The 72,089-nt window shown below is 42.1% G+C and overlaps 2 long non-coding RNA genes across 6 annotated transcripts; one reads left to right on the top strand and one right to left on the bottom strand.

The window, feature by feature from the left end:
- Nucleotides 1-38,422: 38,422 nt before the first annotated feature.
- Nucleotides 38,423-41,313, bottom strand: LOC306827232. 5 transcript variants are annotated; one of them, XR_013779599.1, is made up of 7 exons: nucleotides 41,040-41,309; nucleotides 40,147-40,359; nucleotides 39,931-40,045; nucleotides 39,725-39,811; nucleotides 39,019-39,500; nucleotides 38,796-38,907; nucleotides 38,424-38,612 (listed from the first exon to the last, which is right to left on the bottom strand). It is a non-coding gene; the product is annotated as an uncharacterized lncRNA (long non-coding RNA). The 5 variants fall into 5 exon arrangements; XR_013779595.1 differs by having other exon boundaries at nucleotides 38,423-38,907; nucleotides 39,019-39,471; nucleotides 41,040-41,313; XR_013779596.1 differs by having other exon boundaries at nucleotides 38,423-38,907; nucleotides 39,725-39,808; nucleotides 41,040-41,313.
- Nucleotides 41,314-45,370: 4,057 nt separating this feature from the next.
- On the top strand, nucleotides 45,371-47,092 carry LOC306827062. Its single transcript, XR_013779567.1, has 3 exons — nucleotides 45,371-45,460; nucleotides 46,231-46,331; nucleotides 46,709-47,092. It is a non-coding gene; the product is annotated as an uncharacterized lncRNA (long non-coding RNA).
- Nucleotides 47,093-72,089: the final 24,997 nt, after the last annotated feature.

The following is a 72,089-nucleotide window of genomic DNA, read 5'->3' as shown; positions in this document are numbered from 1 at the left end:
GACAAATATTCCAAATACAGTTTCAAATCTTTGAAAATGGTTTCAACAGCAAATTACAGTGAACCTTCAAAATAAAAGCCACTTTTGTAAGGCCCAGTCCTTTCTTAGACTGTTGTCGTCGCCTTTTTTGATAAAGAACGTCTCAGTTCGAGCCTTTATGCTTTTAGTGTGTGACTTTGTTATTTTTCAGGCAGGGGTTTAATGTTGGTGGGCACTTATTGTATATGAGAAATTTGTGTGATTGGAGAATAAAATCAATCACACATGAAGGTATTGATTGCCCAATCAAGGTGGAGTTAATGCCTTTAACTGTTTGCTAACCGCTACTAAACAAAGAACGCAGAAGAAAGAACAGAGAAAAAAGACCCGCCTGCTTCTTGAAATCAGATGTGTTTGGGCACTTCAGGTTCACTGTGCTGTATGTTATCGGAAACATGTCAGACATGCTAATGAATATTAGACAGCATCACATAAATGTGATGATCACTTAAGTCTGTCAAAAAACAGGTGTCCAACAAGTTATCCCCGTTGATTCTAACATAGATGTGACAGCAGAGCGGGTCAGAAACATAAATCTGAAATAAACACATTTATAAGGCTGTGCACTTATATGCAGCCGCAGGAATATATGTGAAGTGCACAAGCCTCATCTCTGTGGGTCTTTTTCAAACTAACCCCTCCACACTCCCCCTCCATAACGGAGTGCACTCCGTCAGAAGTCACACTCGCAGATTTATGAAGTCCCCTCCATCCAGGTGTAGGGTAGAAATACAGCAGCAGGATTTGGGACAAACTTCACTCTCTCAGACAGAAACAGGAACTGTGTGTTACCATGGTTACTCAGCGGCATCCTGGGGGAACGGTTTATTATTAAAGTAGCTAATGCATTCTGTAAAAGTCTTTGTCAATTATTCTTATTCTTGTCTAGAAAATAATATTAGTGTCTTATAACGATCAGATGGAGCCCACATACTTTATTGTAATTTATGATTTAACGTTTAGTTAATTTATTGCAATTTAAAGAACAGGTTGTCTTAAATGAAAGCACAGACAATGATACTATAAATGAACATCACAGCAGCAAAACGTTTATTTTTTGTTTTAGCCTGAATTACATTTTTATTGAGATTTTACAAAGACATCAAAAGTACAGACATAATAAATAAATATGAACAGTGAGAAGTTGTCTGCAACATAATTTAATATTCTTTATTTTCTGCAAAAGTTTTTTTAAACTGGGATTTAAACTCAATGTATTATTGTTATTATTATTATTGGTGTAGTGGTGTGGACGAGGCGCTGAAGCTTGGAGGTGAAAGAAACTGTAAGGTAGAAAAAACCAACAGAAAAGCAATTTGGAAAAAAGAAAAGATCACAAAGGAGTTTCGCAAAAAGATCACACAAAGAAAAAACTCACAAGAATTAAAACAACTATATCACATAAAGAGTGGCAGCATGGAAGAGTTCAACCAGGGATTTCAATCAGCCACTGATGAGGGGGAAATGAGGAGCTGGTGTGTGTATAGAGGTCAGGCACTGAGGAAGCTACGCCCAGCCTCTGAAAGCACAAGGAGTAATCAAAACCTCTAAACCACCACACTATCCTGTTGTTGATGTCACACATTATGTACTAACCATTGACTTCTTTATTGTGACTACAACGGATGTGGCTCAGTTGGTAGAGTCGGTCAACTCTTGGCCGTAAGGTTCAGAGGTTCGAGGTTGAGGAGTTCAAGTATCTCTTGGTCTTGTTCACGAGTGGGGGGAAGATGTAGCGTGAGATCGACAGACGGATCGGTGCGGCGTCCCCAGTCATGTGGTCGCTCTATCGGTCCGTCGTGGGGAAGAAGGAGCTGAGCTGAAAGGTGAGGCTCTTGATTTACTGGTCGATCTTCATTCCTACCTTCACCTATGGTCATGAGCTTTGGGTCATGACCAGAAGAAAAAGAACCCGGATACAAGCAGCTGAAATGGGCTTCTTCCGTAGGGGTGCCCTGCACATCCTTAGAGATGTGCAGAGGTGAAGAGCTCGGTCACCAGGGAGGAGCTCGGAGTAGAGCCACTACTCCTTCACATCAAGAGGAGTCAGTTGAGGTGGTTCGGGCATCTGGTCCGGATGCCCCCTGGACGCCTTCCTAGGGAGGTGTTCCGGGCATGTCGCTCCGGGAGGAGGCCTCGGGGTAGACCCAGGACACGCTGGAGAGACTATGTCTCTTAGCTGGCCTGGGAACACTTCAGGGTCCCACCGGAAGAGCTGGAGGAAGTGTCTGGGGGGAGGGAAGACTGGTCGTCTCTGCTCAGACTGCTGCCACTGCGACCCAGCCACGGAAAAACTGTAGAAAATTTATTGATGGATATAATGTGTATCTGATTATGAAGGAACACATTAAGTACCATTTACAGCCCAAAGATCAGTTTAACCATTAACATTAGTGTTTGATCAGAATCCTGCAGGTGGACTCTCAGGGGCCACAAATTATAATAGTGAGAAGCATCCAAAAAGATGTGCTTATGTTTGAAGATATTTCTGTCAGAGGAAAGGTTGATATCTGATGTAAAATGCAATTACAGTCTCCAATTGCTAACACACGAAAATGACATGCATAGCATAATTATTCAAACTGACAAAGAAAGCAAAACCTCTTCTCAAGTCTCCAAAATCACATTTTTCTGCTTTACACACGTTTGCAAGTTGTGCGATTTTCTTTTTCAGTGTACTGTTTTTTTGCGAGCATGCTTTTGTTCACTTACTGTAATGTAAATATATCTGCAGTGCATATGTTGCAGCTAGCAAAAGAAATAAAAAGTCCAAACAAGAAGAGGCTCGTGCTTGAAGGTGGGTATGTTGTTGAAATAAAAAGAAAAAAACTTAGTGGCATATAAACATAAACTGCTGGCATGTCTGCTCGTGCTAATCATGAGACAGAAGAGATGATAACTGTGTCTAGATGTGGACTGGAGATTACATTTTCAAACAGCCCTGATGACCATTTATTAAATGTCTTGTTAACTCAATATTTTCAGCTTTATTGAGAAAAAAAAGAGTTTTTTAATTGATCAGTTGGTGGTCATATGTTGGCTCAGGTTTATAGCCTATCAATCTATGCTTGTCATGGTTTGGTTTTGTCTCTGTGTTTTTTCTAGTTTTAGTTTTCATTCTGTCCTTAGTGTTATTTGTTTCCTAGTGTGGATTGTTTCCCTTGTGTGTTTTAATGTTTTATAGTCTTGTGTTTACTTTAGTCTTGAGTGTGTTTCCCTGTGTCCTCCTAGGTTGCCTGTTAGCTTATTTCCTGTCTTGTGTTTTAAGCCTAGTCTTTAGTGTTTCCTGTTTTATTTTGTATATCTGGTTTTGGTGGTGTCAGTGTTGGGTTTTACTTTGTACTTGTACCTGTCTTCAGTGTTCTGGTCTTGTGTTCTTTGTTCCTTGTGTTTCCCGCCTTTGTGATTACCCTGATGTTCCTCACCTGTCTCGTTAGTCTCACCTGTGTCTAATTTCCACTTGTCTATTTAGTCTCTGTGTTTGCCTGAGTTTCTTGTCGGTTCATTGTCATTGTCTCGTGGTTTGTCGTTGTCCTGGAATGTGTTTCATCTCCCTGCTCCCTGTGTTTCTCATCGTGATTTTTGGATTTCTGTTATTTAAGTAAGTTTTTGCCCTTTTTGTTAAAATAAATTAAGTTATTCTGTGCTTGGGTCCTCCTCCTGCTTCCTACCTGCTAACACCGTGACAATGCTTTTATTGTTCCACTGTTGATCTGTAAAGTTCTTGTTCCACTGTTGATAGAGGCTGTTCATTTGATTCGTTAATAACTGTATTTTTATTATTATTATTATTATTACTATGTTATTGGAAGGGAGGCCACAAAATAAATTCCTGCTTAGGGAAACAACTTGGCCAGGGGCGGCCATGGGACCATGTACAATATTAAACATAAATGTTGCCATTTGATGTATTGCACCAGAGTTAGCGCAGAGCTAGTTTACATCTGTAGTCCCTCGGTTACAATTCCCATAGTAATACAAAATGTAAAATATGTCCGTAACAAACCATCCATCCATCCATTTTCTGCCGCTTATCCGGGGCCGGGTCGCGGGGGCAGCAGTCTAAGCAGAGACACCCAGACTTCCCTCACCCCAGACACCTCCTCCAGCTCTTCCGGTGGGACCCCAAGGCGTTCCCAAGCCAGCCGAGAGACATAGTCTCTCCAGCGTGTCCTGGGTCTACCCCGAGGCCTCCTCCCGGAGGGACATGCCTGGAATACCTCCCTAGGGAGGCGTCCAGGGAGCATCCGGACCAGATGCCCGAACCACCTCAACTGACTCCTCTCGATGTGAAGGAGTAGCGGCTCTACTCCGAGCTCCTCCCTGATGACCGAGCTCCTCACCTTATCTCTAAGGGTGCGCCCAGCCACCCTAAGGAGGAAGCCCATTTCGGCCGCTTGTATCCGAGAGCTCGTTCTTTCGGTCATGACCCATAGCTCATGACCATAGGTGAGGGTAGGAACGAAGATCGACCGGTAAATCGAGAGCCTCGCCTTTCGGCTTAGCTCCTTCTTCACCACGACGGACGGATACAGCGACCGCATGACTGCAGACGCCGCACCGATCCGTCTGTCGATCTCACGCTCCATCTTCCCCCCACTCGTGAACAAGACCCCGAGATACTTAAACTCCTCCACCTGGGGCAAGGACTCCCCACCGACCTGAAGAGGGCAAACCACCTTTTTCCGGTCGAGAACCATGGCCTCGGATTTAGAGGTGCTGATCCTCATCCCAGCCGCCTCACACTCAGTAGCGAACCGCCCCAGTGCGCGCTGGAGGTCCGGGTTCGATGGAGCCAACAAGACCACATCATCTGCAAAAAGCAGAGACGAGATCCTGTGGTCCCCGAACCGGACCCCCTCCGGCCCCTGGCTGCGCCTAGAAATTCTGTCCATAAAAATAATGAACAGAACCGGTGACAAAGGGCAGCCCTGCCGGAGGCCAACGTGCACCAGGAACAGGTCCGACTTACTGCCGGCAATGTGAACCATACTCCATACTCCCGGAGCACCCCCCCACAGGGCGCCGCGAGGGACACGGTTGAATGCCTTCTCCAGATCCACAAAGCACATGTGGACTGGTTGCGCAAACTCCCATGAACCCTCGAGCACCCGCTGGAGAGTGTAGAGCTGGTCCAGTGTTCCACGGCCAGGACGAAAACCGCATTGTTCCTCTTGAATCCGAGGTTCGACAAACAGCCGGACCCTCCTCTCCAGAACCCTGGAATAGACTTTCCCAGGGAGGCTGAGGAGTGTGATTCCCCGGTAATTGGAACACACCCTCTGGTCCCCCTTCTTGAAAAGAGGGACCACCACCCCGGTCTGCCAGTCCAGAGGCACTGTCCCCGACCTCCACGCAATGTTACAGAGACGTGTCAACCATGACAGCCCCTGCACATCCAGAGACTAAAGATACTCAGGGCGAATCTCATCCACCCCCGAGGTAGCAGTTCAGGCAGATTATCTACACACACCCCTACACACCTACTGAGCACACACACAAAGACAACCACATAGACACATGCACACACAGACACACACATGTAAGGACAGTAGTGGAAGGAGCCAAAATAGTTTCGACTGTGCTCTGAGTTTTTTGTATTGTTTGCATATATGGTTATTGGAACAGAGAGGAAGTAAATCTGTTTTGAGTTAATTATTGCAACTTATGACATTATTTATGTTAAACTGTGTCACATCTGTGTAGTCTTAAGTTATGTTTATTTGCTATTTTGCATTATTGTTCCTGTTCCTGTTTTATTTTGGTACTTACCCTTGTTTCTGTCTTTCAGATCCTGCTCCTCATGTTCCTGCCTTGTGTCAACTCCGCCCTAATTACCCGCACCTGTGTCTCGTCATTCCCTGATTGTCTGTCTTTTATATCCCTGGTGTTTCTTCCCTCATGTTGCCAGTTCGTAGTGTGTTTTCGTGACCCTCGTTCCAGCGTTTCTTGTTCCTGATTAGTGTTTAGTGTTTTTTGACCTTCTGCCTGTTTCTCGTTTTGATTCCCTGCCTGCCCCTTATCGGATTTGTTTGCTTGTTTGGATTGACCTGTGTACCAACCTGGACTGGAATAAATTTACCCTTTTTTTGGAAACTGTATTTGGAGTCTGCATTCTTGAGTCCCTGTGGTTCCTGGCATTGACAAACTGAGTACACGTCAGACACTTTGTTTCCAAAATTTGCCCCCCAAAAAATGCCCACAAGCCGCCCACACCAGCAGCTAAATTAAGAATTACTCCCTATAACTAAGCTTTTAAACGTATATAATTTTAAAAAAAAACTTGAGGTAGACTTGCAGATTCTCAGTTACAGATTATCACATCTACAGAGTCCATTTGTAAATGGAGGGTAATAAACATACTTAAAGTACTTGTGATTTTACAAGATGCTTTCAAAGAATCACCCAAAGAAAGGTTGACAGTGGAAAGGGTATAGTGCAATAAATTCCTGACCCAGATATTTCTTCACAAATGTGTTTATAAATGTGTCTTATAACACATATAAAAGATTTAAATCTCACTCCTGTAGGAAAATCTGTGAGAACTGTTCAAAGTCGGGGTACCTGGAAGCTTATTAGTGAAACATTGAAAATGTTAACCTCTGCTTTCGGTAGCTTGTGAGGAGTCAAACTAGGGGCTCTTTAGGATTCTGAATCCATTGGAAACTTTTGTTTTGCTCAAAAAGTCTTTTTTTTTTAAAGTAGCTTGACATGTTCGTTGACGTAACTTTAATACTAGGTAAAAAATACTGCACCACATGTCTGATGGGTCCAGGTCTTAGTATTTTCCAGACCCTACTGTTCTTAAAGTGGGGCTTGGGACTCCCTGGAGGGTCTTGAGACACTGAGAGGGGGGTCGATAAAGGCCTTCCATAAATAAATATGAAAGTTTAATGATTTAAAATGGCATATTTTACCCAATGTTGAAGGCATCTGTATATTTGTTGGCATGTTTGTCATTGTCAGTAGGCATGATTGCCTGGCATCGGGGTAAGTGATGTCATCTTAAGGTGTCGCTGGGTTTAATTAAACCCAGGTGTAAGAGTGGGGGGAAATAGATTGGAAAGACAAACAACACACCAAGAGGTTTCTGTACGGAAATTTGCCAAAACAAATAAATCAACGAGATGAATTAAATCATGGTGTCTGTCATTTTGTCTAACTGACTACTCTTAACACCCATTATTGTGAAAATACAAATACAGTCAACAGTTCTTGCATGTTGTACCTTTCTGATTTCTGCATGGTCATATTCATTCAGCACTATTCTTTGCAGTTACAGTCAGTAATAGTATTATTTTATATCAATGATAGTTATTACTACATTGTTTAAAGTGGTAAAAGTATAACCATGAATGTATTTTAATCTTTTTGATGCTATTATTTTCATAATTTTCTTCATGTAATTGAACAATGACACCACTCATACATGACTCTGTTTGATGACGGTTTTATTGTCACAACAAGGTCAATGCTACAATTAGTCAACGAGAGAGATGCAGATGAGGCATCAGCAGACACAGAGGCAGCACTTAATAAATAAAGGTTATTAAGTAAAAGGACGTGTCAATCAATGAAAATTATTAATTTATTATTATTATTATTATTATTCATAATAATGAACTAATTATAAGAGCTTATGATGAAATTCGAAGACATTGTTTGGTTTACAAAGACAGAGGATAAAACAATAAGGACAGACATGACAAATAAGATGAAAAAACAACATCAAGGTACATAAACGTAGAGTAACCATCCCAATCATACAGTAGAAGCTAGTTTAAAAAGGTAAATCTTTCACATTGATTTAAAAGTAGAAGGGTACATGCAGTCTTTCATGTCTGTGGGGAGTGAATTCCCACAGACAGAGTTTGGGGGCAGCTATTGAGAATGCTCTATCCCCCCAGGTTCGATGATTGGTCCTGAGTGGGGGAGACAGGAGACATTGGTGCGTGAAGGAGTGTGCTGGTGGAGGAGATCAGTGAGGTAAGAAGGGGCCAGGTGGTTGAGACCTTTATGATTGAGGAGCAGGATTTTGAAATAGATGTGGTATGTTAAAGTGAGCCAGTGGAGATTCATTCATTCATAAATCCTCATCACTGCCCTCAGGATGGCTCTCCAGATCACATTCAAGATCACCTCCACCAGGTTCACCATGAAGATCATCTCCATCAGGTTCACCATCAAGATCATCTCCCACAGGTTCACCATGAAGGTCATCTCCCTCAGGTTCACCATCAAGATCATCTCCCACAGGTTCACCATCAAGATCATCTCCCACAGCTTCACCATGAAGATCATCTCCCTCAGGTTCACCATCAAGATCATCTCCCACAGGTTCACCATCAAGATCATCTCCCTCAGGTTCAACATCAAGATCATCTCCCACAGGTTCACCATCAAGATCATCTCCCACAGGTTCACCATGAAGGTCATCTCCCACAGGTTCACCATCAAGATCATCTCCCACAGCTTCACCATGAAGATCATCTCCCTCAGGTTCACCATCAAGATCATCTCCCACAGGTTCACCATCAAGATCATCTCCCTCAGGTTCAACATCAAGATCATCTCCCACAGGTTCACCATGAAGGTCATCTCCCACAGGTTCACCATCAAGATCATCTCCCACAGGTTCACCATCAAGATCATCTCCCACAGGTTCACCATCAAGATCATCTCCCTCAGGTTCAACATCAAGATCATCTCCCACAGGTTCACCATGAAGGTCATCTCCCACAGGTTCACCATCAAGATCATCTCCCACAGCTTCACCATCAAGATCGTCTCCCTCAGGTTCACCATCAAGATCATCTCCCTCAGGTTCAACATCAAGATCATCTCCCACAGGTTCACCATCAAGATCATCTCCCACAGGTTCACCATGAAGGTCATCTCCCACAGGTTCACCATCAAGATCATCTCCCACAGCTTCACCATGAAGATCATCTCCCTCAGGTTCACCATCAAGATCATCTCCCACAGGTTCACCATCAAGATCATCTCCCTCAGGTTCAACATCAAGATCATCTCCCACAGGTTCACCATGAAGGTCATCTCCCACAGGTTCACCATCAAGATCATCTCCCACAGGTTCACCATCAAGATCATCTCCCACAGGTTCACCATCAAGATCATCTCCCTCAGGTTCAACATCAAGATCATCTCCCACAGGTTCACCATGAAGGTCATCTCCCACAGGTTCACCATCAAGATCATCTCCCACAGCTTCACCATCAAGATCGTCTCCCTCAGGTTCACCATCAAGATCATCTCCCTCAGGTTCACCATCAAGATCATCTCCCTCAGGTTCACCATCAAGATCAACTCCCTCAGGTTCACCATGAAGGTCATCTCCCACAGGTTCACCATCAAGATCATCTCCCTCAGGTTCACCATGAAGAGCATCTCCCTCAGGTTCACCATCAAGATCATCTCCCTCAGGTTCACCATCAAGATCATCTCCCTCAGGTTCACCATGAAGGTCATCTCAATCAGCTTCACCATCAGAATCACCATCAGGAGGACCCCAGCAGCCATCATTGCATGATTCAGACTCCACCTGCAAATAAGAAGAGATAATGTCACTAAACCAGTCTGTCTTTTCGCTGCTCATTTTCATGTTTATAAGTTCCAGTGAAGTCTTATCCGCTGCAGCATCCAATCAGTAAGTGATATTGGATAAGGGGGCGTGCCGGTCTGTAAAAAGACTTCCGTAAAGTCTGCTCTCCTCGACCCTCACTCCTCCTTTCAGTGTAAGAGCATCGGGACGATTCTTAACATGGCGGGTCTGGAACTACTTCCAGTTCAGCCGAGGAGATAGCAAATAAGAGAACTAGGATAGATCCCATGTCTGTTTGATCCTCATGTGTCTCCCCCTCTGTACAGTGCGCTGTGAGTGAATTCAGTAGTGGGTGTGGCTTCCTGCAGCAGGTGCAGCTAGGTGTCTCTCATCAGCAATCAAGACCTGTTACATAAAGCCTCTGGCCTGATGATTGGCCAGCTTCAGATTGTTTCCATCTATTTAACCCTTCGTTCCTTGCTGCCCTGGTTGTCTGCTTGCCCGCTCCTCGGCCTTCCTGCCTGAACTGTGTTTATGAGACGTCGTCTCAATCTGCACATTACTGTGTGGAAACCCAAGGACACGACAGACTCAACCACATGAAGGTTTCCACAGGTTGGACACTGGACGTACTGTGACCACACTGTCACCAGCCACTGGGTGACCCGAAGATTCACTCCCCTTCCTCTGCACAATTATATTGTGTATTAAGTAGTGAGTACTTGTGTTCTTATACTGCTTTTGGGTCGGTAATCATATAGAAACCCGAGCAAGTATGTTTTGCTGGTAAAAATTGGAGCAGCATAAGTTGCTGTGGTGATATACCCAGCTAAAAAGTGAACGACTCTCTTAAGACTGAAAATCCAGAGTTAACCCTCTGCACTGTAGGAAGCTTTTAGTTCCTGCTTCAGAGTAGATACTCTCTCCCAGCACAAGAGGGACTTAAGGACTCTGATTTGGTCTTTTGACACACACTCCAGAGCAGGTTATGTGTGCAACATACTGTAAGTTGCCGTGGAGATATACCCAGGTAAAAAGTGAACAACCTTTGTAGGACAACCCAGAGTTAACCCTGAAGTTACCTCACTAACCCCAAGTCCTGCTTCAGAGTACAGGCCCCTGATCTTTGGTAATATTAGAAAGACTTTAACATCATGTGCATAATATATGACTAAAGACTCAAAGTACCAGGTCTGGAGTCGTCTGTCGGACTGTCCAGGCTGCTCCAGCTCTTCTCCCACGTTGGCTGAGTCGTCCACATGGTTCCTCTGATTGTTCTCAGTCGGAGGCTGCAGCAGCACAGGGGACAGACAAGTCAGAGAGTCACTATGGTACACAGCATCAATGCTGAAGAGGAGGGACGGCTTAGCTTAGTCTTTAAGTGCTGTAGTGTGGGTCAATGTTTTCTTGATTTATACTTCCCTAAATCACAAATACACGTTCATGTTGTAGCTGGAGGAATAAAAGCTCTCAAAATACAATATTTTATTGTTCCTCAGGAGGGAAATTTGACCAATATAATGAGCTCACTATGCAAAGCATATAAAGATCTTAATTCATGTTCAACAATTGCCTAACTTATTATCAATAAGCAGTCATCAGGAAGTATGGAGTTAACCCTTTGCTGCACCTTTAAAATACTTACGTTATGTAACCTTCATCCATAAAAGAGTAAACATATAAAAGCTATAAAATCTTTAGAAATGATTCGGTTTTTATTTTTAAATTTTATAAACCAGCATCAGTCCTAACATTACATATCAAATATTAATGAATTTGTTTAATTTTTAACCCTTAAATTGCAATGTTTTTGTCATTTAGATTATTAGATTAGAATAGATTAGATCATTTATGGTTTGATTGTTGGAGCCTGCTATATGTTAACAATTAGCAGCAATATTTATTTTACTGCATTAGTATTTTTTGTTCGATGTAAACAATTTACGTTATGCAAATGTTGCACTTTTCTTCATTTTCATTATATGGTAAAAGAGACGTCATCGGGAAGGAAATCCCTCAGAGCACACACTTAAAGCTCCAGGCTTCAAATTAAGGGGAGACATGAGAAGATGCATGTTTTATACTTAATATTCAAGCAGGATCAAAAATAGTGATTTGAATGGGTTTTAATGTGCACATTTAATTGTGAAGGATGCGTAACATGAGTATTTCATGCCATATTTTTACAAAATGCTAAAAATAGAAAATACATCACAAAATTATAGAACACTCAAAAATGCACAACCTTGAATAAATCATCAACAATATGCATGAAAAAAGGATAAAATATGCAAGAAATAAAGAGTCAAAAACACCAATGTGCTTGAGTGCGATATTTAATGAGTTAATGACCTGTTTTGGTCAAACAGCCAGTATGCTTATTAAAAAACTAGTAAATGGTGAATATTGTGACCATAATTTGAAGTGTTAACAAATTATTAACAAGTTATTTGATATTAACGTTTGACCTCTTCAATCCTTTTTAACTCTACATAGTTTAATGTTCAGTTATAAAGATATGAACACAGAACAAAAGTCAAAGCATGAACACGAGATCCAAACCTGTGAATGAAAAGCTACAGAAAAGACATTAAGTCCACACTGACTGCTTCACTGAAAGTTTTAAGGTGACTGTGTTCTGCCTCAGGTTTCCCCTAAAACTATGTTAGAGGGCACCCCACCTCAACACTGTCAAACCTGCCGCCCTTAATGGTCAAGTTAATTAATATTATTATTAACTTATTATAAGTTATTTAATTTTATGTTAAGCATTGGGCCAAGACATTATCTTCAATGTAAAGGTGTGAGTGCATGGTAAACAGAACGTTCGCAACGCTCATGGAGATCCACTCCGACAATATGTTGGATCGCCAAGAAAATGACTCCAATTAAATTTACTGAGCCAAACAAACGCGCTTCCCTCATTAAGTGTTGCCGGACTAGACAAACCAACTCCCTTTGTGAGGACGAGTTACATAAAAGAACAGCACAGCTGTCGTCATAAACAGGATGCTAATGCTAATGCTAGTCACTACTGCCGACAAGTTTACATCCACATTCATCAACACAGTTACAACTTCTATCTTACCATTGTTTCGGCTGTATAGGAAAGATGCAGGCGTTTTTTGTCTTTCAGCTTCAAGAAATTAAAAAATACCTTTAACTACTGGATACAAACTATGAAGACTCCGTAAGTCTACGTGTCTTACTGTTGACGTGTTTTCTCGTGATATTAAGACAACTCCCATACATGTGACGCATGCGTAAACAGCGCCAAATTAAGCGCCAAATTAAGCTCTGTTTTGACTTGTGATTTGCATGTGTAGATATTAATCACTTAAATCATTCAACATATCCTTTGTACTGAAGTTTTCAAAAGTAAAAATCACATTTCCTAATGTCAATAAATTGCTGTAGCTAATTGTTTTAATTGCATTTGTAGATCCTCTGAAAGCACCCAATGACAGGCTGAAGCCAACATGCAAGCCTGCCTTTTTTTCTACCATCTGAACTTCTGGATGCACTGTTCTCTTTCCTTGTATTACTTTAATGTTTTTAAAAACAGCTCGCGAACAGAAGCCGGCTCCCATCGCTCACTTGAAACACACACACACACACACACACAGTGCACGGACAAAGTGGAGCTCAGCTCTGGACTGCTGGAGATGAAACCCAGCAGAGCCAGTTGAAGCACACACATTGAATAAAGTGAAAATTAGCTCCGCTGCCAGAGAACATGGTGGGAAATGGCCGTAAGTATGGATAGTTCTACAGCTTCTTCAGTTCGTCCCCCAAAACTGCTTTACAATAATAGACTAGATTTCAGCTTACCTGGGATGTTGAGCTGTACTTTTATGAAACACAACATCTTCTCTGGTTTCAAAGGGAATAGAGATGGTCATGAAGAAAAGGTGGCCACAAATCCAGTGTTGTTTAGTGTTCCCACGACCAAAGGGAAAACAAAGCACACTCCTACACACTCACCTTGTGTCATGATATTTAAAGTCTTTTTGAAATCTTTTGAATCTTCACTTCAGTCGAGCTGTTTTAAGTGCAGTCCTGGTTGTAGAGATGTCTGATCTCTTTAAGGCCAGTTTACATTGTGAGTTTGACTCCTTGTTGTTTGATCATCCTCTTTTTTACGTGTAAACATTCAGGGTCCATTTAGAAAATCCTTTGAAGCCCGGAGAATAAAGATGGTTTATGAGAGAGACTGAGTCAGTGGAAGCTCTCCAGCCCCAAACACACACCTCAAACACACTTAATACTACAAAAGTATCCATATTTGTAGTCCGTTCAGTTTGCTCAGATGTCTGTAAGAAATAAAGAGAAAATGATTTAGAACTACATTTCTTTCATGTGTCTGAACTGAATGAACATGTTGACTTTAAAACCTTCATGGAGCAACCCTGATGTCTCAAGATGTTGAATAAATAAGTTATTAAGGATAAACACAAGTTGACACTTTTCACACAAATACAAACGAGCACACACACTCACATAAAGAAAAAAAAATTAAACCTGTATGGCATTAGTTTTGTTCTATTTCTACTGTTTGACAATATTTACTGAAATATTCTAATAATTATGTTATAATCATAATAATGTATAGCAAAATAAACAAGTGACAACAGAACATCAACCCATTAGAAAAAAAAAGATTATGAAATAAGAAGAAATCTGAAGTTTATCAGACATAATATTTTATTCTCTCTAATTATCTGCCATGAAAACATAAAAATCTGAATCCGTTAAATCATACTGATTGTGGTATATAAAAATGAATCTGTAGTGAAAAATGAAGATCATTTACCTCGTCAAACTGAGCACCCTTCATTCAGAAGTTCCTTCCGGTCGATGTTAATGTCGGGAAATCCAATCCAACTTTATTTGTTAAGCACTTTAAAACAACCACAGTTGGCCAAGGTGCTGTACAGGAGAACGAATGAAATACATAACAGCTCACATGAAATTAAAAAAAAACTACATATGAAATACAAACAAAAAACAAAAGGCATAAAACACTAGTCAAATTAAGAAGTACGCAGTAAAAGAAATAAAAGAAATAAAATCAACGTCTTACTAGGTGCCAAAAGCCAAAGAAAAGAGATGACAGAAAGAGAGGAGGCCTGTTGAAGGTGCTGAGGATTGCTCGTAAAAAGTAGTCTCACAGGTATGTTGATCGATTTGACTGAGAGTAGAAACTGCTTGAACCACTCATGAACAAACCCCTGTAAAACCCTCCCTCAGAGTTTGGTGACTTCCTGCCGAAGTGCTCTTCAGACTAATGGTGAATCACATTAAACAGTCCAAGATAAGAAAATGGAAACAGCATTACAAAACTGGGTGTTTCCTTTAAAGACAAGGATCAGTACCAGCTATTTAATCAGATCTGGGCAGCACGTCTTCAGGCCAAGCAGTCACAGACTAAGGGGTCATTCACACATAAGCCATTTGATCAGCTAGAAACGAACTCTGGTGCGGTTTGTCGGATAGTTTGTGTGATTTGGGGAGGTATGAACACTCAAACAAACTCTGGGGCTGACGAAAGAACCGAACTTTGGTCCACTTAGAAACAGGGGTCTCGGTTCATTTCCAAGTACACCAGAGTTTGTTTTTTTTTGTTGTCGGTGAGAATGCATTCAGGGCCAAACCAGTGAAGTGAACCAAACAAAGTGCATTGTGGGTCCAATTTAGCCATGTGTAAACGACGACAACTAAGTTTTGCCGAGTATGGCAAACATTTTACATCTCAGAAGCTTTTTTAGATGTGTCCGACGACACCTGAATGCAGCTCCAGCCCAACCCACAGGCTCTGCTGCGCTTGACAAGGTGCAGTCTGAACAGAAACTAAATCAAGTGAAAAATGCAACAATGATGCAATCTTGCCCCTGAATCGAACTGAGTCCACCAAACTTTAAATGTGAAAGCGACCTAAGAGCCACATTTTTACTGTGTTACTTATAAGAGCGACATCATACACAGATGTTCACATAAACCTCCCCCCGTCCCTTTTTGGACGTAGAATCGTTGCATAACATTTACAATATTTCAATCCGTATCTGTGATCAGATGTTTGTGTAAATGGTACTGTGTGTGTGTGCACAGATGTGTGTGTGTGTGTAAATGGTACTGTGTGTGTGTGCACAGATGTGTGTGTGTGTGTAAATGGTACTGTGTGTGTGCACAGATGTGTATATGTAAATGTTTGTGTGTGCGTACACAGATTTGTGTGTGTAATCAGATCTCTGTGTATATATGTGATCCAGCATAAGTGTTATGGCATTTTATTTTTGTTTTTATTGTGTGCTGTGTTTTTGTGTTGGTTTTATCGTTTGCAGTGCATTTTACCTTTCATTTATATCATAAGAACTGCCATAGTCACATGCTTCCATTACTTAATTCATCACATGACTTTGCCCCAATCCCTGAGACCTTAAAATCAGCGCACCTGTGTTGGTGCGGAGGAACGCACAAAAAAGAGACGGAAGTAACAAACGCAAGGACGGAACCGGAAGAGCAGGAACAGGAGCAGGAAGACTGCGCACCACTACTCAGAAGTAGAAGTGTAGGACGGCACACGCATCGGGACCACGCACGCTGAGACCGCAAGTGCTGCATGGCGATATACACGCAGGGGCAGAGGCAGGGAGAGAGAGATCAAAATGGTCACGTTATGGCGGACACAGAACACAAGTCTCCTAACCTGGTCTATTGTCTAGAGACGGAGTCAAACTCTGTCTCTACCTGATCTACGTTTCTGCAGCGTCTGGAAAGCCACAGATATCTATGTGTGTGCGTCTGCCGAAAGGTGCGTATGTGCGTAAAGGGAGAGAGCGAGAGAGAAAAGAGCGCACCTCAAAAGCTCAATCGCAGCCTAGAACTCACACACAACTCAGAGCATAGTTTACTTCACTACCAGAAGCGGTGAGTAAACGTCCGCTGATCCCCAGAGCAGAGAGAGGAAGTGGTTAAGCGGAATGAAGGGAAAAGAGTAATTATGTGCGAGAATAACAACAGTCTTCCTGCTTGAACCCGTGATGAGCTCCATTATAAATGTGTCCTCTTTGCTAGATCAACTTAATATATTGATCCATATAAAGAAGTCTGGCTTATCTGATGGTCTTTATACCGTGGAGATAAGAGGCGAAGATAACAGTGAATTTGAGGGTTAGAGACATATGCGTACTCTGATGGAGAAATTCACTAAAATAAAGACAGAGGGAAGTTTAAAGACTTCTGAATGGGAAAGAAAATGCCCCAGACTCCCACAGGTGAAGAACTCACTTGGTTGTTGATGTGATTCATGTGGACCTTCTCCTCTTGTCTCCTGATAGAATATTAGGCCTTTTTCTGCTTATAATCAAAGTGTTTACTGCAATAAAGTTTCATCACCCGGTCCAAAGGAAAGGTTTGATATTTACAGTTTGAATGATGTTCGCTTACATTTATATTATACCAGTTATTTTATCATGTTTTATTCCAGGTTTGTGTGTGTTAATAAAATTGTCTGACTTTTCAGTAAGGTGTTTGTGTGAAGAGGGCTTGCAGAAGTGAGTGCACATTCCAACATGCGTTTTTGGCCCTTTAAACTGAATCACTCACCAACTCAAACATAGGTTTAGTTTAAGGCCCTGAACAGTTAATTACTCATCCACTTTTATATAGGTTGAGTGAGTCTGGATTCTTAATTACCTAAATTGTCTTCTCCTTAAAACGAATTAGTTACTAGACTAGATGTCAGGTTGTGATAAGAAACAGGTAGGATGTGTCTTCCCCTACAGATGGTGAAAGGATTCGGGAGTAGATGCACCAATGAGAGATGGGGAACCACTCATCCGAAGACGCATAATTTGGAAGTTGCCCCAATCGGAGGAAGGAAACCGCACATTCTTGAATGCATTATTTGGTTAGATATTCTCTGTCTAATGTATAAAAGGGTTCAGGGAAAGATAGTCGGGGCTCAGACTTCGTGAACTGATCCAGCATCTGTCTGTTGTCAGGGACGCGTGGTTTGAACCCAGAGACTCTGTGACTTCTATTCTTGATTCATCGGGTTAATAAACTCTGTTAACCTGAAAGAGACGCCTCCAGTCATTCCTCTCATCCCATCAAAAGAATGCGCAGAGATTTGAGGTAATTATTTAGAGGAGTCAGATTTCTATTTACAACATTTAGGAAAAGGATGAAATAGCAACTTTTATCCTTCAATACCAACATTTATCCTTCACTCCATTGGTGCAAATAATTAGTTTTAATGTGAGAAATACCTGCTTGGTCAGCTCGTTTTAAGAAAGCTTCAGACTTCACTGTGTATAGATTGTGCTCAAAGGCAACATCTCAGAATGCATCGACCCAGACAGAAAGTCTAACAGGGAAAAACTCCTGATTGTATATTCCATCACTTTATCCACACGATGTCAAAACAGACAGAATGAACAACAAACCCAGAAGAAAGACAAAGTAAACATATGTTTTACACATTGCTCTCTCTAATCCTGTGTGAGCTCGTTCTGCTGTGACCATGTGAACCTGTGAGAACTGCTAAAGGTCCAGAAACTGAACCAGGAGGCTGCAGGACACGCTGGGTAATTGTATAGGTAACTATGAGTCTAACTGATTACTTTTTAAATGTAGAGAGATTTAAATACAATTTTTTATTAAAACATGTATTGCCAAACTATTTTGTATCAAGTTATTGATTTCTGAGGTATGTGTCTGTGTAATAAGTGGGCTAACGTAAAGTAAGAGTTTATGTTAAGGTTTATCTGAAGGGTGTCCTGTGAGACAAAAACCAGCTCACAGTGCATTGTGGCTGAATGATCGATAGCTTCCTAGAGGTTGAGATGTTTAATTGAGAGCTCGACATCAATAACTATCTTGAAGGTGCTTTTCTACCACACATCAGAAAGATGAAAAAAAAAGGAAAAAAAAAACGATCTCACTAATCTGAAGTGTTTCGAATATGACTGCAGGTGTCTGAGTTACTGCTCCTTTAAGCTTTTAGGCTATGCACAGATAATATCACCAGAGCAACAAATGATGTCATGAGCGGTCATCCCTCGCCCGTGAAAGCACAGGCTTATTATGTGTCAACTTATGTCAGCTTTAGTCATGGAAAATAAACATCTGTATTGAAAAACATTCTGAAGATGCACCCGATGTGAACGTTTCACATAATAAGAGCTGCTATAGTTGAGCTGTGAAACATTATTTTAAAGTACATTATGTGTGTTTTAGCGCTGCAGCAGTTCTCCCTTTCATCGCCTCTTTCTGGAACTATGTTCTACCTCTCTGCACATCTGGTTTCAGTGGGTTTCCCACAGTGTGGTCTAAGTTCACAGTTACAGACAGTGTAAACAGAACTTCAATCAGGAGAGACTCAATTAAGAGTGATCAATGATTAAACTGTTCAGGAAAAATAAATATGTCTTTGGCTATTAGACTCTATGATGATGACGTCACTTGGAGGGGGAGCGAGGCCGACAACAGGATAGGACACGCCCCCTGCTACAGTCTAGACTCTGGTGGTGGTAACAGAAGGATGCAGGATTTGATGAGGAGTGGGTTTCTGAGGCTGGATCTGAACTCTGCTGAGCTGGAATGAAGGTGACCGGGCGGAGGAGGAGGGTTTTAAAATTCAACAGCAGCAGTATGATCTGTTGAGAGAGGTTGAGGCAGAGTCGGGTTGGTTTATTCCTTAAAGAGTAAACATCTGTGATCAGCTGATCATCAGAGCAGGGAGACGCAGGGAGAGGAAGAGAAGGAGTGGCTAAGTTGAGTGAAGGGAAAATAATTATGTGTGAGAAGGACAACAGTCCTCCAGCCTGAATTTGTGATGAACGCCATTATAAATGTGTCCTCCTTGATAGATCAACCTAATATATCAATCCACATAAAGAAGTCTGGTTTGTCTGATAATGGTCTTTTTTCTTTGAAAAAAGAGAAATGTAAAGCAGAGGGAAGAATGGAGAGAGGTTAGAACACAGAAAGGTTTACAGACCGATGCAGAGCTGGCTAAACACTGAAGCTTCAGTGTCCATCACATTGAAACCTGCATGAACATCCACTATAGAGAGGAGGGGGGAGAGACAGCTGTCTGTTATGTTTTAAATGTGGACTGCAGTACCAATTTTAAACACTAGGTTTCAGAGTTACATATTGCACAAAAAGCACAGGTGTCTGTGAGCTTTAGTCATGGGAAATAAACACAACGTTGACACTGAGGTTGATGATCCAATGACTGACAAGGAAGAACATTCAAGTTTCAACATCTCTTCCTCTTCTTCTGTTTTTTTATTCAACGTTATCAAAACTATTTGCAAATTATCATTTATGTGCAAACCTGAGGTAAGGTCAAAGTGCAGCTTTGAAAGACCTCAATGGGAGGACATGTGGTTAAAAGGGGCTGAAAAACTGAAATACGCCCTGTGATTCCTTCTGAGGTAATCCTTCATTTACTTTAACAATTAACAAAAACTGCATAAATATGAATTATTTATTAAACAAATTTAACTGAATAGTGAAAGTTGGTATGGAGGGCAAAGACTGGAAATACACACTTCAGAGTATGAACAATATTAATGAGAGTTTTATTTAGAGAAAAAAAATGGATTAATATTACCAATTACCAAAATAACTCAGTGGATAAGTTTGTTCAAGGTTATATTCAGTTTATAGAAATTATTAAATGAAATAAGTGCATAAAACAATGTATTCACATGATATTAATTCACCTGCATTTCATACAAAAAAATAAAGATTTAAACTTTCTCCTTGGGCTGCATCTTCTTCCTGAATCTCTCTCCATCCCACTTTACAACTCAAACCGTCTCTGCAGACGTCTGTTCATCATGAGTCTGGTTCTGCCTCATAAAAGAAGTTGTTTCTTCCCACTGTTACTTTGCTAAATGTTGCTCAGTGCTCATGTCTTGAGGCATAATTTGTAATGAATTGGCTCTAATAATTACATTTTGATCAGACTTACAATATTCTTTCTGCATGGAAACCAAGTGTTCTTGATAATGTTACACATATAGGGGATTATTTCCAAAGCACATCCAGAGAGCTGACTTCAAAGTCCTTACGTGTCAGGGTAATGGGTAACAACTGGAGAATCTCCGCTTTCAGGGTGCACTGGAAGACTGACCTCAGGGCCTGGAGTCCTAAATCTGTTGTATCCACTGACCACAACAAAATTATCAACTGCAGGTTGGATCAGCGTTAGGTTGTAACAACCGTGTGAGGATTTTCACCACCACAGCAAAAGGGTGCATCGGTTGGGGTTTCCAGCTCACCTTAGAGCGGTGCAAACTAAGTCGAAATATATGGGAAGTTGTTCTATTGTAGAAAAACAGAATCTGATTCAAAAGACAACAGGAAGACTAGATTTGTTAAGTGTCTGTCTTCACTCAACCAGAAGGTCTGGGGTTCGACCTCAGCTCCTGCAGACACGTGTCCTCGGCATAGCCAGCAGTCTGAGAATGGCTATAAATGGGTTGAGTTAATAAGTTAATACTGACGGGCATTTTACTAAGCAGTATGAGTACAAGCCATAATTTAATTTAGAGCTATTTATGTTAACAAACATGTATTCTTTAAATTCCCCAATGAAAAAGAAATGTTCCTGGTTTAATACAGCAGAATCAGAGTATTTATAAAACATGATCTTCCTGTACACAATTTCAAAAGTAAAGTTATGAATCTTTGATTTGTTTTCTTTTAATTCTTTTACATTTTTCTTTCTTCTTTTTTTGTCTTTTTGTCTGTTTTTCCTTGCATGTCAGGTTTTGTGTTACACACAGCAACAATCCTCTCAAATTCATCCTGATGTTATGTTCCACCTTTTGATTGGTCCATTCCTGTTTCAGAGGGACGTTCATCAAGACAGGACAGATAGATTATCTCAAAGTTTCGTTCTTCACCGCACTAGAAAGAAAAACAACAACAATTATTTAATACTATTTGGTAAAAATCATATCCATAAAATGAATTGGTCAGATACAAATTAAAGGAAGAAGATAGGCCTCAAATGTCACACAAAGTTTGAATTCATAACGACACTTTGACCCACTCACTTTCTGCAGGAGATTTTTCTGACATATAAATTAGAGCCCAACCACCTGGATGATAATATTATAAACATATCCACTTACTATTGGTATCAGCTTATTGTATTTCATATACGCTCCAATATTATGATTGATTCACCAGTCAATAAGCATTTTATTTGAGTTTCATTGTATTACACGAGTCGTTCTCTGTCTGGCGGTCACCAGTCGAGGGCGCCATACTGTATTCATTTTAACAAGCAACATCACTCTCCAGAGTGTTGAGTGGTGATGCACATACATGCACATTTACTTTACAGTTGAGATGTCTGAGGGATTAACAGAATATATATCTGTATCTATTTATGTATCTCTGTAGATCAAAGGCAGATCTAAGAAAGATATCAGCTGACACATCAGAGACCCTGGTGGTCTCTGGTAAGACACAGCTCTTATTTGGAGCTCTCACATTGCTGATATATACCAGTGAAACTGTATACATGTAGTTGGGTCCTTAAAGAACAGATCATGTTTATTCATAGACTAAAGCGCTTCTACTCTTCTTGTCTTATTTCTTGCATTATCTTCTTAAGTAACCTATTGGTCTGCAGTTTTGGAGTTCCTATACTGATTACCGTCATACTATCATCATTGTCATGCTTGAACGGGACAACTATCTGGAACAGTTTACTCCTGTCTCCTTCCTCCACTGCACTTATTTGATTTGTACTCGACACTCTGAGTGATCGTAAATCTCACCCTCATGAGTCACGGCAGGTCTAAATGTTCAGAAGTCTTGGCACAGTTTCCAAATGGCTGCAGTTTGAGACCATCTTCGGTCCACTAATGTATCATGAAATCAAATGACCTTATTGCTAGAATGCTTTTGGCAGTTTCACAGAATGAAGACGAATGAAGTCGATCAGTCTTTAATAAACTGATTTGTCTAAAATATTGACTATGACAGAACAAAGGAGATCAAAAATGAGGGACACCGACAGAGACTCTTGTACTTACAGGAAACAGCAGATTGTCATTTTTTAAGTATGTTATATGGTATACAACTCAACTCAAATAACGGTTTATGGCTATATGGTTTTTTTGCATCATTATTTAAAATTGTTGAAAAAGTAAAAGTAGGCGTTATAGTTCCCACTTTTCCAGCAGGTATGAAGAACTCTGGGACTCCAGCTTCCTCCCACAGCCTGCCCTTGGATAGGCCTACCCCCATACCCACCATCAAAGAAATACTTGACTCCCTAGCTGGAGCAGCCATCTTCTGTAGCATTGACTTAAGCTAGGGCTATTGGCAATGTAAAATGGACTCAGAAATGATTAACAAAACAGCGTTTGCCTGTTCCCTTCGGCTTTTCCAGTTTGAGGTTATGCCCTTTGGCCTGAAACGACCTAATGGAGACCACCTTGAGAGAGCTGCAAGACCACTGTTGATTACTTGGATGACATCATCATTTATTCAGCATCATGAACCCAGCACTCTTCAGACATTCAAGCTGTTTTGGATAAGCTAAGTGAAGCAAATCTAACGGTGAAGAAAAGTAAATTCTTTCAAACCACCCTACATTTCTTGGGCCACCTCGTCTCTGCAGCTGGGGTTCAGGTGGATCCCGAGAAGACGAAGGTTATTCTGTTCCTGAAGTGTGCTCCGTCTATGCCCAAACTGACAGATAGCTAACAACATGAAGCAGAGAAAGTCTAACACAGGAGCAAGGTTGAGGTGTTTTACTGATTCTCTTTTCTCTTCTCTTTTTGTAAAAGTGAAACAAATCCAAATTACAATGTTTCTGTTACAAACTCATCTCATAACAAAGCACAAATGATTTGTCACTCTACTTTTGAACAACATCTGTAACAACTGTATAACTTGTTTGACTATTAAAAATAAAATGATCACTAAAGTATGTTTTTAATCACAAACAGATCAATTCTGAATTATCTATAAGCACATTTGCACAAAACACAGAAAAAGTAACTAAGATTACAAGCAAAGAAAAACAGGAGCGCAGCTTTCTGTCTGATGCATGGAGAAATCTTGAAACACACACTAGGTTTTTTCCTGGTTGGCCTCGAACACCTGAGTCACATGATCTGTACTGACCAATAAAGAACATTCAAAAGTTATCATTGCATTTCCAACAAACTACCACAAGGAGGTGACAAACAACATAACTTTGAAGGCCACAGAAGATGTGCTTGACAAAGGCTGTGACAGATTTACCAGTACCTACTAAACCAAAGGCTGTCCAGAGGTTTCTGGTAATGGCTGGCTGGTACCACTGATTTGTGTCCAACTTTTTTCCAAACTGCAGATCCCCTAAATGCCCTAAAAAGAAAAGGAGTTAAGTTTTGGTGGACCCTGAATACCAACACCCACGAACTGTCACCACCCATCATAGGTCACCCAAATTTTGATCGGCCCTTTGTGTTGTACACTAATACCAGTGATATTAATCTCTGGGCTGTAATGGTCCAACAAACATGGCTGGGATCAGAGGAGGTCTTGCGTTATGGCAGCCGAAGCCTAAACGAACAAAATAAATTATTCTGCAACTGAAAGAGTGTCCTGCTGTTGTGTGGTCTTTAGAGAAATGGCGCAATTACTTTGAAGGCAGACACTTTACTGTGGTTACCGACCACTCCTCTATGGTCTGGGTTTTCAAGACACAGAAACCTTCTGCTCACCTTACTAGCTGGGTCCTCCACCAACCGGAGTTCACCTTTTCAGTAGAGTACTGCCGGCAAAAGTATGATATGGTACCGGACACCTTATCCAGAAAACCAAGTAATATTGTCCGCAGGGATCAGGCAACCTTTGCTACTCTACTGTCGGTTGAAGGGAAACTTCACCAAGAACTCTCCTTCACCGACGAGGAGATCTGGAAAGCTCATGCAGCTAGATGAGGATATCCAAAGAACTATATATATAAAACCATCATGGATGAGGGAGAGCCACCTCAAAAATTCCTCAGGGTTCACAATTTTTGAGGACAAGCTGTACAGAGTTTTGCATCTTCATGAAAAACTCACCCGGTGGGGAATACCAGACTACCTCCTTTCAGACCATGACCCCAGTTTGTCTCATGAGAGAGACAGAGCTCAGGAGCTCCCAGAAAAAGGAGAGGTTAGAATATAAAGATAGTGACAAGCAGTAATAAGATATGAAAGCTGGGAGAGAAAGAGAGAGAGAGAGATCCTGGTGCCAGTTCCCCCGGTAGTTTAGGCCTATAGCAGCATAACTATGAGCTGGTCCTAAGCCAGCCCTAACTATAAGATTTATCAAAAAGAAAAGTTTTAAGTCTATTCTTAAAAGTAGCTAATGTGTCTGCCTCTCGGACCCCGACTGGTAGACAATTCCAAAGGAGCGGTGCCTGATAACTAAAGGCTCTACCTCCCATAGTACTTTTAGAGACTATAGGCACCACGAGCAGGCCTGCATTCTGGGAACGTAATGTTCTTGTCGGATAGTACGGTACAATTAACTCTTTAAGATATGATGGTGCCTGACTGTTCAGAGCTTTGTAGGTGAGTAGAAGGATTTTAAATTCTATTCTAGATTTTATTGGGAGCCAATGGAGAGAAGCCAATACCGGAGTAGTGAAGGGCTGGCAATGTCGTTAGGCACCTGTAGAAATGCCTAACAACACACTTAGTTAGCTCACCTGCAAGGGCAAATGGTCTGCAGCTCCCCCTTCTGTCCAGAAAATGTCCAAATAGTCCAACAGCAGACCAGGTGAAAATCCGTCATAGTCGAAACATTGCAGTTCACATCCAACTTTGCTGAAGTTTTCTTAGGGGGTTTTCAGTACAGAACACCTTCAACATCACATGGCTCAGGCTCAGTGAAGGTCCATTTGGTCTCGTTTAATCTTTAATCAAAAGTTGATCATCTTTGTTATGCTCTCTCGAAAATCTTAGTTAGGACAACAATAGGATAAATTTGATGCCTAATCAAGTGGACAACAAACATTTAAAAAGTCAGTCAAAAAAATGAAAAGTTTTTAGAGAATTTATTAAACACAACAATGTGTAAAAAATAAGCACTTAATAGGCACTTAAGAATGTTTAAAAGTTTCGGTTACAGAGTCCCAAAAAGGGAATTTTAAGAATCAGAGCGTGTGGAATCTTTAGCAAGAGCAAAAAGAGTCTATCGATCATCTTTTTACAGCCTTTTTATTCCCAAACTGTCGGCAGGTAAAGCTGCATCAAAATTCTCAAAAGCACCCTCAAGATTGTAACCGGTATGGCCCTCGGAAGTGCCCTAGGGAGTGCCCTCGGAAGTGCCCTAGGGAGTATCCTAGGGAGTGCCCTAGGGAGCGCCCTAGGTATTGTACTAAGGAGCGCCCTCAGAAGTGCCCCAGGGAGTACCCAAGGGAGCGCCCTAGGTATTGTTCTAGGGAGCGCGCTCAGATGTGCCCTAGGGAGTGCCCAAGGGAGCGCCCTAGGTATTGTTCTAGGGAGCGCGCTCAGATGTGCCCTAGGGAGTGCCCAAGGGAGCGCCCTAGGTATTGTTCTAGGGAGCGCGCTCAGATGTGCCCCAAGGAGCCATCTGCAGATTGCATTCAAGATGGCTTTCCGGATCTGATCCCTCCATACCAACACCAGGATGACAATTGGGAGGACCCCAGCAGGCATCCATGCTTGATTCAAACTCCACCTGCAAATGAGAAGAGATAATGTCAATAAACCAGTCTGACTCTAACTCTGATCATATACAGAAATCTCAAGACAGGAGCTATTTTGGACACTTTTGAGTCATAAAGGCTGAATGTGTGATTTTCTTTAAGTTTATAGGAGAAGAGAGATCAGAACAGACTTTCATTACTTCTTATTGTTACACACACAGTCTTTGTTCAGGTTGTTGTGATGCTGCTTAAAGTACTCTACTACTACACTGTATCAGAATATATCTTCTTCTATGTTTTCACTGTTTGATCCTCATGTGTATCCCCCTCTGTACAGTGCTCTGAGTGAATTCAGTAGTGGGTGTGGCTTCCTGCAGCAGGTGCAGCCTGGTGTCTCTCATCAGCAATCAAGACCTGTTACATAAAGCCTCTGGCCTGATGATTGGCCAGCTTCAGATTGTTTCCATCTACTTAACCCTTTGTTCCTTGCTGCCCTGGTTGTCTGCTTGCCCGCTCCTCGGCCTTCCTGCCTGAACTGTCTATGAGACGTTGTCTCAATCTGCATATTACTGTGTGGAAGCTCAAGGACACTACAGACTCAACCACATGAAGGTTTCCACAGGTTGGACACTGGACGTACTGTGACCAGACTGTCACCAGCCACTGGGTGACCCGAAGATTCACTCCCCTACCTCTGCACAATTATATTGTGTATTAAATAAATAGTTTTTAAATTTGGGTCCATAATCATATACAGACTCTGAGAAGCATAATATCTTTGCAAAAATATAAAGGTGTTTTCAGACAGCAGGACCATCTTCATAGCTCAAGGAAACGATAGAACCCATCACCATTTTTAATCTCTACACCACAGGACACATTTAGTTCCTGATTCAGAGTAGATACTCTTCCAGCACAAGAGGGACTTAAGGACTCTGATTTGCTCTTTTGACACACACTCCAGAGCAGGTTATGTGTGCAGCATACTGTAAGTTGCCGTGGAAATATACCCAGGTAAAAAGTGAATGACCTTTGTAGGACAACCCATAGTTAACCCTGAAGTTACCTCACTAACCCCAAGTCCTGCTTCATAGTACAGGCCTCTGATCTTTGGTAACATAAGAAAGACTTTAACATCATGTGCATAATATATGACTTAAGACTCAAAGTACCAGGTCTGCAGTCCTCTGTCTATGGTGTCACTTGTCGTAGAAGTCAAGCGTCTCTGGGGCTGAACCACCAAGCTCTCTGCATGGTTAAGAGCCTCCTCTGAAAATTGTAAAACATCTCACATTAGAAATTAAACTCACAAGTAGAACACATGTCATAGATTATAAAGCTAAACTTTCCACGTCTACCTGAGTGTCTCTGCTGCCCCAGCTCTTCTCCCACGTTGGCTGAGTCGTCCACATGGTTTGTCTGATTGTTCCCAATCGGAGGCTGCAGCAGCACAGGGGACAGACAAGTCAGAGTGTCACTATGACACACAGGATCAATGCTGAAGAGGTTTAGCTTAGTCTGTAAGTGCTGTAGAGTGAGGTAAGGGTAATTTATCAGATATTTGGCCAACCTGGGAAAAAATTCCTTACTATGAGATTTCTTCACAAACGTGTGTAGCTGACCTGATTGACAGGCGGGCGCGGTGTAGCTGGTGTCAAAATGCTCAAAACGTGCTTCAGTTCAAGCTCTTAGCTTGTTGTTAGGTTTACTAAAAGTTAGGTTGAGATAGGATTTCGAAGCACTCGGCTTCCAAAGGCCCAGAAGTAACAGATAGGTGATGTGACATCACTCAGGCTTCTGCCATTCATATTTACAGCCTATAGTAACAACACAAGCAGAGACACAGGACCACGGTGATCCAGAGCTAAATGTGCAGGTACACTCACACTATTAGATTACTGCTCAGAAACTCGGAGACGAGCAGACACTTTGTAAAAAATAGTATGTTGTTGTGTTTTGACATGTGTTTCGAAGGGAACCTCATAAATATGCAGTTTTCCATATACTAGATGGTTCTGTGTTGTGCTTATTAAGATCTTATCTAAATAGATATCTGATTCGAAAAGTGCAAACCCAAATTATAAAAGTCACCTTGTATGGTTTTGGTCAGGGTCAGCCCATAAATACAGTTGAAAGGACAGGCTGGGCTCAGAGAAAACCTGTATTGGCTCAGGTCAGGTTGGAATTGTTTGGGCATAGTGTAAGCTAAATGACAAAGGTATGACTTGAAAGAACTGTATCAGTGTCTCACAAGCCCCCCGGTGAGCCCCAGTCCCCACTTTAAGAACAGTAGAGTGTGAAGAAAGATCGACCTGGACCCCTAATACATTAAGCAATGTGGTGCAGTATATTTTTTAACTAGTATTCGAGATATTAAAATCAACATATAAAGCTACTGTAAATTTACATGTAAAAGTGGGCGTGGCCATTTCTCCACCAAGGAGGGGATTTTTTGGAAAACAAATGTTTGTAATGGAATTAGAATCCTAAAGAACCCCTAGTTTGACCCCTCACAAGCTACCAAAAGCAAAGGTTAACATTTTCAAGTTTTCACCAATAGGTAGTACCAATAAATTTCTATTGCAGGTACCCCGACTTTGAGCCGCTCTCACAGATTTTCCTAGAGGAGCTGGATTTAAATGTTTTTTTGTGTGTTATAAGACACCTTCATGAACACGTTTGTGAAGAAATCTATTGGTAAGGAATTTATTCCCAGATTTTTGCAATATGCCCTTACTTTCACAAATACACATCAAATTCAAGAAGAAGTAATGAGATACAGTGTTGTAGCTGGAGGAATAAAAGTTCTGAAAAAATGTTTGCATCAATGTTCATTACAGTGAGTAAAGACTTACATTAGGTAATGAATATGTTTCCTCTCCATCCACCACGACTTCATTCAAACCAGCAGGGTCTTCAACAGGCTGGACCTGTGAGAGATCAAACATGATTCATATAATTAGAGGACAGTTATTTTATACTGATATAATAAGATTTTATGATGAAATATTAAATGTTATAGAGTGAGTGTGTGTGTGTGTGTGTGTGTGTGTGTGTGTGTGTGTGTGTGTGTGTGTGTGTGCGTGTGTCCAGTTATAAAAATATGAACACAGAACAAATGTCAAAGCATGAACACGAGATCCAAACCCAAGAATGAAAAGCTACAGAAAACACATTTGTCCACATTGACTGCTTCACTGAAAGTTTTAAGGTGACTGTGTTCTGCCTGAGGTTTCCCCAACATTATATGAGCCCCCCGCCCCCACAACGGCAAACCTGCCGCCCCTATTGGTCAAGTTAATGTTATTTAATTGTGTTTTCTATAAAGTGTCGGGTCATGACAATATCTTCAATGTAAAGGTATGAGAGCATGGAAAGAATAAGATGATGAATCAGAGGGTCACTATGACACACAGGATCAATGCTGAAGAGGTTTAGCTTAATCTATATGTGCTGTAGTGTGGGTCAATGTTTAGTTGATCTACTGTATACTTCCCTTTTTCACAAATACACATCAAATTCAAGAAGAAGAAATGACATACAGTGTTGTAGCTGGAGAAATAAAAGCTCTGAATGAAGGTTTGCATTAATGTTAGTTTCAGTGAGTAAAGACTTACATTATTTGATATCTTTATTTTATTTCCAAATACATTTTTGTTATGTATAACATTTGGAATGAAAAACAGTGTGTTATTAAATAGTAACAGGATCAATTTCACCTCTGTTGAGGATTTTTGTCTGTTGGTAAAAAGGATCTCATCTTTTGTCTTTGTGTGTTTTACTGAATACAATAAAAGTTCAGTCAGGACCACTTTGTCAAGGAGAATACTTTGACACAAGTACGTATATTTGGCGGTATGGCTCTGAGGGATCTCCCTGTCCTTCCATGTGCTTACGTTGGAAGGCATTAGGCAGGAATAGCACACATCCCTGCCCTTCCCGCACATGTAAGGAACGCCATAAGGCAGGGAGATAAGCCGCAACCCCCCAAGCCAGCATCAATGCAAGCATGACATTGATTGAGTCAGATATCATAAAAGGAGGAGCAGAGGAGGAGGTCGGTTGCAAATGCAGCATGCAGAGGGAGCAGAGAAGTGTAGGCAGGCTAGAGCAGTTTAAATAACGCGGTGTAAGAACTATTTAGCCAATAGGATGCTTCAGCAGATCAGCTGGCCATCAGCCGATTAGGCTTGAGTGAGATCAGCTGACACGAATTCTAGCGTGACTCCGTGACCTGCCGGAACTTATGTGATACTTGTATTCTACCTGCGTGAAGTTGGCCCCCCACCCCACGCAAAACTTCGGGATCATAGTCGCATTTGTTTGTGCTTCGTTTGTGCTGGTTTGTGCTGTAAAAAGTTTTGTTTGTGCTGTTTCTGTTTTTGAGTTATTAACGATTATTATATAGGTCATCCTGAGGTCACTCAGCCCCCCATCTTCTCCAAATTGACCCGGAATTGTCGCGTTTGTTTGTGCTTCGTTTGTGCTGGTTTGTGCTGTAAAAAGTTTTGTTTGTGCTATTATGAATTTATAGAAATAGCGCATTTTAATTTCACGCGATGACGTCACTCAGCCCCCCATCTGCTCCGAATCGACCCAGAATGGTCGCGTTTGTTTGTGCTTCGTTTGTGCTGGATTGTGCTGTAAATATTTTCCTTTGTGCTGTTTTGGTTTTATAGATATTTGAAGTCTTATTGTCGGGCGATGACGTCACCCCTCCCTCCGGGGATTCCCCGGAAATGGTCTCGTATATTTTCAATTGGTTTAAGTGCCGTAAACATATTCGCTCAAAAGTGCTTTTATTGATATTCAGAGTTTTATTATCAAGCGACGCTGGTAACTCACTGTCATGCTTCATTTTTGTTTTCTTTTTTTAATCCATTCAGGACTGGATCTTACATTGTTTTTTTTACTACATTAATCAAATCGCTTTACCTGATCATAACTTCTTGATGCATCTTCCTTGTATTGCCTTCCTGTCCAAAACATGTCTGAAATTCCAATAAAAAGATGTTGTTCCATCTAGACGTGTATTTATTTATTTTTTGAAAGGAGCATCATGCTCTACATTTATTTGCCAGTATGGGGCGCTCAAACAAGTTAAGCACACCTTTGAATGAAAAAAGGGCGCAAAAATCTACCTTCCCATGCACTTTCAGAGCACAGAATTATAATTCGTCTGCAAAACAAGATTTCTGCCCAATGTAAGTGAAATGTTTAAACAATACCATACAATGTAGAGTGAAAGACATTGCTCACAGAATATTGGTAATGCAGAAATACTGTCCTCAATGACTAGGAATCTTTATGCTTGCTAAAATGATATATTATTGTGTTAGATGTGGCAGACAAAATTTACAGTACGATAAAGACAAAATTGAAGAGGAAAATCTGCATCATAAACAAAAGAATTAGGAAACTAAATACATTTTCACTAAAATAACCCATTAGCTAGATCAAGTTCCTATGCATTTGACTTATATTAGGCATAGCACACAATGTAAAACAAATAGCAAAGACTTACTTAAGCAATCATTGCTAATTATATTAATTTGTTTTTAAACTAGATGCCCAAAAAACCAGCCGTGGACAGAGACTCTATTTTTGCTGTTCTCTGTGCATCAAAAGAGGCAATACTCCAAAATGGAAACATTGCCACTCCAAATGCCAGAGTATGGACAGATGTGAGTGAGCAACTGGGAAACAAGACCTCTGCAAAGGCCCTGTACACCTTTGTCAAGGCAAACAGACACAACATCTGGACAGCTTTAGGATTCAGTCATCCTGAAACTGATCCTGAAACTAATGATGACACTGACACTGAATCAGGTTTCCTTGTCCCCGAACCTAAAAATGATCAGGATTTTCAGATTCAAGTTCCTTTTGACAAGTGGAAGGAATTTATTCCTGAAAAGGCAGAATACAAGGACAAGTATTCTCGAAACGAAAAAAGAGAATATACAATTTTGAAACCTGGCACCTGGACTCATGTTATAAATGAGCAGATCTGGAAGGCAGTGAAAAGTACGTTAGTTACGTACTGTAACTCCAGATTCTATGAGTATAGGCGCAGCCCTCTAAGGCTATCGCTATTGGGTTTATCCCTCGCGCGCATGCGCAGCACTGAAGAGTTGTAGTCCACGCCTACCCACGATGTGGGCCCCTCCCACGGTCAACCTGCCGGTATATAACCGGAAGGGACCATGTGTTCTGTTCCCCAATAAAGGGCTTTTCTTCAGCCGTTACGGAGTCAGTGGGGCCCACCGCTTAGAGGGCTGCGCCTATACTCATAGAATCTGGAGTTACAGTACGTAACTAACGTTCTATTTCGTATAGGCTTCGCCCTCTAAGGCTATCGCTATTGGGTTAGAGGCGAAGCAGGATGTAGTCAATGCCACACTGGGTCCGGAAGGTACCACAAGCACAACAACACCCCGAACAACCATTTTCTGCCTGACAGCATCAGGGGAAAAAATGGAACATCCCACTCTTACGCAGACAGAGTGCGGAGCACTGAGTGAGACATTGAGAAAACGGGAAGCATTCCGTAGATAAAAACGCACAAAGGAGCACGGAGAGGACCACGAAGCTGCCGTGCAGATGTCGTCCACCGTCACGCCCCCGTGCAGGGCAGCCGAGGAAGCAACTCCCCTGGTGGAGTGCGCCTGAATGCCCACCGGAGGCTCAGCTCCTGAGGCGATATAAGCCTGTGTGATGGCGTCACACAGCCAGTGTGACAGCCGCTGTGTTGACAGGGGCTGTCCCACAGAATGTGCCCTGTAGTGTACAAACAGCTGCTGGAACAGCGTATGGCAGCTGTGCGCGCAACATAGCATGCCAGAGCGCGCACTGGGCACAGTAGGTGAGAGGTCACCTGCTCCCCAGATGTGTGGGGAGGAGGAAAAAAACCCCTCCAGCGTGATCACTCGCGACTTGAACTCGCTAGTGATGACTTTTGGCATGAACGCCGGGTTTGGCCGTTATACAGCCGAACTACCGTCCTCCTGGATCCTGAGGCAGGACGGAGCCACAGAGAGAGCTGACAGCTCACTGACACGTTTTGCTGACGTCAGAGCTAAGAGCAAAACCGTTTTAGCCGACAGAAAACGTAGGGGAATCTGATCCAAAGGCTCAACCGGCGCCACAATCAGTGCGCGCAGCACCAGTGCCAAATCCCATTGCGGGGCCAGGCTGCGCACCACCGGCCGAAGCCTCTGTACCCCTTTTAAACACCGCTTCACCAGCGGATGGCCAACACCGAACGGTCACCAAAACCTTCGTGGCATGATGAAACTGCAGCCGTGTATGTTTTGATAGTGCTAATGCCAGATTTCGGTCCACTAAGAACTGGAGGAAAGAAAGCACTTGAGGCAGAGGACACGCAGTAGCGGAGAGTTCTCTCTCTCCGCACCAGCGTTGAAACGCAGCCCACTTTGCGGCGTAAGATGCCGTTGTGGAGGCAGCCCGAGCGCCTTGAATAGTGCGCACCACATCCTGAGCCAGCCCCATACTTACCAGATGTGTCCGTTCAGCGGCCAAGCCCAGAGACGCTGGCCGATGATCGGGTGGCTCGTGAGCACGCCCCCTGCCTGCGAGAGGGCATCCCCCCTCCAAGGGATTTCCCAGGGCTCGCCTGACGTCATCTGACGTAACACGGGAACCACATCGCATGCTCGCGCAGCGGGGCGATCAGGATGGCGCACAGCTTCTCCTTCCTCACTCTGTCCAGGAAGCTCGAAATCAACGGGACAGGGGGAAATGCATAAATGAACGTCCTCGGCCATAGCCGGTGCGAAAAGGCGTCCACCCCGAGAGGAGGGTCGTCCTTTGCGCTCAGGGAGAACCAAAGGGGGCACTGTGCATTTTCGCGTGCTGCGAACATGTCCACCTCTGCTCTGCCGAACCTTTCCCATAACTGGGAAACCAGGTCTGCATGAAGGGTCCAAGATCCCGGACGAGGACCCTTCCTTGACATGATGTCCGCTCCCCGGTTTAGTTCGCCGGGGACATACAGAGCACGGAGAGAAAGTAACCGTGTGCTCGCCCAGACCAGCAGCTTTCTGGCTATGCCGAGAAGCTGGGCTGACGCCCTGTTGTCTGTGTTGATCAGCACATGATGATTTTTTTAGCAGAGGGATGCGTCTGTGAAAAAACTTTTTCTCTGTATTTTTCTTTTCTTTTGTGATGCGTGACGTAGCCCTTCCCAGGGCCAAGTCCAATACAATGGATAAAGGAACGCGGAGCAGACGTCTCCGCTGCAGCCGGGGATCTATGCGTTAACAAAGAAACACCGCTGCAGACGTCTCATGTGGGGCAGGCCCAGAGGAATAACGACATGGGCCGCCGCTATCATGCCCAGCAGCCGCATGACAGTGTTCTTTTAGATCTGTCACCGTGCTGTGTGGCTTCACTCGGCTTAATAGTCCTCTCAGCGCCTCCAACCCTCTGCCGAGGGAGCCGCGCTGACATGTCGGCCGAGTCCAACATCACCCCCAGGTACATTATGGACCGGGATGGGATGGGGGAGCTTTTCGCCCAGTTCACTATGAACCCTAAGCTCGATAGATGAGACACGAGCGCCCTCATCTGGAGGGCTGCTTCCTCTCTGGAGCGAGCCAGTAACAACAGGTCGTCCAGATAAAATAACACTCTCATCCCTGCCCGGTGAAGCGGAGCCAGAGCTGCTTCTACGCACTTGGAGAAAGTGCGCGGAGCCAGGGAATAACCGAACGGCAGACGGTTGTATTGGTACGATGTCCCCTCGAACGCAAAGCACAGGTACTGCCTGTGTTTCGGGAGGATGAAGACATGGAAGTATGCGTCCTTTAGGTCTATTTCTATGTCGTAGCCCTTCCCAAGGGAATCCCCGCTGACGTCACGCAGGGACTCCCCCAGTGGGCCAATCCAATCCAGCGGATAAAGGAACGCGGAGCAGACGTTTTTCCGCTGCAGCCGGGGATCGATGCGTTAACAAAGAAACACCGCTGCAGACGTCTCATGTGGGGCAGGCCCAGAGGAATAACGACATGGGCCGCCGCCATCATGCCCAGCAGCCGCATGACAGTGAGAACTGTCACCGTGCTGCATGGCTTCACTCGACTTAATAATCCTCTCAGCGCCTCCATCCTCTGCTGGGAGAGCCGCGCTGACATGTCGGCACGACACGAGCGCCCTCGTCTGGAGAGCTACTTCTTCTCTGGAGCGAGCCTGTAACAACAGGTCGTACAGACAAGATAACACTCTCATCCCTGCCCGGTGAAGCGGAGCCAGAGCTGCTTCTATGCACTTGGAGAAAGTGCGTGGGGCCAGGAAATAACCGGACGCGAAGCCCAGGAGCTGCCTGTGTTTCGGGAGGATAGGGACATGGAAGTAGGCGTCCTTTAGGTCGATGGACGTGAACCAGTCGTCCTGGTGAACACACTCCATATGTTGATTGTCAACATATGAAAATGGTCTGACCACAATTGATTTATTAGAAAAAGACAGGTCGAGGATGGGCCTTATCCCGCCTGTCTTCTTCCGCACGAGAGAAGTAGCGGGGTAATAACCCCGGCTCTCCTCCTCTCGCTCCCCTCTGGAGATGGCACCCTTCGTCAAGAGCTCCTGCAGCTCTGACCGAAGAGCCAGGCGTCCCTCCCCGGATGGCATGATCGTCTCCACTACCGCATTGAATCGTGGAGGGGGAGACGCAAACTGCAGGGTGTAACCCCGTTGAAGCAGTCTGTCCAGCCAGCTGTCCAGGGAACATACGTGCCGCCACACGGAGTAATGCTCCGAGAGCGGGCGTACATGTAGAGGAGGCTCCGCCCCCTGTCCATCAGCCACGTCAGCGCCCCGACCACTGCATGAGGAGCGAGCTCCCGTGCAGCCCGCAGAGGCTCACACACAGGATGGAGACGGGAGAGAAAAGTCCACACGACGTGCCGAGCCAGCGCTCGTGGGCTCATGATGCCCCCCCCCCCCCCCCCCCCCCCACCTGTCCGCCGGAGAACTCACTGAGTGAGGAACACTCCGGGGAAAAGAGGACTGAGGAGATAGCAGGTGTCTCGCGGCCGACGTCGCAGTTGGCTCATACAGCCCCGCTGGGTTTCCTTAGCACAAAAAAACGAGCTGGCTGTACGCTCATTGTGGGACTGGACCGCCAGTCTCGACATGGAATGAGCCAACAGGGACAATTTTATTAGCCGCAGCAGAGGCCTGGTAGGCACACTGGTGCGACCTGTCCGTCAGGCGTGCTGTTAACAGATCCCGGCTCGAAGGAGGGACAGGACGCCGTCCCGAACCCCCGGCCCGGACCCCGAAACGGCCGTCAGGTTAGCCTCCAAAGGCGGCACCGGAGGGAACCCACGGTCCACCACCCCCCCCACTTTTGTGATGGAAGTGTAGGTGGAGACCGGAGCCCTCAAGAGCCTCGGATCCGCCGCTGCCCCCTCCTGATAGGGGATCAAAGCCGGGAACCGCGGCCACACCGGGTCTCGCCGGACCGGCCGGAGAAGCGGAAAATCCCCCGCCATCTCATCGATCGGCTCCACCTCACGTGCCACCGGCACAGTGAGGCCCCGTCGAGCTGCAGCCGTTCTAATGATACCCGGCAGCTCCTGAAGCAGACCCCCCACCACCGGCGGGGGCCGAGAGCGGCTCCCAGCCCCCACCACCGGCGGGGGCCGAGAGCCGCCCGCAGCCTGATTCCCAGGGGAGCCTGGGCAATCTGACTCGGCTCTCTGAACTATCCGAGCGGCTCCCGGTCCCCACCGACGGCGGGGGCCGGGAGCCGCTCGCAGCCCGATTCCCAGGGAAGCCTGGGCAATCTGACTCGGCGACGGTGTCAGGTGCATCCTCCAGCCCTCCCGACAGGGAGAGGGGAGGGATGGGAACCCTGACACTGACCCACGGATGGAGCACGGTGAATCCGCAGACTCCTCTCCATGGTCCAACATGTCTATCTCCCGTTCCACTGTGCATTCCCCCACCTGCCACACCGGCTCTGCAGCTACAGCGAGGGCTTCCGCTCTCCGCTGCAGGTCATCACGGGGAAGGCGTAGGCAGCTACTACCCATTGCCCGTGAAGTTAAAGCCAGGCTGGCATGCTCCGGCCCAAGGCAGGCCTCACAGAGACGGTGGGAATCAGCCGGCATGATGTACCCAGTCTGACACTCTGGACACACACGGATGGAAGAGGTAGACATGGTTAATTTATGTTTCTCTTACAGGTGCTTGTTGCATACTTACTCGCTGAAGAAAAGAGGGAACAGAACACATGGTCCCTTCCGGTTATATACCGGCAGGTTGACCGTGGGAGGGGCCCACATCGTGGGTGGGCGTGGACTACAACTCTTCAGTGCTGCGCATGCGCGCGAGGGATAAACCCAATAGCGATAGCCTTAGAGGGCGAAGCCTATACGAAATAGAACTTGCACATTTGTTTTCAAAAGAGCCAAGGTTTATCCATCAGTCACAAGTACTTATATTGAAATCAGAGGCCACTGTAAGGAGTGTTCTGGTCTTCTTGACATGAGTTGTGACAGAGAGCCTGCAATTAACAGCCCGATGGTGCTTAACTGTTGCATCACAAACAATGATGACTCCCTGCACACTGGCAGTTCAAAGCGCTTCATGTCTGGACAGTTGCGTGTACAGATAGCCAAAGAACTGTGTGAGGGCAGAATGGAACCCCATGTGTGGCGTGCATCGCAGGCAGAGAAGTTGATGGAGTTTGGAGATCCTGAGCTGAGTCATCTACCAAATTTGGCCACCCTGCGCAAAGCAAAACAAGAGAAAAATTATGTGGAATTAGGTGACAAAGATCCCATTTTGTCATTGCAGCTACTGAAGTACAGTGCACCCCACGGTAGCAGCATTAAAGACATTGGACTGGACAAGTTTTTCTGTCACTACTGGAGTCAAACACAAATGCATGTGTACAAGACCTTATTAAAAAAATCTCATGACACAGTGTGTTTTGATGCAACTGGCTCCTCCGGTCATATCTTTTTATATCAGGGTGTTCTCACAGGGCATAACAGCTCTAGTGTCCCAGTGATGCAAATGTTGTCAGAGAAACATGATGTGAACGCTATCACACAGTGGCTGACAGAATGGATTCGCGCAGGTGCACCTGTTCCAAAAGAAGTTGTGAGTTGTGATTTTTCTCTGGCCATTCTTGGAGCTCTGGTCAAGGCTTTTACCCCTCACCCTGATCTCAAGGCCTACATCAATGAATGCTTTAATGCATTGCTTGGGAACCCATCTGCAAAACTGCCCCCTTGTTTTGTCAGGGTTGATGTGGCACACTGCATTAAGATGATCTGCCAGTGGGACTGCCTGAAAAAGAAAACACATCGTGTTAAAGATTTCTTTGTGAGATCAATAGCACAGCTTGTCAAGTCACAATCTGTTGAACATGTAAAAAACCTCATACATGCCATCACTACTGTGGCACTCAGCGAAGCAGAGGGCAATGACAGTTCAGGGGCTCCTCTCCCATCAGAAAGGTGCAAGAAATACCTGAAAGCTCAAATTGCAGAGGAGGTTGTCATCATTCCAGATGAAACAGTTGAGGGACAGGAACCAGTGGATGCATTTGGTCATATCCAGACAACCGCCCGACAGTGGGTAACTGAAATATGTGAGGAGAGCAGGTCACTTGCCAAGGCTGATGGAGACAGAGATAACATCCACTTCCTCCCTGAGATTATTCCCCACATAATAAGACTCGGAAGTTACTTACCACTCTGGACGGGAATAATGGTCCCTCTTTTCCGAAGCACCAGCATCACTGCAAGCTCAGCTGCTGTTGAAGCAGCATTCAAAAACATTAAACATGGACTTTTCAAGCATGAAAACCTGCCTATTCGGGTGGATCGATTCGTGGCTCGTCATCTTTCCTTCATCGAAGGAAACATGCGGATTTGTTGTGCAAAACAAAAAACAGAGGAGAATGCAGTTGATTTAATTACTGTCACAGGACCTGACCCTGTCTCCACTACTGCCAACAGTGTAAAAGATGAAAGAAAAAAGGATGTTCATGCTTGTGAGGAGTCTGCTGCTGCTGCTGCTGCAAACATTGTTCAAACAGATGAGGATGCTGTTGAAAACTGGAGAGGCCTAGCAGTTCCACCCAAAAAAAGGAAGATGAGTTCCTATCTTGCTCCTTGTCCTGAATGGCTGCACACAGACCCATCTGTGGACCGGAAAAAAGTCAAAGTGCAGCTGTTAAAAAACGGAAACAAACAACAGCCTGTTAAACTTGGCAAATCAAGAGTGTCAGTGCTTAACACTTGTGCATTTGATGCAGTTCTTCAGAGTTCATGTTGCTCTTTTTGTGACAGCTGTTCTTTTGAAAACATTGTAATTCGCCAGGAACATGACAAAAAGCTGATTAAAGCTGATTAAAACCATTGTCACAAAGGGTGTAACCCAGCAGGTATACTCACAGAGGGCAGAACTGCTGAGGGGAATGTTCAAAGCTGTCCACCTGAAATCTGGTGCCCTCCAAATCGATGCACAATGCCACATCTCTGCTGTAATTGAGAGAACCATGAGGACTCTTTCAAGTGTTTGTTTCACAAAACAATGTTCCTCACAGTACTGTGATCTAAGCAAGCAAGTCACTAGGGAAGTTCCACTTGTGTCTACCCACATTGCTGTTCTGCAGACGTGTGGCATGTCTCATCTTGAGGTGGCTGTGGAACAAGGACTCAACCTTCCTGACTCTCCGTGCCTAAGGCCAATCCAAAGCCCATCTCAGTGTCCTCCTGAATTAAAAAAGCAAGACTGCAGGACAGGAAAGGTTCTGTGTTCAGGGAAGGTGACCCACAGCTACAGTCTAGCAGAACTTGTGTGGATTGACACTGACCTTGGCAGCCATTCTTTCAGAACTCCATCACAGACAAATGCCTCACAGAGCGAAGTTGCATTATCTGAATTTCCCTCCAGGCTGGTGCTCCAAGGGAAGACGCTTATTTTGAGGGCAGTCATTGCTTTCCAGGGAGGCTTGACCCAGGATGCTCTTGGACATTATGTGGCATATTGCAAGAGGGCTGCATCTGTCTGGGAGATGTATGATGACCTGGGAAGTGTAGTGAAAGCAGCATCAGAGAACACCAAGATCTGCTCGCATGCTGTGTTATATACAAAAGAGTGATCACTGGTTGTTGTTGTTGTTTTTTATAGTTAACAGATGGATATGTTCTATATTACTCTTCAAATGTTCCATTGTTACCATTACGTCATGCTCTATTTTGTACATAAAGCCATTGTTCGAAACAGGAGTCTTTTTCTTCATGCAGTCAACAGCGTCAAATGCATGCACATCTATATACAACCTGAATAACATTGTTAGGCCAAATTATATTTTGACATTCAAATAAAATATAATTACTACTACTACTACTTAAAATATAATTTCAGTTAAAGAGCTTTGGACTTGTCACCATTGGAGAAACACAAAAAACATGTTGGTCATTACCAATGCTAGTAATTTATGGCAGCTGGTGTGGCATGAACTTTAGGTGGTGGTGTAATAAATGTCTTTTCAGTAATCATTAAGATGATTTGGAGATATTAATTAGGCCGAGTAAATACCCATGCAATATCAAGTTGTGGGCAGAAGTTTGCAATGTGAACTTGCAAAATTGCTATTAACTGCTGTAAAGCCACAGCAGCAGAAATTAATATAAAAAAATAACAGTGAAAACAGCATCGTTACACTTTTTTCTATAGTGAAAAACTGTTGCGTGACATATTTACCTTGAGTTCTCCTTTCATCGGCGGCGCAGGATGTTGAAGTATGGAAAAGTTACAAGACCACGTGGAATTAAAAGATAAATACGGCAGCACGAGAAAAGCCTTCGGGCTTTAACCGAACATATAGGTAATATGCGCACGAGACCATTTCCGGGAAATCCCCGGAGGGAGGGGTGACGTCATCGCCCGACAATAAGACTTCAAATATCTATAAAACCAAAACAGCACAAAGGAAAATATTTACAGCACAATCCAGCACAAACGAAGCACAAACAAACGCGACAATTCTGGGTCGATTCGGAGCAGATGGGGGGCTGAGTGACGTCATCGCGTGAAATTAAAATGCGCTATTTCTATAAATTCATAATAGCACAAACAAAACTTTTTACAGCACAAACCAGCACAAACGAAGCACAAACAAATGCGACTATGATCCCGAAGTTTTGCGTGGGGTGGGGGGCCAACTTCACGCAGGTTTCAATTCTTTGTAAATAAGCTGCAGAGGTGACATCAGTCACAAATACATCACAGATTTCCAGGGCAGTCCTATCCAGAGCATATTTATACATTCACAGGATATAGATATATTGAATCTACACGAGTAATACATTAAATTAGGAAAATTCATTAAATATTATGCAAAACAATTAATCATTTATTTAGAGACAGAGGGTCACCATGGCACACAGCATCAATGCTGAAGAGGAGGGACGACTTAGCTTAGTCTTTAAGTGCTGTAGTGTGGGTCAATGTTTACTTGATTTATACTTCCCTTTAAATTCAAGAAGAAGAAATGAGATACAGTGTTGTAGCTGGAGGAATAAAGCTACAACACTGTGTGTGTGTGTGTGTGTGTGTGTGTGTGTGTGTGTGTGTGTGTGCGCATGTTTGCATCTATAAAGGAAGCTACAAAATAATCATACTTACTGGAGTAGACTCATCTGGTATTTTTGGTTGAACCAGAGTATAAAACAGCAGGACAATTATTGTGATTTATCATACAATACTTTATTGTCCCCGGGGGGAGATTTGACTGATATAATGATCTCACTATGGACAGCATATAACAATCTTAATTCATGTTTAACAACTATTTAACTTACTATCAATAAGCAGTCATCAGGATGTATGGAAGGCAAACTCTTAGTTAATGACCTGTTGCAGCCAGTATGCTTATTAAAAAACTAGTAAATGGTGAAAATTGAATATTTTGTCTGAGATCCCCTCCGACTAAATGGCTCATTGACATAAACATTTTTTTGGATCAACAACAAAATATGACACCAATCTAATTTACCTAGCCAAACAAACGCGCTTCCCTCATTAAGTGTTGCCGGACTAGACGAACCATCTCCCTTTGTAAGCCAATGCTAATGCTAATGCTAATAATGCTACCTCGCCTGTACAGCTACATCCACATTCATTCACACAGTTACAACTTCTATCTTACCATTTTATCAGCTGTATAGGAAAGATGCAGGCGTTTTTTTTGGCTTTCCGCTTCAGGAAATTAAAAAATACCTTTAACTACTGGATACAAACTATAAAGACGGTGGAGGGGCGGCAGTAGCTCAGTCTGTATGGACTTGGGTTGGGAACTGGAAGTCCGGAAACTGGTCTGGTAGTTGGAGAGGTGCCAGTCCATTTCCTGAGCACTGCCGAGGTGCTCCTAAGCAAGGCACCGAACCCCAAAAACTGCTCTGGAGCGCTCGCTGTGGGCAGCCCCCTCACTCTGAGACCTCTCCATTAATGCAGAGTGAAAACCGAATTTCCCCTCGCGGGATTAATAAAGTATATATAAAAAATAAAAAAAAGACTCCGGAAGTTAGTGTACGCGTCTTCCTGTTGACCTCCAGAAGGATCACGTGTTTTCTCGCGATGATAAGTCTACCAGTTTCCCATGTGACGCATGCGTGAACATTCACCGGCTGTGTATGGTATGTGTGTGCAGTTCTTTTTTTTATTTTTTTTTATTTCATTTTGGGCCTTATATGCCTTTATTATAGAGGGAGGAAAGTGGACAGGGTCGTAAATCAGGGAGAGAGAGTGGGGAGAGACATGCGGGAAATGAGCCACAGGCCGGACGCAAACCCGGGCCGCCCGCGCGAGGACTATAGCCTCAATACATGGGATCGCGCACACTGCCGATCCCAGGAAATGCAGTTCTTTTAGGTAAGCTCGAGAAGACTGAAACACAACGAATCGGAGCCAGTTGAAGCACACAATGAAAAAAGTGAAAATTAGCTCCGTTGCCGGAGACAGACCGAACATGCATCTGGTGGAAATTGGTCATAAGTACGGATCTTTGGTTCTTTTAAAGCTCCCCAATCATTTCCCACATGGTCTTTCCACAAGAACTGCTTTATAATAATAGAATAGATTTTAGCTTACCTGGGATGTTGAGCCGTACTTTTATAAAACCACATTTTCTCTGGTTTCAAAGGGATTAGAGATACATGGTCGTTAAGAAAAGGTGGCCACAAATCCAGATGTTGTTCACTTTGTCTCATCCATGACATTTAAAGTCTTTTTGAGATCTTTTGAATCTTTACTTCAGTCGAGCTGTTTTAAGTGCAGTCCTGGTTGTAGAGATGTCTGATGTCTTTAAGGCCAGTTTACATTGTGAGTTTGACTCCTTGTTGTTCGATCATCCTCTTTTTTACGTGTAAACATTCAGGGTCCAAAAAGCTAAGTCAGTGGAAGCTTTCCAGCCCCCTCCACACATCTCAAACACACTTAATACTACAAAAGTATCCATGTTTGTAGTCCGTTCAGTTTGCTCAGATGTCTGTAAGAAATAAAGAGAAAATGATTTAGAAAAAGAGAGTCAGATTGTTGCATCATTTCATCTGAACTGAATGACTATAAAACCTCCATTGGCCAAGCCTTATATCTCAAGATGTGAAATATAAGTTATGAAGGATAAACACAATTTATCACACACACATACACCTTCACATGACAATGTTTCCTTAGAAAAACCTAATAATAAAGTTAAAATAATAATCATAATAATGTAATAATACTAATGTATATGGTAAAATAAATGAGCGCAACAGAACATGAACCCATGAGAAAGAAATCACTGTAAAACAAAAAGAAGAAATCTGAAGTTATATATATAGATATAATATTTTATTCTCTCTATCTATCTGCCATGAAAACATAAAAATCTAAATCAGTTAAAAGACTGATCATGGTAAAGAAAACTGAATCTGTAGTGAAAAATGAAGATCATTTACCTCGTCAAACTCAGAGCTCTGCTCACAGAGATTTGTTCAGATCGTTGTCAACGTCGGCAAGGAAAACATTCACATAGTAGCCCAAAAAAGCCTCAGAGTTTTCCACACGCACAAACAGGCTCTATGTGTTAGTGGAGAGATGTCAGAGGGGTGCTGCTACACTCTAAGAAATGAACCCTGGGTGTGGTACGTATTACTTGATAGTTCTGTGTTATATTAACTTAAGAAATGAGGTTTTCTGAAAGAAATTAAAGAAGTTTCGTTGTTATTACACTACATTTACATGTGTCTGGATTAAATAATTTACAAGTGTTGCATCAACGAAACTGGATTAATTAAATCGAACATTGACGACTAAAGGCACTGGACTCAAAGTAGGATTGTCCCAAATTTGGTTTGAAATCTTCCGTTTCACTTTAAGCCCAGACTCTGTAGCACAAGAGGGGATAGTGGTATCACTGTCCAAAAACGCGGTTAAATCATTGGAGCATGAAAATCCCGACCCGCACATTTTGCCCGCTAGTGACTAAACGGTAGGGAGTTGTCATTAGCTTTAAAAACTGGTGAAATCTCCCGTTTCTCCTTGTCATTTTAAGCCTAGATTCGAGCTCAAGGGAGGGCGGTGGTATCACTGTACAAAGTCGCGGTAAAATAAATGAAAAAACGGGCGAAGTCTCCCGTTTCTCCCCGTCATTTTGGGGGCCGGACTCTGTAGTTCTCCGTGTAGAGCCAGGCTTTTCTTGTTTGTTTCACCATCAGAAGGATAGCCTAACTGGTGTTAGAAATGCCAATAGATAATTGAATATTGTATGGTAGTTACTGTATATACCACGTTTCGTTTACAAATGTGATAACATTTTATTTAATTTGAATGTTTAAATTCTAAATCCAAATAAAAAAAAATCTAATATTTTATTTGATTAATACAGCCTACCATATATAAATATGTTTTGGTAATTTATACCACGTATAAATATTTTCTTCTTAAAAACAAGATTTGGTCTTTAAAACGTCTGGTTAAAAAAGAGCCGGTCTACAATAATTGGTCTCTTAAATTTGGGTCAATATGGTATCATGTGTATGATTTTTTTCTATTTGTATTCAAATGATACTTTTAGGGCGCAGATCCTTGGAGATTCCAGCTGCCAGCGTCCATGCAGGGCTGAACATGGCTCAATGATGGTGAGTGTCCCTAATTTGGTCATTGTGTCAATTATATGGATTTGTTTTACTTATGTTCTGTAAAATGTAGGGTTATCCTTGATAGAATTTGCACAGAAAGGAAAATATACTAGCATCCCATGTTTTACTGGAATTATTGCAAAATTGTTCTTTTCAGAGACATGAATGTGGATGTGCAGAATCAGTGGGCACAAGGTATCACTTATTGAAGCACTATAAGTTAAGGCATTGTCATTTTGGCTATAGACGTCCATATCAATGCACATGTTCCACGTATTTTCTGGAATTTAAGTTTGACATTTTTGGCATATCTGAACATTGGTGGACACAGACACACACCCTCATACAGACACTGACACACACCCTCATACAGACACTGACACACACCCTCATACTGACACTGACACACACCCTCATACAGACACTGACACACACCCTCATACTGACACTGACACACACATATCCTCATACTGACACACACACCCTCATACAGACACACACACCCTCATACAGACACACACACCCTCATACAGACACTGACACACACACCCTCATACAGACACACACACCCTCATACTGACATTGCAGCGTACTCTGGCGAAAATAGACTTGCAGCGTATTTAAGACGAAGCAGAACGCAGTCAGACGGACTGCAGCGCTTGCTGTGTGAACACAGTGATTGACTAGAGTGGTGGCTATCCTTCCACCTTTGTGATAGAAACGTGAGATCTCTTTGCACAATTTCTAAAGTGTTTCTTGTTCTGTTACAGAATCCCATCATTCTGTAGAAGAAAGTAGAAGGGTATGCAACTTCAAGGCCCTTGCTGTCTACCTCAGCAAAGATCCTGCAAGTCTTATAAAGGAATACTTGGTAAGTTTTAGTTTTTAACTTTTCTATAGTGTAGCACTGACACATAATGTGTAAGTGAAAAGTGGTGTAAAATATAATTTCTTGGCATTACAGTTATGACTTAAAAATTAAATGTGTGACTCAATATTACACTCACAAAAGATAACGTCCAGGCTGGCAGGGAGTCATTGGACTTCTGTTACATATTGTAGGTTTAACTGAATATACTTGCACTGGTTTATGGTTCAATGTACTTCAGAGCCACCGCACAGCACAGCTGTATAAATGACAATACTGGAAATAATTAGATTAAGAGGTTTTTCAGCGGCGCAGGGAGCCAACCTGTTCATTGGCGGCCCTTACAGTTTCTAACTGTCGTTGTGTTATTTTCTCTTTAGGACATTGACACCAGCGGAATCAAAGAAATGGAGCAGACAGTTGTTGAAATATGTTATCAACAAGGAAGGAGCAGAGGCCATGGGTCCCCCAGATGACGAGGGAATCATAATCAAGGGCGTGGAGGTTCTGACAGAACTGAGAGATGTTGCAAACGCATTTGCAACAAGCATTGTTTGTCTTGATATATTCTCTGAACTTGAGCTACCTTAAAGAATTGTTAATGTTGATTTGGCCAATGTGCTAAAATATTGTTTTGGAATATGTGATGTCATTCTGTCTGATCATTTTGAAGGAGGAACAAATTGGCTTTAAACAGTCCAGATTCAGCAGTTTGTTTCCCAACATGGATGTTCACTTGCAGTTTTCTAAGAGCTTGGGCTTTCCTTTGAAACTCAATGTATTGTTGTTGAACTTATTATTGCAGTTTATGTAAGAGTTACTTAACTCAGTTGTGTGGAACCTGTTGACATAACCTTGTTGTGTAAATGCAATGAAGATTATTAAATTCTGTAAAACTTAAGTGACTGTGTTATTTTGTATTTATCCAACTCAACTAAGTTGGCTGAACATAACAATCATAAGTAAACTCTACATAACAATGTTGCTTAGAAGCAATCTAACCCCATTATGTTGCATTTACTCAATGTATTTGTGCTATAAATACTTAACTTTCTTTTATCATAATTAATAGCTTTAATCATTTATCATAAACTCAACTGAGTTTTGTGGAACCTGTTGACAAAACTGTATTAAGTAAATCCAACACCTCATTTCTTAGAGTGTACACCAGAGCTGTAGCGGGTTCAGTGCTTGGCTCTCGGGTGCCTCGGCTGTACTCAGGAAGTGACCTGGCACCCACATTTGCTTACACGAATGAATTGAATGAATGAATTGACTTTCTTGTCCACATGAGGAACTTTTTTTTTTTCACTGCACCGTTAATGTCCAAATAGACAACTCCCACCAAAGAACATACACACACAAAACACAGAATATAACACAAGACAAGATGAAGACTTGAAAACAACCATTTACAAAAAAATGTATTTACATTTCAAATGAGTTAAACAAAGTACTTTGAATGTATCAGCAGAAACAGAATGATTGGTTGAGGGAGGTTGTGGCAGGATCTGGTTGGATAATGACTTAAAAGGGTAAATGTGTTAGAATGAAAACAGTCTTCCTGCTTGAACTTGTGATGATCTCCATTATAGATATGTCCTGTTTAATCGATCTATTTATTTTTCTGTCATTTAAACATGTTTACACTTTTATGTCTCCTCCTAACTGCAGCCTGTTGTGCGTCATCCTTTACTCCTGGATTAGGACGTTCCTTTCAAAGGTGTTAAATTTAGACACTGTCACAATGTTTGCCCGTCTTGGTAGATCACATTGAGTGTACTAACTTAACTTCTTTGCATTTTCTCCTCCCAGTATTTTGCACTCTGCAGCAGAAATGTCACATGTTGCATATTCATTAAGGCAAACATACTAAATGGACAATACGTGTTGTTTTGCTCATATGAAAGACGCAATCCTCACTGCACGCTGTTAGTACATCTGTTTTGTTGTGATCGAGCTGCCTTTTGCCTCTCACTCCCTCCTCCCATCCGGAGGTTTGGCGTCAGAGGCAGGAACCTATACCCCGCTATGGTGCGCACTCCGGAGGAGAAAAAACAGAACACCCGCGGGACCAGGTGAAGGAGAAAAGACAGGGGGTCTTTTTGAAATCGTCCACTACACCCTAGCCCTGCCCACTACCCCTCCGTTTGCGTGTCCACGCGGAGGGCCCGCCATATTAAGTCCGTCTCAAACCAGTTAGCGGGGAGTGGTAGTGGGCCATAAAACCCTCCGCCAGCGAGTCTGCACCGATGCCCACTTGATGATCACGTGTAACGCCTATTACGTCCAGTAGTCACGGCAGGAGTGACCTGTACAAAAGTTCAGTGTGTAAGTGTTTGAACAAACCAAAACACTGCTCCAACTATAATAATAATAATTTATACTTTATTAATCCCACGAGGGGAAATTCAGTTTACACTCTGTCTAACACACACATAGGCCGAGATACACACTCATGCACAAACAGGGTTCTAGTGACATGCATTAATGGAGAGGTCTCAGAGTGAGGGGGCTGCCCACAGCGAGCGCTCCAGAGCAGTTTTTGGGGTTCGGTGCCTTGCTCAGGGGCACCTCGGCAGTGCTCAGGAAATGGACTGGCACCTCTCCAGCTACCAGACCAGTTTCCGGACTTGGTCCGTGCCGGGACTTGAACCGGCGACCCTCCGGTTCCCAACCCAAGTCCCTACAGACTGAGCTACTGCCGCCCCCAACTAAGATGGACATTTAATATCGTCATACAGACGTGAACAACTTCACCTGTTTATTGTTTTAAAGGATCAAATAAAAGCCTCCTCTTCTTTTCTTCCTTCTGTTCACCTGTTTATTTCATTGTGTTTCATATTTAAAGGGACTGTTGCAAAAACTAAAGAATATTAAATTATGTTGCAGACAACTTCTCACTGTTATTTATTTATCATTGTTTTACTTTTCATTTCTTTGTAAAACTTAATTTCGGCTACAAAAAAATAAACATCTTGCAGCTGTGATGTTCATTTATAGTCTCCTTGTCTGTCCTTTCATTGAAGACAACCTGTTCTTTGATATTGTAATAAATTAACTAAACATTACATTATAAATTACAATAAAGAATGTGGGCTCCATCTGATCGTTTTGCTATAAGTCTACACTAATATAAATTTAATAGAGAAAAATAATCTACATAATGACTTTTACAGAATGTATGACGTACATTAATAATAAGCCGTTCCCCCAGGAAGCCGCTGAGTAACCATGGTAACACACACTTCCTGTTTCCACCTGAGAGAGTGAAGTTTGTCCCAAAGCCTGCTGCTGTATTTCTACCCTACACCTGGATGGAGGGGACTTCATTCAGCTGTGGGAACATCCCAAGTGTCTTATTTGCGCCGAGTGTCCTCTGAGTTGTCTCCTCCACTTGCGTCTTAGTCCCGTCCACCAGAGATGCACGGAGGAAACGAAGCCAAGGAGAGAGGACCGAGGAAATCAGCTTTAAGACACATGAGACGTTGTTTCCTCGACAGCGTCACATGATGCGACATCAGCTGATCACGATCAGCTGTCAATCAGCCGAACAGCTGTTTATGTCCACACAAACACACACTGTATTATTACTAATCAAACACACACACTGCATTATTTCTAATCAAACACACACACTGTATTATTTCTAATCAAACACACACACTGTATTATTTCTAATCAAACACACACACACTGTATTATTTCTAATCAAACACACACACTGTATTATTTCTCATCAAACACACACACTGAATTATTTCTAATAAAACAAACACACACACTGTATTATTTCTAATCAAACACACACACTGTATTATTTCTCATCAAACACACACACTGTATTATTTCTAATCAAACATATTTCTAATCAAACACACACACACTGTATTATTTCTAATCAAACACACACACACTGTATTATTTCTAATCAAACACACACACACTGTATTATTTCTAATCAAACACACACACACTGTATTATTTCTAATCAAACACACACACACTGTATTATTTCTAATCAAACACACACTGTATTATTTCTCATCAAACACACACACTGTATTATTTCTCATCAAACACACACACTGTATTATTTCTAATCAAACACACACACTGTATTATTTCTAATCAAACACACACTGTATTATTTCTCATCAAACACACACACTGTATTATTTCTAATCAAACACAGTTACAGTGTTTAGTTTCTTTACCTGATTAAAAAAAACACCTGAAGAACAACCTGCAGTCTACTCATAACCAAAAGGACAGTTTCTACTGACTAAAAGATTTCATTTTGAATTGTCTATAATTATTTATTATTATTAAACAGTTTGGACTGAACTTAGCCTGTATTTAGACAACCAACTCTGTATTTTATAAACACAGATATTTATGTGTCAGGATACTGAAAATGATTGATTAGAATCTAAATGATGAAACGTTCAGAAGATAAATAAGTGAGAATATAAAACGGACTGCTCTTCATGTCAGACTCTTTTTAATCCCAGCTCATCACAGACCGACTCTTTACAAACTCACTGATGTTCATCATCTGTTTAAATGTCCCACGCTCCGTTTAGCCTCTTTTTAATGTCTGTCTTTTCTCCCGTATTAAACTCTGCTCATGTTGAGAAGTTTCACTGAAGTCTGATCCTGTGCAGCGTCCAATCAGTGAGTGATATACGAGAAGGGGGCGTGTCTGTCAATGAAAAGACTTCCGTGAAGTCAGCTCTCGTGTCTCCTCGGTCATCGCTCCTCGGATCAGCCTCCTCTCTCCTCCGTTCGCTATTAGAGCTTTGGGACGATCCTCAACATGGCGGCTTTGGAACTACTTCCGGTTCGGCTGAGGACCGAGGAGACTGCAAATAAGGGACTTGGGATTGAGCCCTGTCAGTGTGACTTCTGACGGAGTGCACACCATCACGGAGGGGGAGTGTGTAGGCGTTGGTTTGAAAAAGGCCCAGGCTCATTAACGTGATCAGCGCGAGCCAAAACTGTCCAAACTTCCCCAAAGTCCACTGTGCAGGCGATATCCTCCAAACTGTCAAAAGACACCTGAAGAACAGCCGGTAAGCGTTGCAATGAATGTTTACATTGCGGGAGTGTCGGCTCGGTGGTGCGTTCAAGTGACCTTGGATTCCAAAGGCACAGACATGGGACTCATTTGGTTTAAAACCACTGATTGTTTATTGTGAATATTCAAATGAGATTCTTGGAACTGTATTTATCTGCATTTTGATTCATGAAATGATTATTTAAAAAACTAATAAAATTTTGATTTGCTAAAATTTAGTAAAAGGAAAAGTTTAAAAATTTAGTAGGCCAGTGGAAATTATTATTTTGTGATTTCATGTTCTTATTTTGTGATGGCAAAACCATAAGAGTGCTAAAAAATTTGCATTATCTTTGTGTTTTGACCTACTGCAACCTGCATATTCTGTGTTTTGTTCCACCTACTGCAACCTACTGTGACCTACTGTAAACTGCTGCAAACTGCTGCAAACTGTTGCAAACTGCTAAGAAGAGAGACTGCAAAAGAAATAAAAGCAGCTAAACGCAAAGAGTGGAGTCCTGTATGCTTCAGTTGGGGGATGTCCTATCAAGTGGGGACAATCTGCACAAATTAAACACACACTTGACAACATCAGATAACACATTTTTTGCTGGTGGTATCAAGTTTGCACACGTTTTAATGCAAACCTTTATTAAATCAGGCCCGAAGAGTAGAAACCCATATGAATAAACATGATCTGTTCTTTGAGTTTACTGAGGGACCCAACTACATGTATACAGTTTCACTGGTATATATCAGCAATGTGAGAGCTCCAAATAAGAGCTGTGTCTTACCAGAGACCACCAGGGTCTCTGATGTATCAGCTGATATCTTTCTTAGATCTGTCTTCGATCTACAGAGATAGATACAGTTGTGTGCGAAAGTCAGGGCACCCCTTTAAAAACAGCATATTTTATATATTTAAAAATTTATATTCATATTTACTGTCTCTCTGGTATATGGGAAAAAAAGACAATATTGTCAGGAAACATTAATGCATAGTTACATTTTATTTTATAAATTGAACAAAATTACAAAAATTAAAAATATAATTTTGGCATGTGCAAAAGTCGGGGCACCCTGAGAGTTCAAAGTGTCAGATTCTTTTTACAAGCTCAGACCTCTACCAGCTCATTGGTCCTGAAGCATGTGTCAACAATTGTCATTAGGGAGTGCCAGCTGGTGCCAATTTGAGGGTTTCTTAAATACGGCGACTCCACAAACCTTGTACAAACACTCAGCAACCATGGGTTCCTCTAAGAAGCTGTGTAAGACAGAAAAAATGAAAGTAATTGATGCCCACAATGCCCGGGAGGGCTACAAGAAGATAGCAAAGAGTTTTCAGCTTGCAGTTTCCACAGTGCGACGCATAATTAAGAGATGGCAGGTGAGGGGAACTGTGGAGGTCAAGAAGAGATCTGGAAGACCAAGGAAACTCTCGGAGAGAACAGCTCGTAGTCTGGTCAGAAAGGTAAACCAAAACCCACATTTGACTTCAAAAGACCTCCAGGAAGATTTAGCAGAATCAGGAGTGGTGGTGCACCCTTCCACTGTGCGCCGATACTTGCACAAACAAGACCTTCATGGAAGAGTCTGCAGAAAAAAACCTTATCTACGACCTCATCATAAAATACAACGTCAAAAATATGCAACAGAACATCTACAGAAGCCTGATGACTTTTGGAAACAAGTGCTGTGGACTGATGAAGTTAAAATAGAACTCTTTGGCCACAATAAGCAAAGGTATGTTTGGAGAAAAAAAGGAGCAGCATTTCATGAAAAGAACACCTTGCCAGCTGTTAAATATGGGGGTGGATCCATCATGCTTTGGGGTTGTGTTGCAGCCAGTGGGACAGGGACATTAAATACCATCAAATTCTGGAGGCAAATATCACAGCATCTGTAAAAAAGCTAAAGCTGAAAAGAGGATGGCTTCTACAACAGGATAATGATCCTAAACATACCTCCAAATCCACCATGGACTACCTCAAGAAACGCAAGCTGAAGGTTTTGGAATGGCCTTCACAGTCTCCCGACTTAAACATCATCGAAAATCTGTGGGTAGATCTTAAAAGAGCTGTGCATGCAAGACGTCCTAAGAATATTGCAGAACTGGAAGCCTTTTGCAAGGAAGAATGGGGAAAAATCCCAAATAATAGAATCCAGAAACTTGTTGTTGGCTATAAAAAGTGTTTACAAGCTGTGATATCTGCCAGTGGGGGTGTTACTAAGTACTGAAGGTACTGATGCTGTAGAGTGCCCCGACTTTTGCACATGCCAAAATTATGTTTTTCATTTTTGTAATTTTGTTGAATTTATAAAATAAAATGTAACTATGCATTAATGTTTCCTGACAATATTGTCTTTTTTTCCCATATACCAGAGAGACAATAAATATGAATATAAATTTTTAAATATATAAAATATGCTGTTTTTAAAGGGGTGCCCTGACTTTCGCACACAACTGTAAATAGATACAGATATATATTCTGTTAATCCCTCAGACATCTCAACTGTAAAGTAAATGTGCATGTATGTGCATCACTACTTAACACTCTGGAGAGTGATGTTGCTTGTTAAAATGCATACAGTATGGCGCCCTCGACTGGTGACCGCCAGACAGAGAACGACTCGTGTAATACAATGAAACTCAAATATAATGCTTATTGACTGGTGAATAACTCATAATATTGGAGCATAATGAAATACAATAAGCTAATACCAGTAGTCACTGGATATGTTAATAATATTATCATCCAGCTGGTTGGGCTCTAATTTATATGTCAGAAAAAGTGAGTGGGTAAAAGTGTTGTGATGAATTAAAACTTTGTGTGACATTTGAGGCCTATATTCTTCCTTTACTTTTTATTTGACCATTTCATTTTATGGATATGATTTTTATCAAATATATATTTTTTCTTTCTAGTGCGGTGAAGAATGAAACTTTGAGATGATCTATCTGTCCTGTTTTGATGAACGTCCCTCTGAAACAGGATGAATTTGAGAGGATTGAAAAGAATAAACAAAAACATGCAAAAAGAATTAAAAGAACAGACAAATTAAGAAGACAGGTTTATAACTTGACTTTTGAAATTATTTACAGGAAGATAATTTTGTATTTATAGATACTCAGATTCAACTTTGATTAAAAAAAAAACCCAAATCCAATTGGCAGAAAAATGAAAATGAAGCAACAGGATGATCGGTTGAGAGAGGTTGTAGCCGAATCTGGTTGGATAACGACTTAATGAGTGTAGGGACCTCCCACGGCGGCAACATTATGTTGGGGTTTTATGATGTCAAATTTAGTTGTCAAATTAAATTTAATAATTACGTGTACTTAATCATTAATATAAATCAATGATTATTATTAAACTTAGTTTAATAAACCTCGGAGCACCACCCTGTAAACAGGGAACAACCAAAATATTACAAATATCAGTCAAATTACTTAATTAAATACCAATATCATTAATAATTCATCTGTATTTAATTGAAGGTGTGAAATCCGAACACAAAGCCCTTTCACCCAGCCTAAGTCACAAAGCAAATACACAGTGATCACAAACAACTGCTCTTTAAATTATAACAGAATTTATTTAACAAAGCAACATCAAGTTAATCAATGAAACTCAATCAAACAACAACTGTTGTGGTGCATGGTGTGTGTGTGTGTGTGTGTGTGAGAGAGAGAGAGAAAGAGAGAGAGATCAAAATGGCAGTGTGACCACGCGGCGGACACTGAACACAGGTCTCCTAACCTGGTCTATTGTCTAGAGACGGAGTCAAACTCTGTCTCTACCTGATCTACGTTTCTGCAGCGTCTGGAAAGCCACAGATATCTATGTGTGTGCGTCTGCCGAAAGGTGCGTGTGTGAGTGCGTAAAAGGTGGGGAGAGAGAGAGAAAAGAGCGCACCTCGAAAGCTCAATCGCAGCCTGGAACTCACGCACAACTCAGAGCATAGTTAACTTCACTACCAGAAGCCAGTGGCCGGATTTGTATCAGACTGCGTTCACACTAGTCTTTCTGATAGTGAGTCTATTACCCGGTTATGACGCGAGAGTTCACAGAGAAATACACGGGACGTAGCGTCACAAATAAGGAAAACAAAAGAGATTTTACTCTCATAAAACCTAAGACACAGTGGTCAAACACCAAGCAAATATTATCACAGTTTCACAATAATAACTCAGTTATTAAACACACTCTCTATATCTAACTGCCCAGACCTAGCTAAGCCTCACTTGTAACCGTTTGTCCACGGTTGATGAAGGAAGCAACAAAAGGGTCCTTCGCTGGGACGGCAGCGGTCTCCCTGCAGTTGTATGGTGATGGCGGCGCGTCCAAGGGGTTGAGCAGAGCCGTGGTGTCCTCCGTCGAGTGAGGTGATCTCCGTGGATGTCCTGTCTTTACAGGACGGAACGAGACGTAATCCTTATGATCTCTCTCAATACCGTTTTACTACGGGAGATATCAGACGCTCTTCTTAGAGATGCGTTCACATGGATGATCTAAGCTCAGAATTCAGGATGTCGGTATGCTTCAAGGTCTTGGGTTAGCTGCGCGCCAAAACTTTTAAACAAAGAGAATCGTGCTGTGAAACAGGAAGCAGAGTTGATATCCTCGGACGTCGCCAGACGACGTATGAAAGAGACAGAACAATGGGGCATGGCCAATTTTATCCCTCCCAAACTTCACACCTATGTGTTAGGTGTGGCAAAGCATTCTGGGAGTACCTGCAAGGCCTGCTGGGATAAAGAGTCTTTTGTCATGGTTCTCCAAAGGGACACAGCCTGAACTGATCCCCAGAGAGAGGAAGTGATTAAGCGGAATGAAGGGAAAAGAATAATTATGTGCGAGAATAACAACAGTCTTCCTGCTTGAACCCGTGATGAGCTCCATTATAAATGTGTCCTCTTTGCTAGATCAACTTAATATATTGATCCACATAAAGAAGTTTGGCTTATCTGATGGTCTTTATACCGTGGAGATAAGAGGCGAAGATAACAGTGAATTTGAGGGTTAGAGACATATGCGTACTCTGATGGAGAAATTCACTAAAATAAAGACACAGGGAAGTTTAAAGACTTCTGAGTGGGAAAGAAAATGCCCCAGACTCCCACAGGTGAAGAACTCACTTGGTTGTTGATGTGATTCATGTGGACCTTCTCCTCTTGTCTCCATTGGTGCAAATAATTAGTTTTAATGTGAGAAATACCTGCTTGGTCAGCTCGTTTTAAGAAAGCTTCAGACTTCACTGTGTATAGATTGTGCTCAAAGGCAACATCTCAGAATGCATCGACCCAGACAGAAAGTCTAACAGGGAAATGCACAAAGCATCTGGTCAATTTCAAAATGAAAACACAAAATACAAACTCCTGATCGTTTATTCCATCACTTTATCCACATGAAGTCAAAACAGACGGAATGACCATCAAACATCTAAGAAAGACAAAGTAAGCATATGCTTTACACATTGCTCTCTCTAATCCTGTGTGAGCTCGTTATGCTGTGACCATGTGAACCTGTGAGAACTGCTAAAGGTCCAGAAACTGAACCAGGAGGCTGCAGGACACGCTGGATAATTGTATTGGTAACTATGAGTCTAACTGATTACTTTTTAAATGTAGAGAGATTTAAATACAATTTTTTATTAAAACATGTATTTCCAAATTATTTTGTATCAAGTTATTGATTTCTGAGGTAAGTGTCTGTGTAATAAGTGGGCTAACGTAAAGTAAGAGTTTATGTTAAGGTTTATCTGAAGGGTGTCCTGTGAGACAAACATCTGAACTCTGCTGAGCTGGAATGAAGGTGACCGGGGCGGAGGAGGAGGGTTTTAAAATTCAACAGCAGCAGTATGATCTGTTGAGAGAGGTTGAGGCAGAGTCGGGTTGGTTTATTCCTTAAAGAGTAAACGTCTGTGATCAGCTGATCATCAGAGCAGGGAGACGCAGGGAGAGGAAGAGAGGGAGTGGCTAAGTTGAGTGAAGGGAAAATAATTATGTGTGAGAAGGACAACAGTCCTCCAGCCTGAATTTGTGATGAGCTCCGTTATAAATGTGTCCTCCTTTATAGATCAACCTAATATATCAATCCACATAAAGAAGTCTGGTTTGTCTGATGATGGTCTTCTTACTTTGAAAAAAAGAGAAATGTAAAGCAGAGGGAAGAATGGAGAGAGGTTAGAACACAGAAAGGTTTACAGACCGATGCAGAGCTGGCTAAACACTGAAGCTTCAGTGTCCACCACATGGAAACCTGCATGAACATCCACTATAGAGAGGAGGGGGGAGAGACAGCTGTCTGTTATGTTTTAAATGTGGACTGCAGTACCAACACTAGGTGTCAGAGTTACATATTGCACAAAAAGCACAGGTGTCTGTGAGCTTTAGTCATGGGAAATAAACACAACGTTGACACTGAGGTTGATGATCCAATGACTGACAAGGAAGAACATTCAAGTTTCAACATCTCTTCCTCTTCTGCTGTTTTTTATTCAACGTTATCAAAACTATTTGCAAATTATCATTTATGTGCAAACCTGAGGTAAGGAAATGTGGTTAAAAGGGGCTGAAAAACTGAAATACGCCCTGTGATTCCTGCTGAGGTAATCCTTCATTTACTTTAACAATTAACAAAAACTGCATAAATGTTAATTATTTATTAAACAAATTTAACTGAATAGTGAAAGTTGGTATGGAGGGCAAAGATTGGAAATACACACTTCAGAGTATGAACAATATTAATGAGAGTTTTATTTAGAGAAAAACAATGGATTAATATTACCAATTACCAAAATAACTCAGTGGATAAGTTTGTTCAAGGTTATATTCAGTTTATAGAAATCATTAAATGAAATAAGTGCATAAAACAATGTATTCACAGGATATTAATTCACCTGCATTTCATATTAAAAAAAAGATTTAAACTTTCTCCTTGGGCTGCATCTTCTTCCTGAATCTCTCTCCATCCCACTTTACAACTCAAACCGTCTCTGCAGATGTCTGTTCATCATGAGTCTGGTTCTGCCTCATAAAAGAAGTTGTTTCTTCCCACTGTTACTTTGCTAAATGTTGCTCAGTGCTCATGTCTTGAGGCATAATTTGTAATGAATTGGCTCTAATAATTACATTTTGATCAGACTTACAATATTCTTTCTGCATGGAAACAAAGTGTTCTTGATAATGTTACACATATAGGGGATTATTTCCAAAGCACATCCAGAGAGCTGACTTCAAAGTCCGTACGTGTCAGGGTAATGGGTAACAACTGGAGAATCTCCGCTTTCAGGGTGCACTGGAAGACTGACCTCAGGGCCTGGAGTCCTAACTCTGTTATATCCACTGACCACAACAAAATTATCAACTGCAGGTTGGATCAGTGTTAGGTTGTAACAACCGTGTGAGGATTTTCACCACCACAGCAAAAGGGTGCATCAGGTGGGTTTCCAGCTCACCTTAGAGCGGTGCAAACTAAGTCGAAATTTATGGGAAGTTGTTCTATTGTAGAAAAACAGAATCTGATTCAATAGACAACAGGAAGACTAGATTTGTTAGTGTCTGTCTTCACTCAAACAGAAGGTCTGGGGTTCGACCTCAGCTCCTGCTGTCCTCGGCATAGCCAGCAGTCTGAGAATGGCTATAAATGGGTTGAGTTAATAAGTTAATACTGACGGGCATTTTAATAAGCAGTATGAGTACAAGCCATAATTTAATTTAGAGCTATTTATGTTAACAAACATGTATTCTTTAAATTCCCCAATGAAAAAGAAATGTTCCTGGTTTAAATCAGCAGAATCAGAGTATTTATAAAACATTATGTTCCTGTGCACAATTTCAAAAGTAAAGTTATGAATCTTTGATTTGTTTTCTTTTAATTCTTTTACATTTTTCTTTCTTCTTTTTTTGTCTTTTTGTCTGTTTTTCCTTGCATGTCAGGTTTTGTGTTACACACAGCAACAATCCTCTCAAATTCATCCTGATGTTATGTTCCACCTTTTGATTGGTCCATTGCTGTTTCAGGGGGACATTCATCAAGACAGGACAGATAGATCATCATAAAGTTTCGTTCTTCACCGCACAAGAAAGAAAAAAAAAACAACAACATATAAATTAGAGCCCAACCAGCTGGATGATAATATTATTAACATATCCAGTGACTACTGGTATCAGCTTATTGTATTTCATATACGCTCCAATATTATGAGTTATTCACCAGTCAATAAGCATTTTATTTGAGTTTCATTGTATTACACGAGTCGTTCTCTTTCTGGCGGTCACCAGTCGAGGGCGCCATACTGTATGCATTTTAACAAGCAACATCACTCTCCAGAGTGTTGAGTGATGATGCACATACATGCACATTTACTTTACAGTTGAGATGTCTGAGGGATTAACAGAATATATATCTGTATCTATTTATCTCTGTAGATCGAAGGCAGATCTAAGAAAGATATCAGCTGACACATCAGAGACCCTGGTGGTCTCTGGTAAGACACAGCTCTTATTTGGAGCTCTCACATTGCTGATATATACCAGTGAAACTGTATGCATGTAGTTGGGTCCTTAAAGAACAGATCATGTCTATACATACAGTGAAGTGCTTCTACTCTTCTTGTCTTATTTATTGCATTATCTTCTTAAGTAACCTATTGGTCTGCAGTTTTGGAGTTCCTATACTGATTACCGTCATATTATCATCATTGTCATGCTTGAACGGGACAACTATCTGGAACAGTTTACTCCTGTCTCCTTCCTCCACTGCACTTATTTGATTTGTACTCGACACTCTGAATGATCGTAAATCTCACCATCATGAGTCACGGCAGGTCTAAATGTTCAGAAGTCTTGGCAGAGTTTCCAAATGGCTGCAGTTTGAGACCATCTTCGGTCCATTATTGTATCATGAAATCAAATGACCTTATTGCTAGAATGCTTTTGGCAGTTTCACAGAATGAAGACTAAGGAAGTCGATCAGTCTTTAATAAACTGATTTGTCTAAAATCTTGACTATGACAGAACAAAGGAGATCAAAAATGAGGGACACCGACAGAGACTCTTGTACTTACAGGAAACAGCAGGTTGTCATCTTTTAAGTATGTTATATGGTATACATCTCAACTCAAGTCACGGTTTATGGCTATATGGCTTTTTGCATCGTTATTCAAAATTGTTGAAAAAGTAAAGGTAGGCATACTAGTTCCCACTTTTCCCACAGGTATGAAGAACTCTGGGCCCTCCGGGTACTCCAGCTTCCTCCCACAGCCTGCCCTTGGATAGGCCTACCCCCATACCCACCATCAACGAAATACTTGATTCCCTAGCTGGAGCAGCCATCTTCTGTAGCATTGACTTATGCTAGGGCTATTGGCAATGTAAAATGGACTCAGAAATGATTAACAAAACAGCGTTTGCCTGTCCCCTAGGGGCTTTTCCAGTTTGAGGTTATGCCCCTTGGCCTGAAACGACCTAATGGAGACCACCTTGAGAGAACTGCAAGACCACTGTTGATTACTTGGATGACATCATCATTTACTCAGCATCATGAACCCAGCATTCATCAGACATTCAAGCTGTTTTGGATAAGCTAAGAGAAGCAAATTTAACAGTTAACATGAAGAAAAGTAAATTCTTTTAAACCACCCTACATTTCTTGGGCCACCTCGTCTCTGCAGCTGGGGTTCAGGTGGATCCCGAGAAGACGAAGGTTATTCTGTTCCTGAAGTGTGCTCCGTCTATGCCCAAACTGACAGATAGCTAACAACATGAAGCAGAGAAAGTCTAACACAGGAGTAAGGTTGAGGTGTTTTACTGATTCTCTTTTCTCTTCTCTTTTTGAAAAACTGAAACAAATCCAAATTACAATGTTTCTGTTACAAACTCATCTCATAACAAAGCACAAATGAATTGTCACTCTACTTTTGAACTACATTTAGCTTGTTAACTGTATAACTTGTTTAACTATTAAAAATAAAATGATCACTAAAGTATGTTTTTAATCACAAACAGATCAATTCTGAATTATCTATAAGCACATTTGCACAAAACACAGAAAAAGTAACTAAGATTACAAGCAAAGAAAAACAGGAGCGCAGCTTTCTGTCTGATGCATGGAGAAATCTTGAAACACCTGAGTCACATGACCTGTACTGACCAATAAAAAACATTCAAAAGTTATCATTGCATTTCCAACAAACTACCACAAGGAGGTGAAAAACAACATAACTTTGAAGGCCACAGAAGATGTGCTTGACAAAGGCTGTGACAGATTTACCAGTATCTACTAAACTAAAGGCCGTCCAGAGGTTTCTGGGAATGGCTGGCTGGTAGCACTGATTTGTGTCCAACTTTTTTCCAAACTGCAGATCCCCTAAATGCACTAAAAAGAAAAGGAGTTAAGTTTTGGTCGACCCCTGAATACCAACAAGCCTTTTAGACACTGAACACCCACGAACTGTCACCACCCATCATAGGTCACCCAAATTTTGATCGGCCCTTTGTGGTGTAAACTGATACCAGTGATATTAATCTCTGGGCTGTAATGGTCCAACAAACATGGCTGGGATCAGAGGAGGTCTTGCGTTATGGCAGCCGAAGCCTAAACGAATAAATAAATTATTCTGCAACTGAAAGAGTGTCCTGCTGTTGTGTGGTCTTTAGAGAAATGGCGCAATTACTTTGAAGGCAGACACTTTACTGTGGTTACGGACCACTCCTCTATGGTCTGGGTTTTCAAGACACAGAAACCTTCTGCTCACCTTACTAGCTGGGTCATCCACCAACTGGAGTTCACCTTTTCAGTAGAGTACCGGCGGCAAAAGTATGATATAGTACCGGACACCTTATCCAGAAAACCAAGTGACATTGTCCGCAGGGATCAGGCAACCTTTGCTACTCTACTGTCGGTTGAAGGGAAACTTCACCAAGAACTCTCCTTCACCGACGAGGAGATCTGGAAAGCTCATGCAGGTAGATGAGGATATCCAAAGAACTATATATATAAAACCATCATGGATGAGGGAGAGCCACCTCAAAAATTCCTCAAGGTTCACAATTTTTGCGGACAAGCAAGAGTTTTGCATCTTCATGAAATACTCACCCGGTGGGGAATACCAGACTACCTCCTTTCAGACCATGACCCCAGTTTGTCTCATGCAGATACATGCATCAAAAGTCGTAGTATGAAATCGTAGTCCTTGACGATACTTGTAAAAATCAGATATGCAAAGGGAATAAGACTACAGACAGGCCATCCTCGTGTGTGTGTGTGTGTGTGTGCGAGGGGGGGGGGGGGGGGGGGGTTGTTTAGGCCGGCCATCCTCACCAACAGTCCCAAGGAACCTAAGAGAGCTCAGGAGCTCCCAGAAAAAGGAGAGGTTAGAATATAAAGATAGTGACAAGCAGTAATAAGATATGAAAGCTGGGAGAGAAAGAGAGAGAGAGAGATCCTGGTGCCAGTTCCCCCGGTAGTCTTGGCCTATAGCAGCATAACTATGAGCTGGTCCTAAGCCAGCCCTAACTATAAGATTTATCAAAAAGAAAAGTTTTAAGTCTATTCTTAAAAGTACCTAATGTGTCTGCCTCTCGGACCCCGACTGGTAGACGATTCCAAAGGAGCGGTGCCTGATAACTAAAGGCTCTACCTCCCATAGTACTTTTAGAGACTATAGGCACCACGAGCAGGCCTGCATTCTGGGAACGTAATGTTCTTTTCGGATAGTACGGTACAATTAACTCTTTAAGATATGATGGTGCCTGACTGTTCAGAGCTTTGTAGGTGAGCAGAAGGATTTTAAATTCTATTCTAGATTTTATTGGGAGCCAATGGAGAGAAGCCAATACCAGAGTAGTGAAGGGCTGGCAATGTCGTTAGGCACCTGTAGAAATGCCTAACAACACACTTAGTTAGCTTACCTGCAAGGGCAAATGGTCTGCAGCTCCCCCTTCTGTCCAGAAAATGTCCAAATAGTCCAACAGCAGACCAGGTGAAAATCTGTAATAGTCGAAACATTGCAGTTCACATCCAACTTTGCTGAAGTTTTCTTAGGGGGTTTTCAGTACAGAACACCTTCAACATCACATGGCTCAGGCTCAGTGAAGGTCCATTTGGTCTCGTTTAATCTTTAATCAAAAGTTGATCATCTTTGTTATGCTCTCTCGAAAATCTTAGTTAGGACAACAATAGGATAAATTTGATGCCTAATCAAGTGGACAACAAACATTTAAAAAGTCAGTCAAAAAAATGAAAAGTTTTTAGAGAATTTATTAAACACAAAAATGTGTAAAAAATAAGCACTTAATAGGCACTTAATAGGCACTTAAGAATGTCTAAAAGTTTCGGTTACAGAGTCCCAAAAAGGGAATTTTAAGAATCAGAGCGTGTGGAATCTTTAGCAAGAGCAAAAAGAGTCTATCGATCAGCTTTTTACAGCCTTTTTATTCCCAAACTGTCGGCAGCTACAGCTGCATCCAAATTCTCAAAAGCACCCTCAAGATTGTAACCGGTATGGCCCTCGGAAGTGCCCTAGGGAGTGCCCTCGGAAGTGCCCTAGGTATTGTACTAGGGAGCGCCCTCAGAAGTGCCCCAGGGAGTACCCTAGGGAGTGCCCAAGGGAGCGCCCTAGGTATTGTACTAGGGAGCGCCCTCGAAGTGCCCCAGGGAGTACCCTAGGGAGTGCCCAAGGGAGCGCCCTAGGTATTGTACTAGGGAGCGCACTCTGAAGTGCCCTAGGGAGCGCCCTAGGTATTGTACTAGGGAGCGCCCTCAGAAGTGCCCCAGGGAGTACCCTAGGGAGTGACCAAGGGAGCGCCCTAGGTATTGTACTAGGGAGCGCACTCTGAAGTGCCCTAAGGAGCCATCTCCAGATTGCATTCAAGATGGCTTTCCGGATCTGATCCCTCCATACCACCACCAGGATGACAATTGGGAGGACCCCAGCAGCCATCAATGCTTGATTCAAACTGCACCTGCAAATGAGAAGAGATAATGTCAAAAAACCAGTCTGACTCTAACTCTGATCATATACAGAAATCTCAAGACAGGAGCTATTTTGGACACTTTTGAGTCATAAAGGCTGAATGTGTGATTTTCTTTAAGTGTATAGGAGAAGAGAGATCAGAACAGACTTTCATTACTTCTTATTGTTACATACACAGTCTTTCTTCAGGTTGTTGAGATGCTGCTTAAAGTACTCTACTACTACACTGTATCAGAATATATCTTCTTCTGTGTTTTCACTGTTTGATCCTCATGTGTCTCCCCCTCTGTACAGTACTCTGAGTGAATTCAGTAGTGGGTGTGGCTTCCTGCAGCAGCTGCAGCCTGGTGTCTCTCATCAGCAATCAAGACCTGCAACATACAGAATCCGGCCTGATGATTGGCCAGCTTCAGATTGTTTCCATCTACTTAACCCTTGCTGCCCTGGATGTCTGCTTGCCCGCTCCTCTGCCTTCCTGCCTGAACTGTTTATGAGACGTTGTCTCAATCTGCATATTACTGTGTGGAAACCCAAGGACACTACAGACTCAACCACATGAAGGTTTCCACAAGTTGGACACTGGACGTACTGTGACCACACTGTCACCAGCCACTGGGTGACCCGAAGATTCACTCCCCTTCCTCTGCACAATTATATTGTGTATTAAATAAATAGTTTATAAATTTGGGTCCATAATCATATACAAACTCTGAGAAGCATAATATCTTTGCAAAAATATAAAGGTGTTTTCAAACAGCAGGACCATCTTCATAGCTCAAGGAAACGATAGAACCCATCACCATTTTTAATCTCTACAACACAGGACACATTTAGTTCCTGTTTCAGAGTAGATACTCTCCCAGCACAAGAGGGACTCAAGGACACTCTGATTTGCTCTTTTGACACACACTCCAGAGCAGGTTATGTGTGCAGCATACTGTAAGTTGCCGTGGAGATATACCCAGGTAAAAAGTGAATGACCTTTGTAGGACAACCCAGAGTTAACCCTGAAGTTACCTCACTAACAACCAAGTCCTGCTTCATAGAACAGACCTCTGATCTTTGGTAACATAAGAAAGATTTAACTTCATGTGCATAACATATGACTTAAAACTCAAAGTACCAGGTCTGGGGTCCTCTGTTTGAGAGCTCCAGCTCTTCTCCCACGTTGGCTGAGTCGTCCACATGGTTTGTCTGATTGTTCCCAGTCGGAGGCTGCAGCAGCACAGGGGACAGACAAGTCAGAGGGTCCCTATGACACACAGGATCAATGCTGAAGAGGTTTAGCTTAGTCTGTAAGTGCTGTAGTGTGATGTAAGGGTCATTTATCAGATATTTGGCCAATCTGGGAATAAATTCCTTACTATTAGATTTCTTCACAAACGTGTGTAGCTGACCTGATTGACAGGCGGGCGCGGTGTAGCTGGTGTCAAAATGCTCAAAACCTGCTTCAGTTCAAGCTCTTAGCCTGTTGTTCGGTTTACTAAAAGTTAGGTTGAGATAGGATTTCGAAGCACTCGGCTTCCAAAGGCCCAGAAGTAACAGATAGGTGATGTGACATCACTCAGGCTTCTGCCATTCATATCTACAGCCTATAGTAACAACACAAGCAGAGACACAGGACCACGGTGATCCAGAGCTAAATGTGCAGGTACACTCACACTATTAGATTACTGCTCAGAAACTCGGAGATGAGCAGACAGTTTGTAAAAATAGTTTGTTGTTGTGTTTTGACATGTGTTTCGAAGGGAACCTCATAAATATGCTGTTTTCTTTATAATAGATGCTTCTTTGTTGTGCTTATTAAGATCTTATCTAAACAGATATCTGATTCAAAAAGTGCAATCCCAAATTATAAAAGTCACCTTGTATGGTTTTGGTCAGGCTCAGCCCATAAATACAGTTGAAAGGACAGGCTGGGCTCAGAGAAAACCTGCATTGGCTCAGGTCAGGTTGGAATTTTTTGGGCATAGTGTAAGCTAAATGACAAAGGTATGACTTGCAAGAACTGTATCAATGTCTCACAAGCCCCCCGGTTGGCCCCAGTCCCAACTTTAAGAACAGTAGAGTGTGAAGAAAGATCGACCTGGACCCCTAATACATTAAGCAATGTGGTGCAGTATATTTTTTAAAGTATTCGAGATATTAAAATCAACATATAAAGCTACTGTAAATTTACATGTAAAAGTGGGCGTGGCCATTTCTCCACCAAGGAGGGGATTTTTTGGAAAACAAATGTTTGTAATGGAATTAGAATCCTAAAGAACCCCTAGTTTGACCCATCACAAGCTACCAAAAGCAAAGGTTAACATTTTCAAGTTTTCACCAATAGGTAGTACCAATAAATTTCTATTGCAGGTACCCCGACTTTGAGCCGCTCTCACAGATTTTCCTAGAGGAGCTGGATTTAAATGTTTTTTTGTGTGTTATAAGACACCTTCATGAACACGTTTGTGAAGAAATCTATTGGTAAGGAATTTATTCCCAGATGTTTGCAATATGCCCTTACTTTCACAAATACACATCAAATTCAAGAAGAAGTAATGAGATACAGTGTTGTAGCTGGAGGAAAAAAAGTTCTGAAAAAATGTTTGCATCAATGTTCATTACAGTGAGTAAAGACTTACATTAGATAATGGATATGTTTCCTCTCCATACACCACGACTTCATTCAAACAGGCAGGGTCTTCAATAGGCTGGACCTGTGAGAGATCAAACATGATTCATATAATGATAGGACAGTTATTTTATACTGATATAACAAGATTTTATGATGAAATATTAAATGTTCTAGAGTGAGAGAGTGTGTGTGTGTGTGTCCAGTTATAAAAATATGAACACAGAACAAAAGTCGAAGCATGAACCTGAGATCCAAACCTGTGAATGAAAAGCTACAGAAAACACATTTGTCCACACTGACTGCTTCACTGAAAGTTTTAAGGTGACTGTGTTCTGCCTGAGGTTTCCCCTAACATTATATGAGCCCCCCGCCCCCACAACGGCAAACCTGCCGCCCCTATTGGTCAAGTTAATGTTATTTAATTGTATTTTCTATAAAGTGTCGGGTCATGACAATATCTTCAATGTAAAGGTATGAGAGCATGGAAAGAAAAAGATGATGAATCAGAGGGTCACTATGACACACAGGATCAATGCTGAAGAGGTTTAGCTTAATCTATAAGTGCTGTAGTGTGGGTCAATGTTTAGTTGATCTACTGTATACTTCCCTTTTTCACAAATACACATCAAATTCAAGAAGAAGAAATGACATACAGTGTTGTAGCTGGAGGAATAAAAGCTCTGAATGAAGGTTTGCATTAATGTTAATTTCAGTGAGTAAAGACTTACATTATTTGATATCTTTATATTATTTCCAAATACATTTTTGTTATGTATAACATTTGGAATGAAAAACAGTGTGTTATTAAATAGTAACAGGATCAATTTCACCTCTGTTGAGGATTTTTTTTTTGTTGGTAAAAAGGATCTCATCTTTTGTCTTTGTGTATTTTACTGAATACAATAAAAGTTCAGTCAGGACCACTTTGTCAAGGAGAATACTTTGACACAATTACGTATATTTGGCGGTATGGCTCTGAGGGATCTCCCTGTCCTTCCACGTGCTTACATTGGAAGGCATTAGGCAGGAATAGCACATATCCCTGCCCTTCCCGCGCATGCAAGGAACGCCATAAGGCAGGGAGATAAGCCGCAACCCCCCGAGCCAGCATCAATGCAAGCATGACATTGATTAAGTCAGATATCATAAAAGGAGGAGCAGGGGAGGAGGTCGGTTGCAAATGCAGCATGCAGAGGGAGCAGAGAAGTGTAGGCGGGCTAGAGCAGTTTAAATAAGGCGGTGTAAGAACTATTTAGCCAATAGGGTGCTTCAGCAGATCAGCTGGCCATCAGCCGATTAGGCTTGAGTGAGATCAGCTGACACGAATTCTAGCACAATATTAAAGCGTGACTCCGTGACCTGCCGGAATTTATGTGATACTTCAATTCTTTGTAAATAAGCTGCAGAGGTGACATCAGTGACAAATACATCAAAGATTTCCAGGGCAGTCCTATCCAGAGCATATTTATACATTCACAGGATATAGATATATTGATTCTACACAAGTAATACATTAAATTAGGAAAATTCATTAAATATTATGCAAAACAATTAATCATTTATTTAGAGACGTTAAATATTGAAGTTATTAAATTTGAATTAATTAAAATGAAGAGAAAGAAGTAAAAATTAATTCATAAATCATCATCACCTGTAGGATGGCTCTCCAGATCACACTCAGGATCTCACTCAGGATCACATCCACGATCACTTCCACGATCATCTCCCTAAAATTCACCATCAGGATGACCATCATGAGCATTCACCTACACCATCATTATCTGTAGTAAGTGTAACACTGAACAAAAAAAGGCCTAAACCATAATGTTGAATGGAGAAGAAGTGTTTTCCAGCCATCATAGTGTTTTACATTGAGCACATCAGTGTTCAGCTGGTTCTTATACATGTCTATTCATATGATGGTTTGTGTGTGTCATTTGAAAACAAAATACCATTTTGAGAAGAAATAACATTATTATAGATGTGAAGTTTCATTTTGCAGGAGAACTGAGGGGTTTTGTCCTTTGTGGGTGTTATTTTGGATTTTATAGAGTCCTGAGAGTATGAGGCGTGCTTTCAGAAAATGTGTGCAAACAATCGAGAAAAACCCTGAAGTTACCTCACTAACCCCAAGACTGTATCAGAATATATCTTCTTCTGTGTTTTCACTGTTTGATCCTCATGTGTCTCCCCCTCTATACAGTGCGCTCTGAGTGAATTCAGTAGTGGGTGTGGCTTCCTGCAGCAGGTGCAGCTAGGTTTCTCTCATCAGCAATCAAGACCTGTTACATACAGAATCCGGCCTGATGATTGGCCAGCTTCAGATTGTTTCCATCTATTTAACCCTTCGTGCCTTGCTGCCCTTCGCTCCTCTGCTTTCCTGCCTGAACTGTTGTTGGGTCCAGCCAGGATGGCAAAGTTCAGGCTGTGTACGTCTGGAGAACTATGACAAAAGACTCTTTATCCCAGCATGCCTTGCAGGTACTCCCAGAATGCTTTGCCACACCTAACACATAGGTGTGAACTCTGGGAGGTATAAAACCGGCCATGCCCCATTGTTCTGCCTCTTTCATACGTCGTCTGGCGACGTCCGAGGATACCCAACTCTGTTCCTGTTTCACAGCACGCTTCTCTTTGTTTAAAAGTTTTGGCGCGCAGCTCATCCAAGGCCTTGCAGCATACCGACGTCCTAATTTCTGAGCTTAGATCATCCACTTGAACGCATCTCTAAGAAGAGCGTTTTATTTCTCCCGTATTGAAACGGTATTGAGAGAGACTGTAAGGATTACGTCTCGTTCCGTCCTGTAAAGACAGGACATCCACGGAGATCACCTCGCTCGACGGAGGACACTACGGCCCTTTGCTCACCCTCTGGGACGCCATCACCAAATAATTGCAGAAAGGCCGCTCCAGGACCTCTTTTCTTCCTTTCATCAACCGTGGACCAAACGGTTACAAGTGAGGCTTAGCTAGGTCTGGGCAGTTAGATTTAGAGAGTGTGTTTAATAACTGAGTTATCATAGTGAAACGGTGATAATATTTACTTGGTGTTTGACCACTGTGTCTTAGATTTTACCAGAGTAAAATCTATTTTGTTTTCTTTATGTGTCCCGTGTGTTTATCTGTGAACTCTCGCGTCTCGGGTAATAGACTCACTATCAGAAAGACTAGTGTGAATGCCGTCTGATACAAATCCGGCCACTGGCTTCTGGTAAGTGAAGTTAACTATGCTCTGAGTTGTAGCTCCAGGCCGAGATTGAGCTTTCGAGGTGCGTTGTCTTCTCTCCCTCGCTCTCTCCCTTTACACACACACCTTTCGGTAGACGCACACACATAGAGATCTGTGGCTTTCCAGACGCTGCAGAAACGTAGATCACGTTCTGTGTCCGCCATCACGTGACCACGCGTGGTCACCGCCATTTTGATCTGTCCCTGTCTGTCTGTCCCTCCCTCTCTCTCTCTCTCTCTCTCACAGAAACACGCACACACACACACACATACACACGTGCCACGCTTGTTTGTTTTGTTTGTTACCTGTAGTTTGGTTTATAATAGTTGTTTGATTGAGTTTCATTGATTAACTTGATGTTGCTTTGTTAAATAAATTCTGTTATAATTTAAAGAGCAGTTGTTTGCATTGTGACTTAGGCTGGGTGAAAGGGCTTTGTGTTCGGATTTCACACCTTCAATTAAATACAGATTATTAATGATATTGGTATTTAATTAACTAATTTTGAGACTGATATTTGTAATATTTTGGTTGTTCCCTGTTTACAGGGTGGTGCCCCAAGGTTTATTAAACTCAGTTTAATAATAATTATTGATTTATTTTAATAATTAAGCAAACTTAATTATTAAATTTAATTCGACAACTAAATGTTACATCCTAAAACCCCAACGTAATGTTGCCGCCGTGGAATGTCCCTACATAATAGTGCCGCCATGGAAAATCCCCAACACTGTGTTTATGAGACGTCGTCTCAATCTGCACATTACTGTGTGGAAACCCAAGGACACTACAGACTCAACCACATGAAGGTTTCCACAGGTTGGACACTGGACGTACTGTGACCACACTGTCACCAGCCACTGGGTGACCCAAAGATTCACTCCCCTCCCTCTGCACAATTGTATTGTGTATTAAATAAATAGTGAGTACTTGTGTTCTTATTTTGCTTTTGGATCCATAATCATATATAAACCCTAAGTATATTATGTTTGTAAAAATTGGAGCAGCATAGGTTGCTGTGGAGATATACCCAGCTAAAAAGGGAACGACCTTTGTAGGACAACCCAGAGTTAACCCTGAAGTTACCTCACTAACCCCAAGTCCTGCTTCAGAGTACAGACCTCTGATCTTTGGTAACATAAGAAATATTTAACTTCATGTGCATAATATATGACTTAAGACTCAAAGTACCAGGTCTGTGGTCCTCTGTCGGACTGTCCGGGCTGCTCCAGCTCTTCTCCCACGTTGGCTGAGTCGTCCACATGGTTCCTCTGATTGTTCCCAGTCGGAGGCTGCAGCAGCACAGGGGACAGACAAGTCAGAGTGTCACTATGGCACACAGCATCAATGCTGAAGAGGTTTAGCTCAGTCTGTAAGTGCTGTAGAGTGGGTCAATGTTTACTTGATCTATACTTCCCTTTAAATTCAAGAAGAAGAAATGAGATTCAGTGTTGTAGCTGGAGGAATAAAGCTACAACACTGTGTGTGTGTGTGTGTGTGTGTGTGTTTGTTTGTGTGTGTGTGTGTGTGTGTGTGTGTGTGTGTGTGTGTGTGTGTGTGTGTGTGTGTGTGTGTGTGTGTGTGTGTGTGTGTGTGTGTGTGTGTGTGTGCATGTTTGCATCTATAAAGGAAGCTACAAAATAATCATACTTACTGGAGTAGACTCATCTGGTATTTTTGGTTGAACCAGAGTATAAAACAGCAGGACAATTATTGTGATTTATCATACAATACTTTATTGTCCCCGGGGGGAGATTTGACTGATATAATGATCTCACTATGGACAGCATATAACAATCTTAATTCATGTTTAACAACTATTTAACTTACTATCAATAAGCAGTCATCAGGATGTATGGAAGGCAAACTCTT

Source organism: Symphodus melops (genome assembly GCF_947650265.1).
Source record: "Symphodus melops genome assembly, chromosome: 7".
Classification (NCBI taxonomy): Eukaryota; Metazoa; Chordata; class Actinopteri; order Labriformes; family Labridae; genus Symphodus; species Symphodus melops.
Note: the sequence above shows the minus strand (reverse complement) of the source record. Positions and strands in the feature narration are given on the sequence as shown.